This window comes from Heptranchias perlo, chromosome 34 (assembly GCF_035084215.1).
Source record: "Heptranchias perlo isolate sHepPer1 chromosome 34, sHepPer1.hap1, whole genome shotgun sequence".
Classification (NCBI taxonomy): Eukaryota; Metazoa; Chordata; class Chondrichthyes; order Hexanchiformes; family Hexanchidae; genus Heptranchias; species Heptranchias perlo.
This window is the reverse complement of record NC_090358.1, coordinates 13,157,563-13,229,651: the sequence shown is the minus strand read 5'-3', so window position 1 is coordinate 13,229,651 and position 72,089 is coordinate 13,157,563. Positions and strand designations below refer to the sequence as shown.

At 40.8% G+C, this 72,089-nt stretch overlaps 1 protein-coding gene across 6 annotated transcripts; it reads right to left on the bottom strand.

The window, feature by feature from the left end:
- Window positions 1-41,131: 41,131 nt before the first annotated feature.
- On the bottom strand, window positions 41,132-65,452 carry mapk6 (mitogen-activated protein kinase 6). 6 transcript variants are annotated; one of them, XM_067971446.1, is made up of 6 exons: window positions 65,352-65,452; window positions 54,867-56,093; window positions 46,386-46,530; window positions 45,825-45,989; window positions 45,020-45,221; window positions 41,132-43,679 (listed from the first exon to the last, which is right to left on the bottom strand). In XM_067971446.1, the coding sequence occupies exons 2-6, from the start codon at window positions 55,419-55,421 to the stop codon at window positions 42,545-42,547; spliced, it is 2,202 nt and encodes a 733-aa protein (XP_067827547.1). In that variant the 5' UTR covers window positions 55,422-56,093; window positions 65,352-65,452; the 3' UTR covers window positions 41,132-42,544. The 6 variants fall into 6 exon arrangements, with proteins under 6 accessions (XP_067827547.1, XP_067827549.1, XP_067827548.1 ...); XM_067971448.1 differs by lacking the exon at window positions 65,352-65,452 and adding an exon at window positions 64,939-65,003; XM_067971447.1 differs by lacking the exon at window positions 65,352-65,452 and adding an exon at window positions 64,821-64,932.
- Between the last annotated feature and the right edge of the window lie 6,637 nt (window positions 65,453-72,089).

Below are 72,089 nucleotides of genomic sequence, written 5' to 3'. Positions count from 1 at the left end.
CACAATACTCCATCTGAGGCCTAAATAGTGTTTTATAAAGGTTCAGCATAACTTCCTTGCTTTTGTACTTTATTAATAAAGCATATGATTTTTTAACAACCTTCTCAACTTGTCCTGCCATCTTGAAAGATTTGTGTATATGCACCCCCAGGTCTCTTACATCCTGGGATGATCTTCCTGCCATTATGTTATGGCTTAAATAAATGCAGATCATAATGTGTGTGTGTGTGTGTGTGTGTGTGCGTACGAGGAAAAGTTTATAACATCATTAATCTGCACACCATACAGAAACAAACCATGAAGAAACAAGTAAAGGAGTGACGCTGGGTATGTAAATGTATCTGTGTGAATGATCTGACGCTATTAATAAACCTCTGCTCAGCGAAGTCATTTCATTTGACCATTTTGGTATTATGGTTATTTTTAGCTGCTGAAGCCTGATGCCTTGCATCATGAGTTTCAGTGCATTGAATAATTGACCCAATTCCAGTGAAGCCACAAGGATCAGCTTAACTGTGTCTATCGCGTATTCCAAATACAACTTGCTCAGTCAGTTGGGTTTTATTTTTAATGTGGTTTTTATTTAGAGTCTTCTCCCCCTCCTCTCCTGAAGTGGTGACTTAGACTGAGTTATAATTCCATGGGCAGTAGCAGCTCTCAAGAGCCCATTCTTGTATCTTGCATGTCAAACATCTTACATTAAATATAACACAAGTGTTAATGTTTGTCAAGCTCAAAGTGCTTGCTACTCAAAGACAAGCAGGCAAGCAAAGCCACTCAGCAACATTAGTCAAACGGCAGGTCCTCGTCTTTTTCTTCTTCAAGTGCCCGAAGCAGCGAATATCGGCAGCAGAGCCGAGCTCCGTCCTTTTCTCACCAGCTTTCCAGGTATCCATGTACCAGCAGGCAACTGGAGAGCAGTCAGGACCAGGAAGTCCCCCACCCCCATCTCCCAAAACTAGCCCAGCGAAGCTGAGCTGCAATTTCAGAGTTTCAGCTGCCTTCCTGACTTGGATCAGTTAATTCAACACAGTTCAGGGATCGAGCCTATGATCTTTCTTGGCCTGTTTCCAGCCTAGAAATTGCTGTTTGTGTGCTACTTGGGGTTAACTGTGGGTTGCTTAAGGTTTTCAGGAGAATTAAAGCCTGCTCATTAACCTTGAAAATGCTGGATTTTGTAACAGGAGTAAATTGTGTGCTATAAAGCCACAGAATGGGTCGCACAGCAACACCAGTAATAACGAGGGACAACGGCTGTTAACGGGGGGGGAGCAGGGCAGCTATTAACGCACCACAATTGCCACAGAACGCAGGTACCCAAACCTCGCAAGAGGCGATCTGATGACCAGGCGCTGGAAGCATCTCTGCAGGAATTCAGGGTGAGGAGGGAAACTCTGCATGGAACTGATGAGCATAATCTGCATCATGGGAACAAATAAACCGAGTGAACTCGAGAACCCAGCAGAGACCAGGAGGGATGTGAGAAAAAAGATGGCTGATCTTAAGGAATCAGCTAAGGTCAGCCTCAAGTATAGTTTGGAATGTAAAGTAGGCATGCCACATAATGTACCCTCATAACCTGTAATCCATTAATAGGAGGTTAATCTGTGCAGTAATGTCACGGGACAAACAAGACACTGAATGCTTATGATGAGTGGTCATGCTGCTGCCTGGGAGAAATACAATGAGCAACTGTATAGTTCAAACTGTGGGAACCAAAAAGTCTTAAAGGAAGTTAGTGTAAGAAATCTATGTAAGGCAATCTAAAAGCATGATGCATATTCATTCAGTGTCATCCTGGATTGCCTGAAGGAAGGGCAGGGCAGAAGTATCACATTCTCTGTGATACCTAAACTTGCAAACTATCAACTACTTATCTGCTGTCAGGACAAGACAATACATAATAGAAGGGAGCAGACAAGAATTGGACAAGGTCTAAGATACTACAAGCCTTTTGAGCAGGCCACCTTCTACATTATTGTGCTAGAGCATCAAGCGAAGTGGAAGGACTCCCCCAAATTCAGTATTAGCACCGTGATGCTTTTGTTATCTCCTGCCCCTCCTTCACTCAGTCACTGACACACAAGCACATAAGCAACTTCTGCAACATCACACACACTATATTGATTTTAACGGACTGCTGAAGGCTTTTATTTGACTCCACATTTTGATGGTACTCCTTCTGTTTCTGTGGGCCTGGAGTGACACTACGGAAAGTGTCCCCAAGGGAGCCAGTATCTCATTGTACCCTGTGCCATTCTCACCGATCTTGCAAAGCTCCAATACAGTCGGGGTTCACAGGCCTTATTGCTACTCACAGTTCTGCGGACATGTAGAGAGAATGCCCTGTAGTAGAAGCATGTCTGGATAAGACCCAGATGAAGTTTGCCTCTCAAGTTGATGCTACATCCGGCCCATCTTTTATCCCTGATCAAGTGATAGTACATGGGCCAAAAAGTGGGCAGGATCAACCAGCCACAACAGCAGAGCGGATGAAGCCAAACAATCCTGGACCTACCAGCACAAGGAAGTACAAGGCCAGCAGAATCCCAACCAGTCATTGAAACTGCAGCCGACCAGCATGCTTACTCCTTCCGTAGTAGGTTAGGGGTTAGGTGCTGTGCACAATCCGTCAGTCCTAAGGGGAAGCACTGTGGTGGAGTCACTCCCATATGACACAAAGTAGGGAATAAGTTGGATGCACTTGACTTGCACTTTGTGAAGTTACTATACAGGGTTACCTGCATGCTAAACAGCAGAAGCCCATAGACAGAGTTAAACCATCCCACAACCAAAGCTCTGGAACCCTACTACATCCACTCAAGAATGGTGGTGGAAAACCAGCCATCTAATGGGAAGAGGAGGTTCCATGAACATCATCATTCTCAACCATGGCGGAGCCCAGCATGTGAGTGCAAGCAACAAGGCTGAAGTGTTTACAAGTGTCATCAGCCAAAAGTACCAAGTGGATGATGCTACACGGCCTCCTCCCAGGATTCCCACTATCATACATGCCAGTGACCAGCCAAATAGGTTCACTCCACGTGACACTAAGAAATGACTAAATGCATTGGATGCAGCACAGGCTATGGGCTCTGACAACATCCTGGCTGTAGTGCTGATCTGTGCAGCAGAGTTAGCTGCTCCCCTAGCCAAACTGTTCCAGTACAGCTATGACACTGGCATCTGCTAGACAATGTGGAAGATTACCCAGGTATATCTTATTCACAAATAACAGGATAAGTCTAACCCAGCCAATTACTGCCCTATCAGCCTCCTCCTTCTCAGCAATAAAGTGATGGAAAGAGTTGGCAATAGTGCCATCAAGCAATACCCACTGACCAATATCCTGCTCACTGACACTTACTTTGGGTTCTGCCAGAACCACTTGACTCCAGACCTCATCACGGCCTTGATCCAGACATGAGCGCAAGAGCCGAATGCCAGAGGAGAGTTGTGATAAATGCAGGTCAGGTCCTGATGACGTCATCGGGACCCAACTGCAATTTTCACTAGAAAGCCTGAGCGGGAAAGGACAGTGGGTTTCCCGCCAGGCCTACCCAGTGCAGAAGTGGACTTCTATACAGCAACAGAATATATCCTAAAGCCCACATCCACTCTATAAAAGAGTCAGATATCATTGTCGCTTCATTTACACTGCAACTTTTATTGAAGATTGACTCCATTATGGACTGAATTAAATATATAATAAGTTGCTCCCTGGTATGAATTCTAGATTCAAACCAGCAAAACTCCTTTCACACTGAGGTGGCTTATGTGCCATGTGACTCTGGAGTCAGAGCAGAGCCATTACCCAGCAATGCTGATGTCTTGTCAAAGACCTAGACAGCCTGCCAACAATAATAAGAGCTACCCTCCTGGGTAAATATAATGAAAGTGATCACCTGCAATCTTAATCACAGCCCCAACATAATCATCTGGCTAGAAAGGTAAGCAGGACAGAGCTGCATCACACAATGATTGTCAAAATAGACAATAACAGGTTCTAATTGGATAATCACAGCCTTAACACTTAATAGCATATAACTGAATGAAGTAACCTTAGCTCAGAAATACAAGGGTTGTATTCCAGGTTAGAGTAGGCAAGACACTTCTGATAGACTTCCAATCAATTTTGAGGGAAATGTCTGAAAATGATTGCTGTAACCTTTGGAAGTAAGACACTTGACCTCAGCAAAGAATGTTTCCACTTTGCACAAGGTAGCGGTGGATGGGGAAGGCTATTCAGCCCATTCTGGTGCACCCATCCAGCTAAGGCCTACAGTACTCCCATCACTGCATCCAACTGTTTATTAAATTAATCAAAGTTTTTGCCTCCACTACTCTACCCAGAACTCCATTGGCTTCCGCATTTATCTACCTAACAGTGATTATACTTCAAAAATAATTAATTGGCTTTGGGACATGAAAGGAGTTCTATAAATGCAAGTTCTTTATTATGTCCCCTTGTTCTGGATTCCCCTATTGGAAGGGATCCATGTTAACTGCCCATATGATAGCATACGCCTATGATTAAATCCTGGGCTAAACCTCCCTCTCCCTGATGATCCACATCTCTAACCAACCCCATTTCCCTGTCCATCCCACTGATATGCTCCATGCAATACAATCCCACCATAAGCCTCTGTTTAGTACTCACCTTATGTTTGCTAGAAGGTAGTGTTTCTACTGGCCAATTTCAAGTAATTCACAGAACATCATCAATCATCTATTGTGTAACTCCCCCATAATAGCAAAGGGCTCCATCAGTTTTCAGGTTACATTACCTACTGACAATGACCCTTCACTACCCCAGTTACATCAGAGGTCTTCTGTTGAAATGGTGTGATGTTTTCCTGTCACAGCCACATGATCTGTGGTATGGTGTCACAATGTTGCTGGGCACTCATAGAACACCATAGGGAAACAATGATCACATGTATCTAGTAATGTGCACCAGCTGCAGATTAACTGCAAGTGATGCAGCTGGCTTTTTAAGTTCTAATTTTTAACGTTTCAAAAACCTCAGGCATCCTGCTGTGTGACAAAATTGAAGCATTTTTATCTTAGATGTAATGATATTGGTTTCTTTCTGCCATGGTCCATATGTTGTTAAAAAAACAAGTTCATTCCAAAAATGAGTCATCTTATTTTGACACATAACCAGGCATTATTCTCTGGATCAGGTACCCAAGGGATTCAGGTGCCCATTCAATTCAAATACAAACATCTTGTGGACTTAGTTTGTATATATATTTGATTGCGAGTTCCATGTTGAATTTAAGAGACACGTATTTAAATTTTCTTTGTCCCAGTCATATTTTGAAAAATATTTCCCTTCCATGTTGTAAAATTCAGTAGTCAGCCTGAAGCCATCAGAGAGAGGGAGATAGGTCAGAAAGACCTAACTCTGAAGGTAGTTAACAAAAGAACCACCATGTAAGGTTAATATTTATATTATAGTTTAGCACAGCAGGCTGGCTATTTGTTATTTTCTACCAACTCAAGGAGATTTGGCTAAAATCTATGGTGTGTCATTGCTGCTGTTCACTTATCTGTTTACTGCTAAACAAATCTGTTTGGTGCTTAAAGCCTAAACTACTGTCTGGTGAAGTGTTAATCTACTGCCTTCTAATGACAAGGAAGATCATGTCAGGGCACATGATATAACTAACATGGTAAAATACAATAATAAAGGTTTTATGATCGATCCCTGGACATGTTATAAATTACCTAGATTTTGGAAAGGCAAAGGCAGAGCCTGGGTCATAGGGAGCAGGAGTGGTCTGCAGTGCTTAACCCAAAAACAACATCTAAAGTTAAGACCCAGTGATTATCCCTAATCACTAATAATCTCACCAGCAATCAGATGTTACAAGCAGTGAGAGATCTGTGCACGTGTTGCAGTGCACAAGCACATGGCAGTACTCAACAACAATGTAAATGGGCAGTATAATAATAACTGTCCACTTGCATTCCTGTTAAACATGCAGCCAACTACTGCTTAGTACAATATAACTGGGCCATAATGTAGAAGTGTCTGTGAAAGATTCGTGAAACAACTCTTATTGCAGTTACAACAATACTGGCTAGAACCTAAGGCTGTTAGACATCATAGCTCCGCTGCTAAAGACCATTAATCTTTCTCCACTCTGTCATACAGCGACACCTATTGTATCACAGGGGATAAAACAACTGAACCCAGTGTCGACTAGAATATCACCCATAGCACACTCACATAAACACAACACGCTTAACATAATCTATGCATGAGTATTTATTTAGAGCCACTTTATTACTTATTTATTTGATATATTATGAATGTATGTACAGTATCTGTATTATGTATCAGCTAATTGAATTATTACTAAACATATCCAGATGGTGGCGCCATTCTCTTCCACCATTTCCATCTCTATTTTCTAAGTTTATGCATTAAAACTGAATTCAGTCTTTGTGGAATCTACCAACAGCGCTCAGAGAGTCTCCCAGGATCCCTAACTCGCCTGCAGCCAGTAGCAATGGCTGCTGCACATGTCCACAGATACAGCAAATGTCAATGCAATAGGACATGGCTTCAGTTCTCCCTGCATTCTCTTTCCCTCCTTTCTTGAATAGCTGGGTTACATTTGCCACTTTCCAATCCACAGGGAATCCAGGGAATTCTGGAAGATCAAAACCAATGCATCCACTATCTCTGCTGCCACCTCTTTTAAAACCGTAGGATGGATAAACCCAGCAATTACAGACCAGTCAGCCTAACATCGGTGGTGGGGAAACTTTTAGAGACAATAATCCAGCACAAAATTAACTGGCACTTGAAAAAGTATGGGCTAATAAAAGGTATTTGATTAATAACCAAAATGGCAAATGAAAACATTTTACACCTTTATCAATTTTGTTTTGTAGTCATCTGAACACAATGGATTTCCCCATCCTAAAGAATAAAATCTTTTTCAACAAATACTTTTTCTAATCTGGAGTTTCTCTTTTTCTTGTTGCTAACTTGTACTTGATACAAATTGCTGTTAAGCACCATTTAATGAGAGTGATTTGAATGCCACTCTATTGACTGTTCCCTCTCCCAGTTTATCACCATGTTGTTTTCATCTTGTAGATTGAGACCCCTTTAAGGGGACCAGCATAGTTGTATCATATTTTTCAACTAACAGCAAGTCCAATGATATTAAAAACATTTACAGATGGTCCGAGCTCACTCCCACTCCCAAGGTATGAAGGACCTTGGTGGTACAAGCTATCCCTTGTTCTAAAAACTAGTTAATAGCCAAACAGAACAAAGCAGATGACAATTGTTGCTCTTTGAGAATATAAATCTAACATTCTGCACATAATGCAGAAATAACTATGTGGTTATGCATCAATAACCTTCAGAGTAACCTGATCACTGTCCCCCAGCTACAGTCACATCTGATACATTGAAAATACATACCTTACTGAGTAAGGGGCATTTATGCTGATCATAAAGTGTAGTCACAAGTGGTCACCCTAATGGGCATTCAAATAAATCTCCACATCAATCTTGCAATTCTATAACTGAATTAGAATGTAGGGCAAGGCTCACCTTAGCATGTTTATCCAGTGAGTAGCTGAGCCATTCAGACCATATGAACATATGAACGAACATACAAAAATGTCAGACAGGAAAAGACCCACTGGTCAATCTGGCCTGTCCCATATAATTGTGATGCCCTATTCATCATGATACAGACACTCCCTTTTCATCCAGAGTAGTCTCCTGGCAGAGGCGGAAAAACAGGTAAAAACCCAGGCCAACGAGGGGGAAAAAAATTGGAAAATTCCTCTCTGACCCCCCCCCTTTAAGCGATAGAAACTAGTCCAGGAGCCCACATTGACCCTGATTTATATTACAGGGTACCTACTTCTTGTAAGAGGTGATTTCCACCCCAGCCAGAAATAGATCCAGCTCTCACTTGTAGGAATGCAGCGAACCAGCATTGAAAGTACCAGGTTCAATACCTGGTCTATGCTGAGTTAGCTGATTTCAGATGGGGTGGCTATGCAGGCTGACACAATTACCCTCAACACCCTTGGGTTAGGGAGGGGAAAAAGCAGTCAGGGTTCCCGCTCCTGATTGCTATCACATGACCTCTTCTGGCAGTGCATGTGAGGGTAGGGTCAGCCTATCCGGCAAACAATCCAGTACTATTGTGACTATTTACAAAAATTATGGCAAAAAGCTTGCTGGTATAATTGAGCTAAACCTGAGACAAAAGGTTTAATGTCAGTAACCTCTGGATATAATGAGAATGTAGCGATTCTCCATAACATCATTAAGAATGTGAAAAATAACAAGAAATAACTGGTGATATTTTTTGTCAATCTTGCAAAAGCCTTTGATTCCATATATCATAAGTCATTGAAGAGATCACATCTGCCCACTAAATGTATCTGTCTCATTCAGAATCTATATTTGGAAACATCTACTACTATATAGGAACATTGGAACAGGAGTAGGCCATTCAGCCCCTCGAGCCCTCTCCGCCATTTGATAAGATCATGGCTGACCTGTGATCTGACTCCATATACCTGCCTTTGGCCCATATCCCTGCCTTTGGCCCATATCCCTTAATCCCTTAAATATCGGGAGCAAAATCTGGTCTGACCCCATTCAGATCAAAATAGGAGTCAAACAAGGTGACCCCTTATTCCCAATATTGTTTAACTTCATTATGGATCCGCTCCTCTGCACATTAGAAAAAGATGGTTCGGGAGTGCTAACGAAGAACAATAATCAATCCATCCGAAGTACAACATTAGCATTCGCTGATGATGTGGCGATTCCAAGCGATTCTCATACAGGGATGTTTAAAATTCTGGGCATTCTTCAATCATGCTGCAAAAAATCATGATTAGAAATTAATACCAAGAAGACTACTGGGTTCCACTTCTCACCAAAGAATAAGACCTTTATTTATAACCACCTATAACTGAATGGTCAATAAATGGTTGCCCCATCCAACAAATACCTCCAGGAGAAATTGAGAAATATCTTGGTGCCTGTATTGATCCATGGTCTGGGGTAGCTGAAGACAATTGTTCGATCAAACTCAATAGTTGGATTAATAAATTGATAGAGATGGACTAAAGACATGTTACAACTTCATAGCGGTCTGTCGGATGATGTACTGTACTTGAGTTATAGAGACGAAGGTTTGGGGATGCCTAGGATGGAGATCCAAATTCCCACTGCTTTAGTTAGGAAACTAGAAGGCTTGGTGATTTTCAAGGACCCTATTATTTCAACTTAATTTATATATCACAGACATGACAACTGGGTGAACACTGAACGTTTGAAAAATCTACAGGTTCTCAGAGATGTTAGAACTTGCCTTGATTCAATTAAGAAGACGCCCTTTAATCCTGGAGATCAGGAAAGTTTAGCATTGAATGTCAGTCCAGTCGTACAGTTTAATCAGCCAGACCACCCATCAGAACTGATGAGCAAGCCTGGATTCACCTTAACAATGGGATGAAGCAATCTCAATTTATTAATTCATTGCTTCGAAGATGCAATTTATACCCTACCAGGTACACGTTAACTTTGGGGAGACCAAACATGAGTAAGTCATGGTTTTCAAAATGATCGCTTGTATCTCAGGAAATTGCATCTATATGAAAAATGTGAGAATAAAAAGACATAAAAACAAACTCATTGCTAGGGTTTGCAAATACAGTTGGACAACATATGCCGAACCGAGGTTGAAATCTGGAAGCCCAATGTCATTTTCTAGAATAAAGTAGATGTTACTGTAAGATAAGATTCGAAGATAACAACAAATCTCTTGCGAAATGGCTGGAAAGAGAAACAATCAAAATATAAACACCTTGAACCTGAAATCATCGCTCTCACGGGTGGTAGAAACATCAGATTCTTTGGCTTCATCATAGGTGCCAGCGGCAAGCGGCTAGAAGAGGACAACAAAGTCACGTCCTTTCTAAAGATCGAGTATTGTAAGATTTTTGCATGGCAAACTTCTAGACTGACTTCTCTATTAACTTTAGAAATATTAGTTATTTTCAGACAATCAAGCTACTATAATGTATTGGAACAATGTTGTAAAATACTATTATGTATCACAGCTTTTATTGCCTTTACTAAATGACTCTCTTGGTTTGCCCAGCTCCACCCGTTAAGTGGTCCTATGTCTGTGGTCCCTGTATCCTCTGTTGCTACCATTTGTATCCAGCCCTTATTCCCTGACCGATTGGGCTTTATGTAAACACGAAGTAAACACTCATTACAAGGAACCGTGTTCCTGCGTGTATTAAAATCAACCAGTGCTCAGCTGGTGAACTCGGAACTTCAGGAGAAAGGGAGAGAAGATTAATAAGGAAAGAAATGTACGGCACAAAGATTCATTCTCCAAATTATGGCAGTGAAGGAAAGTTTAGAAGGATCTTCTGGTTACAAAGGATGTCAGCTTCTGCAATAAGCTGCAGCCAGTGCAGTGAACATCACTCCTATGGATTCTTTCAAAAGGAAATTTAGCTGTTGTTGGAGGCCAGAGAGGAGTTTAATTCCTGAGTAGAGTTAGACATTATTGAGGATTTGCCAGGTTGTCATGTTGATGTGGTCGAGTACAGACAAAAATTCTGTATTGTCTGCCTCCATTGTGCTTTTCAGAAACACACCACCTGCTACTTCTTTGTTTTATAGACTGTTCTAAAGTATTTATTATTCTGGGAAAAGAGTTCAAGAAACATCGTATTGGCCAAGAACATTTGCTATAAAATGAAATCTTTGCAGACACAGGAATAAGGATTCCTTTTATCAGCATTATTCCAGCCACTGTGCACTGGCTCATGTTAATATACTCAAGAGCTCAATATTGATGGGTTTTGATCTTGAATCTGATCGCCTGGTTTTCCATTTGTCTCATTTTCTCACCTTTTCCTTAGGCCTCCCACTGCCTCTCCTGTTCGTACTGCCTTTTGTTTCTTTAATGACTTCAATTTCTTTCATGGGTCTTTCATTATTTGACTATGTTAATCTGTTCCATCACCAAACCATCATTCCAGTGATACTTCCTCTCTGTGTATATTTATATATTTTTTTCACCCCTCCCCCCGCTTTCTGATTCTATTAATATGCTTAATTGTCTCTTATTTCTCAGTTCTGAAAAGGGTAGCGTCCCAAAATTCCGACTGTCTGTTCTTTCCACAAGTGCTGAGTGACCTGCTGTTCGTTGCCAGATTTTCTCTAATCTTGTTGCAGATTTCCAGCATTTGAATGAGGTCTGCTCCAAGAACTCATGACTATGCCTGCACTTAACTCTTAAAGAGAAGTCTTTATTTATTCCGTGTGTCCCTTGTGAGGCTTGTAATTAACCTGCTGCGGAGAGCACCGAGCAAGAGGTCACAAATTGAATATCCAATGTTTAGATAGTCCCCTTGTCCATATATGAATTTTGTCAGTTTTTAAACAGGGTTCCTAGATAGACGACAAGGCATTTCATCTCTGGTGGAGGTGGTGGTTTGAACATTTATCTCAATGTTATTCATGGGACTTTGCTGTGTGTAAATTGGCTGCCATGTTTGCTGACATAACAAGTCATTCACTTCAAAGTAATTAATTTTGTGTGAAGTGGTTTGAGATGTTTCTGAGAGATGTGACAGAGCAGTATATAAATGCAATTCTTTCTATTTGAATTAGTAAAAGATTGGCTGAGATTGGGGGATCACAAACTTCAGCACCCATGGTATATGGATTTGGAACAGAGCTTTTGAAGGCTCATTTCAAAAATTCCTGGTGTTCCAACTTTTGTCCAACTATTAACTTTTTTTTCGTATTTAGAATCAAATATTATCTTTTCTTATTATATATATCACAGGAATTTTTGAATCAGGCATTGGAAAGCTATACTAAAAGCCTAAGGCCTTGAGGTTTTATGGGAGGGGTTCCCCTGGCCTCACACTGTAACCCCAGCAGACTAGTGGAAACCCCTAAAAAACGGTGGAAACCCAGCAAAACTGGGTTACACTGAGTCTCCACTGTTTTTTGGGGATTGCGGAGTTAGGGTAGGGCACCAGGAGAACCCTTGCAGGATTTCAGGGCTCGGTTGTTTTAGCACAGGACTATGCTTTGTGCCCAAAGATCCGTGGCATGGAGAAAGCCTATGATAGATGGAGGTATGCCTCACATTTGATTAGTTCCTAATTATAAGTCAATTTAACATCCTTCTGATTTAAAAGAGGTACTGACAGGCAAACCTGTCCCCAATAATCATTCTGACAGGGAAAGACCGTGAAATCTTTATTAAAGCTAAATTAATTGCATTTGGCACAATTTGCTTCTATTCAGATTTACTCAGGTTTGTTGGGGGAGGGGGTGCAGGGCAGTGGGTGGGAACATAGCTTAAGATCCTATGTTCATTTTATTACTTATGAAAATATATTGAAAACTTTATTGCCCATTTTGCGTACGGCAGGGTCCCACAAACAGCAATGAGGTAAATAACCAGTTAATCAGTTTTGGTGATATTGGTTGACGGGTAAATATTGACCAGGGCTCTGGCAGAATTCCACTGCTCTTCCTTTAGTAACGTCCTCCTGATCAGACCGACGAGGTCTCAATCTAACATCTCATCCAAAAGACCTCACCTCCGACAATGCTGCACTCCCTCAGTACTGCATCAGCCTATATTATGTGCTCAAGCATTTGAGTGGGGTTTGAACCCATGACCTTCCAACTCAATGAGCCAAACTGGCACTTACAGTCATACAAGTGGACGAACTGGACATCTATTTTGAAATTTAAAAAACCAGACAGATCTGGTTTACATTTTAGAAATTTCTGAAGAGCCCACTCAAAAACCAGACCGTCCAGTCCAGAACTGGATGGGTAGTAACCCAATCCCTGAAGCCATGCTGTCAAGCATCAGTCAAGGAATCTGAACCTAGAGTTCAGATCTGGAGATTTGTAAAAGGTAATTTTGAACAGATCCAATCAGCCAGTCTAATTTGTACTTTGTGATCACAGCCCTTATAGAGAATTAAGCTCATTCTACCTGAAGCCTTGCAGCCAAAGCAGAGAAAGAGAAAAGCCAGCCTATAGCTCCTTATTTGGCCTCACCTCCCCCCAAAACAATAATACATGGATCATAGCAACATAGATGCCTAGAAGTGATCTGGGAAAGTGCTTCTACATAATGAATAGCCACAGAAAGAGCTGTGTGACTAACCGTGCCAGGTTCAAATTTCTAATTATGTGCAGCTGTTAGCTGGTCATGCTAAAATGACTGAAGTCACTACCTAAATGTGTCTGACGGGAAACACATTTATAAACGAACCCTATTGTGAGCTGTGTGCTCCCAGCATTCAGTGATGGCAAAGGAAATGTTTTCTTTTTAAAAAATGTTTAATGAAACTTGTGACAGAAGATTAAGTGGTGTTTCTGACGGATGCCCTTGCTGTTGAACATGTTGGAGTTAGGATTATGCAACGAGAGGCTGAGTGAGCTGAGATCATATTTCAGCTCCTTTATAATGCCAAAGTAGTAAGTGCTACTGTGGGGTCACACCATGAATGGATCTCTCAATAGACCGTTCTGAAATGAAAGTGTTCCATAACACAGGGTCAGTTTGCATGCCTCGGTTTTTGTTTTAAACTTTGTGGTGTTCATTCAAGAATTTGCTTACTTTTCAAAAATAACTTCTAAAATCCCTACTAAATGTAAGGTGCAAGAATGTTCAATAAATATTACTGGAGAGTAATAACCTGTAAGTGGTCAGAGCTGTTAAAGGGGATTATCACCTCAGTGGGGAGTATTCAGCTGCGTTCAGGTCCTGAAATAATTGGAAACATTCTGCTGAAAAAGGTTTGTCTTATACAAATTTGGTCACTGTGACAAGTTTGTATTAAAAGAAAGAAAGACTTGCATTTATATAGCACCTTTCATGACCTCAGGATGTCCCAAAGTGCTTTGCAACCAATGAAGTACTTTTGAAGTGTTGTCACTATTGTAATGTGGGAAACATGGCAGCCAATTTTGCAGAGCAAGGTCCCATAAACAGCAATGTGATAATGACCAGATAATCTGTTTATAGGTGTTGGTTGAGGGATAAACATTAGCCAGGACACTAGGGAGAACTCCCCTGCTCGTCTTTGAAATAGTGCCATGGGATCTTTTACGTCCACCTGAGAAGGCAGCTGGTACCTTGGTTTAATGTCTCATCCAAAAGACAGCGCTCTCTCAGCACTGCGCTGGAGTGTCAGCCTGGATTTTGTGCTCAAGTCTCTGGAGTGGGACTTGAACCCACAACCTTCATGACTCAGAGGCAAAAAAAATCTACCACTGAGTCACGGCTGACACTGTGTCTATTGCAGAGCAGCCATTAACAATAAATGAGTACTTTTATCCCAGTATTTATTAAAGCTACAGAATGTCAGCAATTCCATTGATTTCTCTTGCCTTCTCCCTCTGGAGTAAGAGATGCAAAGAAGGAGAGAGACACAGTGAAAGGAGGAAACAAAATAGAAAATAGGCTATTGCCCCTTGACTGCCTTTTCGGTCAATGTACCAGCCGCAGCTCACCATTTTAGCCACGTTGATGTTTTCGGCGGAGCGGATATTACAGGTTCGTAGCATGTGTCTGAAAATCTCAGCTTGCATTTGCAGTTCTAAAAAAGGTCACGGGCCACAATTTTGTAATTCTTTTTCACAATGTTCACTTCGCAATGCTTGGACTACATATCCTCCTGACCTTGTTAATAAGATAAAGTTTAACAAAGCTCACAAGTTTGATAAGACCAATACAAAGCTCACCTTCATTTGGTGGCATAAAGAAAGACAACCTTGCATTTATATAGCACCTTTCACAACCTCAGGACATCCCAAAGCGCTTTACAGCCAATTAAGAACTTTTGAAGTGTAGTCACTGTTGTAATGTAGGAAACGCCAATTTGCGCACAGCAAGGTCCCACAAACAGCAATGTGATAAAGACCAGATAATCTGTTTTTAGTGATGTTGGCTGAGGGATAAATATTGGCCAGGACACCAGGGAGTACTCCGCTGCTCTTCTTCAAAATAGTGCCATGGGATCTTTCACATCCACCCGAGAGGGCAGGTGGGGGCTCAGTTTAACGTCACATCCAACAGTGCAGTACTGAAGGAGTGTCAGCCTGGATTCTGTGCTCAAGTCTCTGGAGTGGGACTTAAACCCACAACCTTCTGACTCAGAGGCGAGAGTGCTACCCACTGAGCCACAGCAGGAGGACTTTCTCCGCCTCCTACCTGCAGGTGTTAATTTCGGTGCACGTTGTAAGTTTCAGAATAGGTTTAAGACCAACAATCAGTCAAATAATAATAATGCTGCTCCCATGCATGATGATATTTGCAAAAGCAATTGCTCAGCAACCTGTAGCCATTTTGGTTGGTCAGCAATGCCTAATAAGAAGAAGATACATCAGCCAAATACATTGTGATGAATCATGACTTAAAATGTAGGTATGTAGGTACACACACAGGTATTTTTATTTTGTTGTCCCTGAAATATAAATAGGGCAGTTTCTACACAATCCAGGACCTGGGTCTTGAGCCACTACTGCCCAACTCCTTCCTAAAGATACCTTTATATTTAATATGGGGGTCCCAGGAGAATGTCACTCATATGGAGACTGTGCCTTCTATGCACCACACTCCCTTTCCTCCAAAGAAAATCTTATTCAGAGGTAAATGGAGACCGATGTGGTTCATGGACTCACCAGGGTCTCTTAACGCTGTCAGGTAGCCAGAGCTTATCAATTTATATTAGTGAGCTGTGTCGACAGAGAAGATCTGCACAACTGCCACTGAGGCAGCATCTCAACGTAAAGGTGTTATATCAGCACCTTCATCCTCCAGTTAAAAGAGGCATAAAAGGCTGAACAATTCATTTCTAGTTAAACGTTTTCCACCCATAAAGTTGCTCTGCAAGATGGTGAATAAAACCTCCTGTTTTTGTGTGAGATCAGTGAGCCATTTACCTCAAAACCATCATTAAACCACATTTCTAACTTTAATATCTCATTGGCTGTTTACTGAATCTTGCTGTGCACAAAATGGCTGTCTACATAACGTGGAGATGCCAGTGATGGACTGGGGTTGACAATTGTAAACAATTTTACAACACCAAGTTATAGTCCAGCAATTTTATTTTAAATTCACAAGCTTTCGGAGGCTTCCTCCTTCGTCAGGTGAAGGAGGAAGCCTCCGAAAGCTTGTGAATTTAAAATAAAATTGCTGGACTATAACTTGGTGTTGTAAAATTGTTTACAATTGTCTACATAATGACAGAGACTACACTTCAAAGTAATCAATTGGTTGTGAAGCACTTTGGGATGTCCTGAGGATGTGAACATCACTATAAAAATACAAGTTCTTTCTATGCTCTTTGTTCTAGTATCTTGGTTTATCTTAAGATGTGCTTCTAATTTACTTTTTCTTTAATATTTAATATCTTGAACACTCTATAGTATCCCATGTCATTCACCTTTCAAGATTAAAATGTCACCTTAGTTCAGTTGGTAGCACTCTTGCCTCTGAGTCCGAAGGTTGTGGGTTTAAGCCCCATTTCAGATAGTGAGTGTATAATCTAAGGTGATATTTCAGTGCAGTACTGAGGGAGTGTTGCATTGTCATATGTGCTGTTCTTTGGACAAGATGTTAAACTGAGGCCTTATCTGCCTGTTTCACTGGTTCACATGGAGATTAAAGGTCCCATGTGACTATTCAAAGAACAGCAAGTAGGTGTCCTGGACAACAAGCTTCCTTCAAACAACACCACCAAAAATAGGTTCATTGCTCAGTTGTCTCAAAGCTGTTTGTGAATATTGCTGGGTGCTGCATTCATCTATACAACAGTCATTGTACCTCAAAGTACTTCATTGTATGTGAAGTGTTTGGGAACTTAGCTGAGAGATGTGATAAGCTGCTTTATAAATATATGTAAACAATTTTACAAGCTTTCGGAGGCTACCTCCTTCCTCAGGTGAACGATGTGGAAGGAGGTTCACCTGAGGAAGGAGGTAGCCTCCGAAAGCTTGTGAATTTAAAATAAAATTGCTGGACTATAACTTGGTGTTGTAAAATTGTTTACAATTATAAATATATAACAGTGACTACACTTTAAAAGTAATTCATTGATTATGAAGCCCTTGGAGTGTCCTGAGGATGTGATAATGTATATCTATCTATCTATATTACACTGCAAAAATAAAAGTCTCAATATTCCTAAATATTTCATAATCGGCCTTCAGAATTAATTCAAATATATAACTAAAATCAATTTCTGTGAACATTGGACAAGCATTGTGAGCTTTCATTTTTAATTTGTTTGCTTTGACAACATCTGAATGAAGAAATTCCTGCTACAAGCAATGTGGCTTCTGCATAATACGACGGGTGGAACTAGCTGCACAGCTCATCATCCCATCCGTCTTTGGAAAGTCTATGCGAAAGCAAACGTGAGGAGTTGAGAATAGGATTTGCAGCACCACAGGGGAAAAACCCTGAGTGTCTCTAATCAAAGGGCATAATTGAAGACCTCTGGTTTATTCCAGTAAATTTACTATCTTGCAATAGCAGAAAAGAGATATAATTGCACCTGGTAGAGGCAGTGAATTTGCTAACTTTATCGAGCTTGAGTTGTCTTTTGTTATTTACAATTGACATTCTAACTTTAGCATCGCAAAAGATGTGATTAAATTGAGATCCCAAATGAAAGGCCCAGCCTTCTGTAGGTCTGCCATTGTATTAGTGTGGATTCATTAAACCTCCAGCTGAGAGCTGGGAAATTTACAGTGATGATTAAAAAGGTTTAATTTTATTTTAGGTGTATCTTCAGTCTCTGTTTCACAATGTTTTCAAAATGTGGTTTTCCCCTTAATTTTTGCGTTGATGATTACAGTATTTGAAGTGGGTGTTGAAAAATGGTTAACCTGAGATATAGGAGAACAACAACAACAACTTGCATTTATATAGCACCTTTAACGTAGTAAAATGACCCAAGGCGTGTCACGGGAGCGATTATCAAACTAAATTTGACACCGAGCCACATAAGGAGATATTAGATATAAAATTTGGTCAAAGAGGTAGATTTTAAGGAGCGTCTTAAAGAAGTAGCGAGAGATGGCGATGCGGAGGGGTTTAGGGAGAAATTCCAGAGCTTAGGACCTAAAACAGCTAAGGAACAGTGTGTTGATTGGGTGTCACTGATTCAGCATTGAGGAAACTCTGAGATTTGGGATGACAGCTGCTGGAAGGCATTACCTGGAGGCTGGGTATGAGAACACATGCTCATATATCCAGGACTCGGTGCCTACCCTCAACATATGAGAGCATGTTTTCAGACCCGATTGGGTTGCAGAGACATAAACAGCTGCTGCTGAATCTCTGCATCTCCGACTGAAGAAACTGCTGATCAGTGGGATTATGGTGTGTCCCCGTCTTGTAGTCAAGAGGATGGTGGCAATGCATATATTTCGGTGAGTTCTGCTGCTCAACGGCCAATCATTGGGAGCTCCTGGTATCTCCTGGCCCCCTACTGAGGGCTCATACTGACAGTGCTTGTCAGTTGCCTAACGATAACTGATGACTATCCTTCGTGTGGAGTTGAGGTAGCTCCAAGTTGATATGCATTTTGATCTAAACTCAGAAATCTCCACGGTAGACTTGGTAGTACCTGAATTGGCAGGTTGGCAATACTCCAGAGCACTGTTAATATTTACCAACCAGCCTCAATCACTGATGGAACCTTTTGGAATTGACCTGTCACTGGGGGCAGGATTCTTCCCAATCAGGTCCAGATAGTCCTGCAAGTCAATGCCACAATGTCCTAGCTGGACAAGCAGCCGGAAGCTTACCACATTCTGCACTGGTAAGCTGCATGGTTTTAGTCGGTTATACACTATCACTACCCCGGCATGCCCTTGGGAATGCCAAGCCTTTCTCTGCCAACCTATGCATAATATCTGTGGGTCAGTAGGATGTGTCCCTATGGGGAGAGGATTTACAATCCATATTGGGCAAACAGAAACCCTACAGGTTGGTGTAGATTGCCAAGTAGTTTGATGTGGAGACTCTTAAATATGGTGATGAATTTCCGTGCATGTCAGACACCTGGATGACCAAGTAAAAATGCAGTGTGCGTGTGCGTGTGTGCTTGTGCGCATGTGATTGTGCTTGCGCTTGTGTGCATGTGCGCGTGTTTGCATTTGTGTGTGTGCTACAACACATTGGAGTTTAACATGCTCTTAACATACCCTGTATGTATTCCATGAGAGTTGATTTGTTTCCACCACCGTCCCTCCAATTCCAATGAATGGTCAAAAATTGACACCAAGACAAAGAAGGAGACATTAGGACATATGAGTAAAAACTCAGTCAAAGAAGTAGGTTTTAAGGAGCATCTTAAAAGGAGGAGTGGTGAAGAGGCGGAGATTTAAGGAGTGAATTTCAGAGCTTAGGGCCTAGATGGCCACCAATGGTTAGGGGAAGGAAGTGGGGGATACACAAGAGGCCAGAGTTGGAGGAACACGGAGTTCTCAGAGGGTTGTAGGACTGGAGGAGGTTACAAAGATAGGGAGGAGTGAGGCCATGGAAGGATTTGAACACGAGGATTAGAATTTTAAAAATCAAGGCATTGGTGGACCGGGAGCCGATGTAGGTCAGCGAGCACAGGGGTGATGGGTGAATGTATGTATGTGTGTGTACGTGTCTATCATTCTCACTGTCACTGTGGAAGGTCCTGGAAGGGGAAATTGTAGTGAAATCTGGTTTGTTTTAATTTCAGACATTTTTTCTGTGAATACTGGTAAAATCTAAAAGCACAGCTGATCCAAGGTTGAGGAGGTAGTTATCAATGAGTCGTTCTTCATTTATGTTATGGTACCTGGACTTAGAAAAGTGACAAGAAAGCAATAAATTCAATAACTATTTGCATTTATAATGCTTTTCATGTTAACAAAATATCTCAAGGAGATTTACAGGAGGAATGGTGAACACTGAGCAAGAAATAGGAGCAAAGTTCAGGAAGGGACATAAAACATGGTTGAAGAGGTAGATTTTTGAGTAGGCTTTTGAAGGAGGGGAGAATGGAAAGGCCCAAAAAGGTAAGTGTTTTTACTTTTTTTTTGACGTTCCTTGTGGGGCCAAGAGGAGCAGGAGTGCTCAGGAGTAAAGTTTAGCCTCCCCTGCCCTGGGCTATCCCCACTCTCTCCAGCTGGCACTGCCCACCAGTTTCGGGCTGGAGATTGACTGATTCTTTGCAGATTTTAACTGTGGTGCCTCACGCTGCCAAGGTCGAGACAGTTTGCCCCAGGCCTCGGCCCCTCTGCCCACACGACTGCTGCCCCGAATTAAAATCAAGGCTAGAGAGGTTTAAGATGTTTTGACAATGTCATAAGCTGCTACATAAATGCAAGTATTCCTTTCTTTCAAAGAGATGCATCATTTTTCTGTAGGTCACCAATGAACTTCTAAATTGCAAACAAAAGAAAAATCACTGATGCGGAGTCCCACCAGAACTTCACCCCCTCGTTCTCTTTCTCTTTCTGGCTCAGCTGCTGTGCATTGCCGGCATCTTGTGTTTATTTTTATTTTGCAACACCCTTTACGGTCGGGCCAAATGATCCAAATCTTTGGAAGGTTCCAAACATCCAACTTGCCAGTGATCACTATCAGTGGGCAGGTCTGTTAAACCCCTATTTCATTTTTAGTTCCTCATGTAATTATTGCCAAACTGATCTTGGGAGCTTCCTTTGGCCGAGGACAGAATGTTCGCTGCAGTTTTGTGGATGTGCCACTTCCTGTCCTCGCAGGGTGAAACGGTCTTGGTTACTGAAACTTAAGAAATTACATCATCAAGGATTTCAATCCACATGGCCGGGATTCAGTACCGTTGGATTCTGTAAGCTTTTTGATGAAGCCCGAGAATCTCTGTCTGTCCATTATGTAGAGCATCGTTTGGATTAGAAATAAATCTACAGCTGCTGTCCTAGCGACAGACACCAATGAGAATAGCTGAAGGACATGGCTGTTCTTGGCTTTGATCTCTCTCAGCTCAACTGTAATACCAAATCTGATCAGGGGATTAAAATGTTGATGTTGATGAGGTTTTTAATTTTTTTAATTTTTTTTAAACTTGGCTTTCTTGACAATCTTTCTGATCGTTATTGATGCTTCTCTTTGGCTGACAGAAGATGCATTTTTGCAGGACAGGACTGACCCTACCAGCATTTTTCCTGTATGTGAAGTATAATGCTCAAAAAAAGGATTGAATTGTGAGGAAAGCCTGTGAAAACTGCAGCCCTTTACGAAACAAAGAACTTGCATTTATAAAGAACCTTATCACATCTCTCAGATAAGTCCCAAAGCACCCAGCAATATTCACAAACAGCATTGAGGCAACTGAGCAATGAATCTATATTTGGTGGTGTTGTTTGAAGGAAGCTTGTTGTCCAGGACACCTGCCTGTTCTTCTTTGAATAGTCACATGGGACCTTTAATCTCCATGTGAACCATTGAAACAGGCAGATAAGGCCTCAGTTTAACATCTTGTCCAAAGAACAGCACATATGACAATGCAACACTCCCTCAGTACTGCACTGAAATATCAATTTAGATTACACACATCCTGGAATGGGGCTTAAACCCACAACATTCTGACTCAGAGGCAAGAGTGCTACCAACTAAAATAAGCTGACATTTTAACCTTGAAAGAGGTGACTGACATGGAATATTATAGTGCGTACAAGATATTAAATAGAATAGAAAAGGTAAATTAGAAGCAGAACATCAAAGTAAGCAAAGACATTAGGACAAAGAGCAGTGGAAGAAAGAAAGAATTTGCCTTGATATAGTGACTTTCACATCCTCAGGATATCCCAAAGCACTTCACGGCCAACTAATTACTTTGATGTGTAGTCCACTGTTGTTATGCAGGCAAACAAAGCAATCTGTTTGCACACAGCAAAGTTTCACAAATAGCAATGAGATAAATGACCAGTCCATCTGTTTTGACGGTGATGGTTGAGGAAACATATTAGCCAGGACAACTCCCCTGCTCTTGTTCAAGTAGTGTCATCAGATCTTCTACAATCACCCGAACAAGCAAATGGAACCTTGGTTTCATATCTCCATGAAAGGTAGTTTCTCCACCAATACAACCCTCTAAGTAATACACCGATGTAGAACCTACATTATGTGCTCAGGTCCTACAGTGGGGCTTCAATTCTGGCTCAAAGGCAAGAGTGCTACTACTGAGCCAGGCTGCCACATAGATTAAAACTAATAAAAGGTCAATTTAGGACAGCTGTCAAGAAGCACATGTTCACACACATAATAGGCCCGATATTAGGAGGGAGGTGGGTTGGCAGCGGGGGGTCGACTGGGAACGTGGGTAACGCGCCCAGTGAAATCGGGGTGCTCCGCACGCAATTGCAGCTTGATTGAAGGTACTTACCTTGGCTTCCGGGTTTCGCGCTGGAAAGCTGCGCAGCGAGCGGACTGCGCAGGCGCATCATAGGCTGTCAGCTGGAGGAACCTTATTTAAAGGGGCAGTCCTCCACTGACTGATGCTGCAGAAAATAGGCAAAATTACAGCATGGAGCAGCCCAGGGGAAGGCTGCTCCCAGGTTTAATGATGCCTCACTCCAGGTCTTACTGGATGGGGTGAGGAGGAGGGGGAGGACAGAGATCTTCTCCCCGGCGGACGGGAGGAAGCGGCCTGCCTCTGCCACCACGGAGGCCTGGCTCGAGGTGGCAGTGGAGGTCACCTGCACCACCAACATATCACGCATCTGCATACAGTGCATGAGGCGCTTCAATGACCTAAGTAGGTCAGCCGAAGTGAGTACACTTACTCATTCCCCTACTCTCTGTCTGCCACATCACCGCCCCCACCTCACATCTCCTTCTGCACTGCCAACACTACTCTATTACATTACTCCTCACACCCACTCAAAGCTCATCCTCATCTTACATGCACTTACTCACCTCGCCAGTACTCATCCTACCACTACCACTCAACCCAATCCTCATACAATTTCATGGCTCTATCTCATACTCACCCACACATGCATCTCTTTCACGGTCAGCCTCACTCAACCTACCACTACCTGTGCTGCAGCCACAGGGCATGCATCACATATGTGCAGTAGGCAGCGTAAGGCAAACTTGTCGTGAGCATGAAGGGGATGCACAAGGGTGTTTGAGGGTTTGTCATGGTTTTTACTTATATTTGATTTCTGAATAACTCACATTACATATTATATTGGCACCACTACTGCCACGTCTTTGCGAATCTTGTCTGGTTTGTGCAATAAAGCCCTTTCCTGAGGATCACTATAAAGACCCACAACTGATGCCACCCATTGTGTCACTGCAGAGTGGGTGTAGGTGTATTTGCAGGGCTCTTTTGTGCAGACGACTGAGAGACGTCGGCGATGTCCCCGGTGGCACCCTGGAAGGATGTGAAGGAGAAGTTGTTGAGGGCAGTGGTGACTTTGACAGCGACAGGTAAGAAGATGGTGCTCGGGCCAGTCGGGAGCAGCTTAGCATGAAGGAGGCTGCAGATGTCCACGACTACATGTCGAGTGACTCTGAGCCTCCGTGTGCACTGCTGCTCAGAGAGGTCCAGGAAGCTGAGCCCCGGTCTGTACACCCTCTGGCGAGGGTAGTGCCTTCTGCGACGCATCTCTCTCTGCGGTTGCCCTCCCTCCTGCTGTGCAGGTGGATGTGTCACAGCACAGTGTTGTGGAGCTCCACGTGTCAGAGGTGGACGGCGTGGCCGGCGAGGCTGTTTGTCCTCAGAGGAGGTCATGACTGCAGCTACGGTGGCCCCCATCCAGATGATGTAAGTTTGAGGGGGTCCGTAAATGTGTCTGGACACCAGGGTAAGTGTGCAAGTTGGTGAATTTTATTGTTAGGAGGAGGGTGGTGGAGGCCAAACTTTGTCCAAAGTGACAGAGTGGCCTCCTGCAATGAGTGAGGGTCTCAACCCCCACCTGTCAAATGGACCTTTGCAGCTGCCACAGGCTGATGGCTGCAACACGTCCATTTCAACTGGGAGTGTTTCCCCCAGTACGGGAAACAGTCCCAGTTGAGATGAAAATCCCATCCCTCCTAAAATATCAGGTCAATCAGGTCTGTTAACGACCTGAAGTATCAAAATAATTACCTTAAGTGGCATCCCGCCGGCTTTAATTGCCGGGGGGGGGGGGGTGGGGGGCGGGTGGGGGGAGCCCCACATGCGGGGGCTGTGCGCGCATGTCAGCGCGTCCCTGGGGAACCCGGAAGTGGGCGGGTTGGAGCCGGGCTCCGGACCCGGCCCGGGAATCCCCGATTTTCGGAGCCCCCCCCCCCGCCACAAACCCGTCGGCTCGGGGGTCCGAAAATCGAGCCCAATAAGTCTGGACAAGGTAGATGATGAAAAGCTCATTCAGGGGCTAGTTCGATGATGTGATGGACAGGATGTAAGATTTTTCTCTGGCTGGATAAGCGAAGGTGGGTCAAATGAACTCTGTCATCTGTATTTACATTGTGATCCAGCGTAAGAGTTCTCAAGCTGTGAGGCACGTCCAGGAGATGTGAGCAGGGACAAGCCATACTTCTAATTGCAGAGATATTTAAAATAATATCAGTATTTTAAATAAAGCAGTATCAGTGCTTCTATGAAGTAAAATAGCGAAGGGACAGTCTCCACAACCAGCAGCATCAATACTCGGGAAACCAATTGATCTGCTGATCCCATGCTGAACGTTTGTGCTGCTTCTGCTGTGGTGCAGCACCTCAGTGTGCCCTGCCTCCCCTTATTTGTTTGGAGGAGGAGTGGGTCAGAGAAATGCTCCACCATGTCCACGTCATTTTGTTGCTCCTCCTAATTCCTACCAGAAGTGACGGGTAAAGGACAACACGGACACACATATTGTAACCATATTCAACTGACCTATTGTTCATTGTTTGCCCCAGAGCAACATTGGATGCAGGAAACCCCTGCTTATCTCTGGCATTCAGCGTTGCTATGGAGTTTGAAACCTGGGATGCCTGTGCAACCAAAAGTAGAGTGATTGATTCCATAAGCAGTAGAGTAAAATTTAAAAATTATAAAAATATACAAACTTTTACCAGCAGCTCGGGAGGCTGCCTGCAGTATTAATCGGGATTCAGATGGCATTTACTAAGCAAAAGGGAAATTGTAGAAAGAGAGAGAGAGACTTTTGCATGTGAGTTGGATGCCAAGATGATACTATTAATATTTTGAGTGAAAAATGGCAAGTGGCACTAAATGGTAACAGAGAATCTAAGGGCTATTTGACAAAACAGAATCAATTCAAAATAATTGGGATTTAAGAAACAAGTGACAATATCGGAGATTCAATCAATAAACCAAAAGAATATTGTTTCTTAAACAATCCAAGCAGCTGGGGTGATTGTTTGCCTCTGTAATAACAATACAGGCTTAGGACTCTTTATCTTTGGGCTGAATGAATTGTTTCTTTTTGTTTTCACCAACATATGGCAGTTCTTTTAAGGCAGTGGCTCACGCTGTAGCTCTATGAACTTTGCAAAATCTGTACCTGTTTCAGCTCTTTGAAGTCAAAGCTCAGACCATTAGAAACCCATAAAAAATGGTCTTGACCATCGGATCTGAATCCCCAAACTCTCATATCTACAGCTTAGCACCAACAACATACACATAGCACTTAGTCAGATGAGGTAGGGTTAGAGGGTAGGAGATAATTGGACCAGGGTACACAGTCCTTGATTTAGTTAATTCACGGGGTGTCTCTTCCTCGCTACTAGTTGTTGCCCGATTTGCGTATTAATAACAGCGTGCGCCTTTCAGATGCCATTATTTTTTCAGCAAAATCTGGCTCACTGTGTCCTTGTTAATACTTTGAAAAACCTTGAGGCAGTTTGGGGAAGCAGAGAAATAGAGTTAGTTGCAGCATAAGGTATTCTCTGCAGTACAGGCTGAGGAGTAGGGAGATACATAACTGAGGTGATACCCTCTCACAAGCTGATGCTGTGTCATTACAGTGTTGCAACTTTACATAGAGAGTTTCCATTATAAATGTGGACATAGGAATCTATAATGGATAAAGCTGGCAGTGGAACTGCACGCAGACGTATGATTTATAATTTATCATAGATTCAAAATTGCCCACAGAGCAGCATTGGTTGAACCTGTCCACCACGTCAATATGCTGTAGTGTTCAAACTGTGTTCCTCTGTCTTGCTCACCCCATCCCTTCACCCCAACATTGGCTACTCTGCCTTTAGCTGCTTAGGCTGTACACCCCCCTCCCTAAAACGCTTCACTTCTCCACCTCTCTCTCCTCCTTTAAGACCATCCTTAAAATCCATCCATTTGACCAAGCTTTTGGCCTTCTGCCCCCTCCCACCTCCTATGACCTCCTATTTTGGCCTGGTGTCCATTTTCTTTTGATTATGCCTGTGAAGCACTTTGGGACGTTTTTCTACATTAAAGGCACTTTGTGAGAGCAAGTTGTTGTTTTTGGATGGGGACAAAGGGATATAACAAGCAGGTTTTTCTAGTGGCTTTATCACTGTGACACAAATTAAAATCGTTATCTTTGCCCATCGCCTCCAGCCTCACATACCAATCACCAGTCTTTAGTGGAGCCGGAGTGCATAAGAAAAGCACCTGCTGAATAAATTTCATTCAATTAAAAAGTCTTAGGCCTCTTAAAGCCTTTATCGCTTTTATTTTCCACTTCAGTTCCTAGCTACTGATATAACGGCACATTTACTTGCAATAAAGATAAATGTGGAATGAAAACTATTAAGTTCATTCAGCCTGATATTTATTCATCACAAGGAACTGGCTGCTATCTTTAGGTTACCAGGACCTGTAGGAGTGTTTGTAAATAAATGAGCACAGCCCACACAGAACAAAACAGATTACACAGTGCCTTTATACCCTGCTGTTCCTTCGCTCCCAGAAAATCCAATCTGAAAATCCCATGACTTCAAGGCAGTTCAAATAACAGGCAATAAATCAGTAAAGGTTCCCTCTTGTCCACTGTTAACAATTAGTAACAAGCAGCACTTTACAGTGATGTCAGCTTTAGTCTTACTATATAACTGGTAATGAAAACCGCCTGACATCTGCGAGCTTGTGTCTGGCTGCTTTGGGGGATTGTGTGGATAACAGCTTTCATACATTCCGTGTGGGAGAAAGTTATTGTTTGGATTCTTAAATAACATGCGGCCCAGTGTTGTGAAAACACGGCGCATTGGGAAGCTGGCGAGGAACTGTAACCCTTAACTTCCCTAATGCCTTGGTAGGACAAGGAACGCACATGAGATGCACAAAATGCAACATTGCTGCTTCTCGGGAGACGACGCAGGCACCTCGGCTAAAAGGAGGGAGGGTTCATTGGCAGAACCTACTCTTGCACACCAAAGTTACAGGGGAACAACGCAGTTTCCTACATTAAAACAGAAAGAAAGACTTGCATTTATAGAGCGCCTTTCATGACCTCAGGACGTCCCAAAGTGCTTTACAATCAATGAAGTACTTTTGAAGTGTAGTCATTGTTGTAATGTAGGAAACGTGGTAGCCAATTTGCGCACAGCAAGCTCCCACAAACAGCAATATGATAATGACCAGATCATCTTTTTTTTTAAGTGGTATTGGTTGAGGGATAAATAGTTGCCAGGACACTGGGGATAACTCCTTGCTCTTCTTCGAAATAGTGCCATGGGATCTTTTACATCCACCTGAGAGGGTAGGCAGGGCCTCAGTTTAACATCTCTTCCGAAAGACAGCACCTCCGACAGTGCAGTACTGCCTTGGAGTAACAGCCTAGATTTTGTGCTCAAGTCTCTGGAGTGGGACTTGAACCCACAACCTTCTGACTCAGTCAGTGAGAGTTTTACCAACTGAGCCACAGCTGATACTACAACAGTGATTACATTTCAAAAAAGTACTTCATTGGCTGTGAAGCAATTTGGAACGTCCTGAGGTTATAAAAAGGCGCTATATAAATGCAAATTCTTTCTTTTCTTCATTCGGCTGAAGAATGATGTAGAAAAGAGGATGTTAAAAATGGTTCTGGAGGTAGATTTAACCTCAGACCTCAGGTAGAAGTAAACCTTCTAACAAAGCTCTGGAACTGCAGAGTAATGCCAGCAACTGCTACCTTGTGTTTTTAAACCTCTCAAGGTAATACAGCAACAAATCAACAAATGTGTTTCTTATCTCAAATATAACATGGGTTATAGAGCAGAGGAGTGGCTTTACTTTTCACCACTGTTATAGTGACTAAATAAACCAATAGGAAAATGCACTAACGGAATCAAAGTTCATCGGCATAGCCTGCTTATCAAAACGAGTTAGGGTCTCGGACACTACATTTAGTTATGCCCTTTTTATCCAGCCAAATGAGAATGGATTTCATTACACAGAGCCAGCTTGATCACCTGGCGATGAGTGAGTGACTGGCATGATCATTAGTACAAAGAAAATAGCGTGCTAATAATATGTTTGTGGCATAGATAAATAATAAACACCCTGTCAGTTCAACCATCCCACAGTGAATTATGAGTCAATGGGATGTTACCACTATCTGAGAGTTTGCTGACTCACTTGTTACAGAACCAACAGGAAGTAGCTGATTTTAGAATGACGTTTCTAATTCAAAAGAATGTCAAGGGTCAGAATCATTTTTAAATGAAATGACTTGACAGTGAAAATGCTGTCCATATACAGAAACATTAAGGGAAGTGATGCTACAAATAGCCAGCGATTAAATACCAGCTAACCCAGTCAGCCAGTCCCTGAGTGTCACAACACTCAATCAGTACATAGCGCACACCATGGTCTTCTCTAATAGTACAGCAAGAGGAAAAGTGTTGTCACATCACAGAGAGTTTGGGAAACAAGGCACTGTGACCTGACTGGCTTGTAAAGCAGCATCAAACACATTTTATAACCACACTTAAATATGCTTCAAAAATCACATGATTTGGTGGAAATCAATAATTTTACTAGAGTTTGCAATCCTGGGTTTCTGTATCCCAAATCCCTGACTGTTTTAAGGGCCTCAAAATCCTGGAATTCACAGCTTAAAATTCCTAGGATTTTGGGAATGGGCAGGGACAGATCAATCAAAACAAAGCTCGCCCTGTATTGTTCCTATTGATTGAGATTTGTTAGTAAGTCAAACCTGGGTTCACAAAGGCATCTATGATTGCAAACCTTAATCCTAGATAACCACAGAACATACGTTTTATTGTCTATTTGTAAAAGCTGTCTTGGTGAAATTAAATAGTAGAAGTATTTTTTACACTGGCGTATTTATGTAACTTCACATATCTCAATACCCGATAGAAAATAAAACTCCCAAAAAGAATTGAATCTTTTTTTCTAATGAGCTATATGTTTATATTTGTATAGGCACAAAGTAAGAGGATAGATTTTCTTTCATTCTATGAATTATCTATTATAGCTTTTAAATTGAGAAGCCTAGGTGAAGGCCCATAAGTTGAAAAGGAGAGAAGGTGAGATAAATCAAGAAGTAAGGATTAGTTGACACCATGTTTGTTATTTATAAACCTATAGGTTGTGGGTGGGGGAGACTGAAGGAGGCAAACAGTTCCAAAGTATTTAGGAACTGGGAGAGAATGAATTGGAATAAGAGACGATAAGAGTTTTGATTTAACAACAGTAACGGAGAGAAAGAGTATGACCAAGAGAAGAAAGTTCAGAGAAGCAATGGTCATAGCAGAATCAATAATGTGAAAAAAAAGCCCCGAAAGGGAGTTATGTGTGATATAGATTTTTTTTTAAACTTTACTATTTACTAATAAAAAAAGACCTTTTTAGTTCCTTCGTCCATGTGATGCTTATGACTTGTGTTTTTCTTATTCCTGGGGTAAAAATTGATGCAAGCTGCTTGTTAATGCTAGTTAGTGACCCAACACTAGCCTCTCAATAACAACAACCTCATTCGGGCCCCAGGCCGGCCAGCATTGTCTCCAGTCGACTGATGTTTGTTCTGTTCTGGTCTGAGCCACTGGGTGAAGCGCTGCATGAAATAAAGGGAAGAAAAACTGAAACTGTCTGTCTTACCCTGTTAAGTAATGCCTCTCCCAGCACTTGGAAAGTCACTGAGGAACTTTGTGAACATGTTCCAGCCTTTCCTATGAGAGGAGAGTGTATACGACTAAGAGGCCCTTGAAAGGAAGATTGTGCTTTAAATGAACGTTTAAAAATTCTGACATCGAACTTATCATATATTCACAAAACATAACTCAAACCTTCATTAAATCTCCAGTAAACAAACTTCACCTAGTGGTAGAATCAGTGGCACAGGGACATGATTATATTCCAGGATGTTTAATATCCCGAGAGTAACCATTGACGTGAAAATTCCATCATTAACAAATAATTATTCATTGTGCATAGGATATAATAGCAGGGTGCTGTGGGTGTGGAGTTAATTTTGAATAAACTTGAGTACATTGTAATATGGAGGCCCCAATGTGTCAGGATTGGTTTTGCCTGGGTTAATATTAATTATCTAATAAATAGAATAAATCCCTTTTGTGCAGTGTCCCAATTAACTTGTTTCATCTGTACGTCGATCCTTCTACAATCAGCCTTATTGTTCGCAACCTCAGCGTTCTATTTGACCCTGAGCTGAGCTTCTGTCCTCATATCCTCTCCATCACCAAGGCCGCCTTCTTCCTCCTCTGTAACATTGCCTGTCTCCGCCCCTACCACAGCTCATCTGCTGCTGAAATCCTTTGTTACCTCCAGACTCGACGATTCCAATGCTCTCCTGGCTGGACTCCCACCTACCACCCTCTGTAAACTTGACCTCATCCAAAACTCTGTTGCCCATATCCTGCTAACCTATCACCCCTGTGCTTGTTGACCTACATTGGCTCCAGTCCGGCAACGCCTCGATTTTAAAATTCTCATCCTTGTGTTTAAATCCCTCCATGGCCTCACCCCTCCCTATCTCTGTAACCTCCTCCAGCCCTACGACCCTCCAAGATCTCTGCGCTTCTCCAATTCTGGCTTCTTGCGCATCCCCGATTTCCTTCACTCCACCATTGGCGACCACGCCTTCAACTGTCTAGGCCCTCAGCTCTGGAATTTCCTCCCTTAAACCTCTCCGCCACTGTACCTCTTTCTCCTCCTTTAAATCGCTCCTTAAAACCTACCTCTTTGACCAAGCTTTTGATCACCTGTCCTAATAACTCTATGTGGCTCGGTGTCAAATTTTGTCTGATAACACTCCTGTGGAATGCCTTGGGATGTTTTACTACGTTAAAGGTGCTATATAAATGCAAGTTGTTATATTGCTTCAGAAGACTTACAACTGAATGCTGAAAGTACAGGGTTACAATCCATCTTTCTATGCAAGGTATTTCAGATGACCTAGCAGCGAGGTTTTACCAAGTATAGAATTTAGAAATGAACAATTTACCGACCTTTGGAAAAACATTGCGTTCTCTTTAACTGTAGATTGCAGAAAGTAGGTAGGAGTTCAAGCTCAGTGTATGCTCTACAATGTTGTCTTTAAATCAAGGGGCTCTAAATGCAATCAGAATTGCAGTCGAGGATTAAACACAGTACAGATTCTAAACTCTTTAACATGCTCCCCTGGACTGGTGACTGAAAGTAGTTTTCAAATTTCCATACTTGGTGCGTCCACAATGACTAACATTGTAGTTATATTATAGACTTGGCCAGAGTGTTCAGCCTGAGGCCTAAGCTCCGTGTGTGCCCCCTGAGTCCTGGTAATCCAGCCTTTGAAGCCGAGGCAACCCAGTCCCACTTGTGCTTGCATTTGTTATTTGCTGATTTGTCATTTAAATTTCGTGGCCTGGATGTTTGGAATAGGACTGTTCCTAGCGCTGTTGCCTCATTGATGGTTAAATCCTAAATCAGGTCACCAAGGGTTCTAGGTACAGTATCAGCAAGCTGATATATATGCAAATTAGAGATTTAATGTGAACCCCAGCAAGGTCTATAGTGCACACCTGTGCAGCTCAATAAAGAAAAACTTGGAGACCACTGGCCTAGCCACCTGTTTTCGGTTTTCATGGAAAACTGGACAAATTTGGGGAATGTGATCCCAAAACACTGGTAAACAATCCAGAATCCCAAGTAATAAAAACAGAATTGAACTCAGTAAACCAGTGGCCCTGATCATAGAGGCCATTTGAGACTGGAATCTGCTTTTACAGTGGCGAGTGGAGAGAAGTGAGTTATAAAGCTCCGATATCCATACTCACCAATCCCTGACTGCGGGGTAAATTTCTAATGTTAGGGAAGAGTTGAGGGGACAGTGCAGAAAGTTGACCTGTTGCTGGGTAGTTTGAAGTGAGAGAATCCAATTTGCCAAATATCCATTTTTAAGGTTCCGATTTTAACTCGGATCGGGAATCAGGCAGGTGGGTGTGAGGTGGGCGTGGACTGAGGCGGGTGAGGTCAGAGGCGGCCAGGGTGTGAGGCGGGCAGGGTCAGAGGTGGGTGGCAAAGACTCCTGACCTCGGCAACGCAAGGCCTGGCAATTTGAAACTTCCAGGCCTCGTCTGCATGCCCCCGTTCAGTTTCCCTCCCAAAACACAATATCGGGGGCAGGAGGCCGCTGTTGTTTACCGAAGGAACTAAGGTAAGTTGGCGGAGGATGGTTTCAAGGGGGCCTCTTGCTCTCCTGCTCCTACCGGATCCACATGGAAAGTAAAAAAAAAAGTTCAAAAGACTTACCCCTTTGGCCTCTTCTTGTTAGGGTGACCTTGTAGGAAAGCCACAACTGCTTAACCACTCACAACCATGGTTAAAATGGCAGTCGTGCCCTGATGATGTCATTGGAACCCAATCTGCATACTTAAAGAAGGACCTCACTGGTTTCCGTCGGGTGCCCTTCCTGCCTGCTCATAAGAGCAGGTTAAAATTGGAATCTGTGGTAAGAAGACAGGACCTCGGCGGGTAAAGCCCCCGGGCAATTTTAACTGCCCACCGTCCCAGTTTCCCGCCAGATGGGCAGAGTTAAAATTGACCCTTTATGTTTGCGTTGGTCTTGTGTTTAGGAACTGGAGATGGCTCACGGCATGAGGCAGGGCTTCCCACTGCCTCTCATCCTCTCTGGGTATGAAAACAAGAGGTTGCACGCAAGTTGAAGGTTGTGCAAGACATCGCCAGTTCATTCACAGTTCCTCAGCTGCAAGTGACCAAACCCCTGCTGACTCGGACTTGGAACTGCCCCACTCACACTGTTAGGTCTGGGATGGTCCAAATATGGGTTTCAGAGGAACTTCCAATGTTGAAATCCAATCAGCAGATCTTGACCAATATTCATAGTATTAGTACAGCACAGGAGGAGGCCATTCGGCCCATTGTGTCTGTGCCGTCTCTTTGAAAGTTTTAAAGGTATTTGGAAGGAGATTAAAAAACGGAAATGAAAAGCGTGGCAAGCCCACATTAAACTAATCCTCTTCCCACTTGTGATAAATGTTTTATTCTATGTGGGTTTGACTGTAATAATGAAATAATTATTTGCTCAGCACACAATGGTATAAAGCACGTCAATTGATTACGCCTCTCATGAATGAACAAGAAATCACGACTAGTAAACAGCGCATATTGTACAGATGGTAAAGGCAAAACTTTACCTTAGTCCTCATCTAAGTTCATTCACGCAGCTGAGATTCTGCATTATAGCACTTACTAATCTCAGTCCGTGCATTAACAGACGGACCAGGCCGTCTGAACAGTGCAGTTCTTTTAATCTGCACGGTTAATCCTCAACACTATTTGCAATTCACTGCTCAAATTCTTTCAGCTCATAAAAAAAATAAAATGTTTGAATTTTGATGTTTAATTTTTGCCTTAAAGTGTCTCGCTCATTACTGTGAGGAAGAATATTTCACACTTTCCGAAACTGTGTCACAATTTTCCAATAAATTGGAGCACCGCAACGTAATCATCAGAAACAGGAACTCAACTAATTATTGTGTATATCTGTCAAGAGAGGAGAGGGCGAGAAGTGGATAAAACTGCACTTGTGTTGCTTGGGCCATGTGATAACCTGCCAGCTTGAGATCACTTCAAATTTCTACTTTATTGCTAATGATTAAAAAGGATAACATTTATCTGACTTACATAATTTATTATTAAATACTAAAAAATTATCCAGTAATTTGAATTAGACAAAATTGGAATCTTAATGCTGAAAAGACTTGAATTGTCAGATAATTTGAATTAAGCGACTTTTGGAATCTGGAACTCTCTCCCCCAAAAGGCTGTGGATGCTGAGTCAATTGAAATCTTCAAGACTGAGATCGACAGATTTTTGATAGGTAAGGGTATCAAGGGATATGGATCAAAGGCAGGTAAATGGAGTTGAGGTACAGATTAGCCATGATCTAATTGAATAGTAGAACAGGCTCGAGGGGCTGAATGGCGTACTCCTGTTCCTAAGCCACTGTAAAGTGGCTGTTATCAGAAGAACCGTTAAATCTGCAAGTCATTGTTGTTGTAACGCTTCCAATTGCTCTTCAGTACAATCATGTGCGTAATGGGCAATTGTGAAATATGACAGTGAAAACAAACTGAGATGACCTGACATTCTTTCCAATAATTTAATAACAACTAACAAAGACCAAAGGTGTTTCACAGGAGCGTAATCAAATGAAAATTGACACCGACCCAAAGAAGGAGATATTAGGATCGGTGACTCAAAGCTTGATCAAAGAGATAGGTTGTATGGAGCGTCTTAAAGGAGGAGAGGTAGAGTCGGAGAGATTTAGGGAGGGGATTCCAGAGCTTAGGGCCTAGATGGCCGAAGGTGCAGCCACCAATGGTGGGGCAAAGGGAGTGGGGGATGCACAAGGTCAGAATTGGAGGAAGGCAGAGTTCTTGGATGGTTGTAGGACTGGAGGAAGTTACCGAGATAGGTAGAGGGAATAAACCCTTCCACATATCACATTTATCTGATTGTAAGGAAGGTGCTCCATAAATTGCATACAGTATACCATAGTTGTTTTAACTGCATGTTTAATTTTCAGCTTCAAATAAACACTAATGTCTCCTAGTGTGTATTAAATTAATATCACAACAGTTCCAAATGATAAAGACTCAGACTGTCTTTGTCTCTTTTCCTATTTAATCCCAACTCCTCTCCTTTTTATCATTCTTATAATCCCTTAAAAGTTATCTCCCTGATCGCTGCTTCCTGATTTACCTAGTCTTCTCTTACTTTTCATCCTTAGTGATATCCTGTTCTCTGGGCCTAAATCCTTTCCCTTGGTTACTCAATAATAATAAACAAAATTCTTGGATCAAAATTGTTTCTAAATATGCAACCCTCCAGACAGTACTTAAACTTTAATGACTCATGTGGAAGGACCAACTGACAAGTCAATGAAAATTAACATCAGTACATTCATCAAATAGCAATAAAATGACAGGCCTGGTTTAATCCTTTTGAAAAATCGATCAACTGTGTTTTTCTTAAAGTAACCTAGAGGAAGTTCACACTAATAGTTAATTTCTCTGGCTTTTTGCCTCTCCCAAGAGATTACATGGCTGGGGGGGGGGGGGGGGGGGGAAGGTAGGAAGTGTTTATTTGTGATGCTCCAGCTGTCATGAGGTGTGGGGCAGGCTTGATAGACCAGCTGGTCTTTTCCTGCCCATCATTGTAAAAACATCACATGCAGATTTGCACTAACTGACTGCAAACAGTTGTCTGGGAGGAGGATCTATCTTTATGATTTGAATAATCATGTAGCAATTTCAACTTGACATCAATTTTAAGATACTCAAACCAGACATAGTGCACTGAGTTCACTTTGCATACTGGGAGACTTGCTAACGGGGTTGCTATAAAGAAAGGAGCTTAACTGTGAATTTACAAGTTATGCTCTGAAGCATATGCAAGCTGCTGGGTGTTTTTTTTTTGTTTACTGCATTTCACATTCACCAGTTGCAAAATCAAGTGCAAACGTGTTGTAGATTAGATGATGTGTCTGTAAACTGAACCATCTGGCTATGAGTCATAAGGTGCTTTGATTCGATTACATTTTCGTCTCCTTGATAAGACATTGCAAACTTTTGTGTGTGTGTGCGTGTATAACCAGCAGCCATTTGTTGATTTAGTGGAACTGTCGGCCAAACAAAATGGCAAATAACAATGATGGAAATTTAGTACAATTAAAAAGTAAACCTAAACTATAAAGATAAGGCCACCTACGTAAGACACCAGGCACAATGCTGCAGAGTGTGCCGTTTGTTTACTGGTTGAATTAATATTAGTAAAACAAAAATCAAAGCAATTTCAGTTTGAAGACATTTCTTTCATCGTCGATTAAATCTAGTCACTGCTGAAAAACGTTGAATAGGTATTTAAATCAACAATCCCATTTAAACAACAGTAAACGTCAAGGCCACCGCACAACGTACCAGTGGCATTATTGAAGGTCTGACAAAAATATATCTTATCTAATGTAGTGCACAACCAGTCAATTTCATATTTTATAGTTAAACAACGCTTTAATTGGGAGAGTGAATGTGTATTTGCAAACCGTCCCTTCACTTTCCAACCCTAGGTTTGAATTCAGAATTGGATGGAAGTTTTCCGTCTCTGCTGACTGCAACTCCTGCATGAAATGGATGGCCTGAACCCAGTTCCAATTGAGAACAGGCCCATAAAACAAAGCAGGCCATAACCTTCCACAACGTGGAGGTCTCAGAACAGCCAAAATTATAACTGATGTGAGAGGTTGATAATTTCAGTGCTACAAAGTCAGACTCTTTGGGGTTGGGGTTAAAGGTGAAAGGTCGAGGGAGCTTTCCCTCCGCACTTAATTGTGCTTGTGGCTGGATGTCCAAAGTGGAAAACGTCCCATTCTCCAGTACTGACATCTTTCACCACGATGAATCTAGATTTTACCAGATACATATTTAAATGTAAGAAAAAAAATCTTGAATTTCAATACTTCTTTCTAGGAGCTAACTCAAAGGAGCAATTTTGACTGCCAGAAGTTGTGATATTTCTGCTAAAAAATACTTGATTTATATAGACTCTTTCAGAAAAATCTCAAAGAACACTTCACGTGTAATAAATTCATAGAATCAAAGAATGTTACAGCACAGAAACATGCCATTTTGCTCAACAAATCTGCGCCAGTGTTTTTCGCTACATAAAGTACCTAATCTCATCCTGCTCTTCTTCTAATTCCCATAATATTTAATATTCAAGTATGTAATTCCCTTTTAAAATAATTTGTGGACTCGGCTACAAAAACAGTCTGTGACAGAAAATTCCACATACTAACCCACCATCTGGGTAAAACATTTTTTCTAACCTCCCCTTTAATTCTTTGTGATTATCTTAAATTTGTGCCCACTTGATGGAAACAATGTATCACTATTAACCTTATAATCTTGAGGACCTCTTGTCACTATGAACCTTCATAATCTTGAGGATCCCTTGTCAGTATACTACTTAACATTCTCAGCTCTAGTGCAAAAGGCCCCAACTTCTCACCAGAATCATTTACCACTCAATAGGCACATTGAAGGCATGTTTTAGGTGCCAGGATTGATCTGGAGGACATGCTGGGTGTTAAGAATCATGGAGGCGTGGTGTATGCTGTACAACTTTTCTCTACAAAGAGGCCTCCTCATGCAGGCCCCAGAGGACAAAAGTCACCATCAGGAACAAAGGAATCAGCAGCAACCTGAAGAAGCAGGGGACAACCTATCGGCAGCTGCAAGAGATACTAATGCCCATCTGATTCGATAGATCTCTTCATTACCACGTCTGGCCACTCTATTAACAATAGTGCCCACATTTTTGCCCCTCCCAGCACAAATATATCATCTACAGACACTTCTCTGTGTGCATCAACACACACAACTTCCATTCACACCTCAAAAAAAACACTTCCAAATTTTATCAAAAACAAAGTTTTAGCACTATCTTAATTTGATTCAAAATCTAGTGTATGGACGCACTTAGTTCATTAAGGGGAAGCCCAGTGATGAGAAGCACTATGAGTTCTCATACTTCTGGGCGTTACCTGAATGGCAGGAGGAACCTCTTGGGTCTGAGGTGGCTGTTATCTCATGGCAACTACGTTCAGAGATGGATATGCTGCAGGCAGCACCCCTTGTGTTACATGGGTAACCTGACCCTGCCTCTTTTCTGCCACATGTGCAGGCATTGGAGGGAACTGGTGGGAGGGCACGCATGTGCTTTCATCCCTAGTGACATAACAGCAAGGCACTATCTCTAACAATGGCTCTGCATGGCCACTGATTATGGGAAAGCAGGTCTAATGGTCTCAATGAGATCATTGAAGGCTTCGGTGACGGTGTTTCAACACACTGGAGTTGTCATACTCTTATGGTGAACAGCAATGTTGTTAAATGGTCTTCTATTGTGTTGAGAATGCCGCTAGCGGATTCCATCTGCAGCATGCTGTGTGGTACATTGTCCAATGCATGTCACTTTGTGAGCAACATTCTTTTAAATGCATGGCCGCTGAACTAGATTCGCAAGCTCTTCAACCAACACCTCCTGATCCTTCTTCCCATCACGTGTTCCTACTCCTGTCTCTCACCCATTACACTCCCATCTTCCTCACTATCTTTCCTCGGTTGTAAATCTCTGGGCTGGTGCATAGATGGGATGGAGTGAATTAAGGTTGCATGCTGCAAGGAGCCAGTATTGCTGAGGGACCTGTTAAACTGGTTACCAGAGCAGAGTTCACATAGCACTTTGTTGAATGAGCGACAGCAGGATTGTGTGATAAGGGGACCGATTATGCGATCCTGGCTACACAGCACTGGGATTGCTGCCCGCATGAGCTGACCTCCCCCTATAATACAAGGTCAGCTCAAACAATTAAATGGCACTCCAAGCGTATTGCGCATAATGCACTGGACGCATCATGGATTAGTATTTCAGGCACCAGTCGAGCATTGCTACTGCCTGAAAGTCAAGCGCTAGCAGCATGGGGAAAAGCCAGACAAATATTTTTTTGGGCCTGCTCTATTGCACCTATCCCAAACAAGCACTCTGGTTCTGAAGCATTATGAATTTTTCTCAAGGCATTAATGAACATTGCATACTAGTGCTTGTGCTAGCTGTATTAGGGTGTTCTATGTGCATCGAATGCGTTGCAGGCCTCTGTGCCCAATATAGGCAGTGGCCACCTTTTGTTCACAATTGGCTGCTACGCTTGCCTACAAGTAACTACACTTCAAAAGTAATTCATTGAGCGCTTTGTAACACCCTAAGGATATAAAAAGCACTATATAACTCGTTCATTCCCAATAAAGGGTAAAATAGGCGAAACACAATATCCTGACATGCTCCACTGGCATATGCCCTCCTACTTCAACAGCATTCATGGCCACTCTATTCCCAGGTGTGCATGGTTTTCTTGTGCATTGGCAAGTGGTCCCCCACCTGCTGCCAATTTCTCCCAGCCCTTTTGGGTTGTCTTAAAAATGAATGCAAGTGAGTTACCTTCATTAAAAATAAGATACAGCAAAACCCAAGTGCCTGCCTGTAACCCACACTAAAGAGGTTGACTGCTACATGCTGCAAAAATTAGAGGGCGAATTTTCCACTTTCATGCATTTTAAATGGTTAGAAAAACCATGAGCACCTGCTCAATTTTCTAATATGTATTCCTACTGGGGAAACACAAGTGGAGAATTTACCCTTGGATTCCAACTGAGGCTTTTAGTAGGGTGATTTTATGACACCATGGCTGAAAGAACACTTCCAGGGGAAGGTTGGGGTATAAAGGGCATGCAAGTCAAGCACTTTAAAGATTGTGAGGGGAGGTTATTGCAAGTGATAGGTATGCTTAACGCAGAATATTTTGGTTTGGCTTACTCTTTCTTACCTTGCCTGACGTAGTAAGGTCCTTAAACTTCTTCCTGCACGGAGATGCAGTACATCAGGTTTTGGAGTTGGCAGTTAAAGAGTCTTTGCTACATCCCTCCACTGACCCAGAGTTGTCTTATTGATCCAAAGAAGGCCACCCTCCTACAGGAGCTCTTCCACATCTGCATCAATAAATCTGAGGGCTGTGTCCTGCTGCATACATCTATGGAGCATATCTCTCCCACTCAGCCGTGCATACTACACACCTGTGCTACAGATCTTTACAATCAGTATGAAATACTCGAGGATGGCCTCCCCTTTAAGCTGCTACAGGCATTTAAGGCCTGCAGCACCGTGCTATATCCTACCAACAGATGGGCAAACTCTCAAATCAGACAGGTTTCCAATGCGTGCAGCTCATCTACATTATACAAATCACATTCAGCATAATTTCTAGCAGCAGTCAGGCAAATATCCCACTTCACAGAATATCTAGGCTATAATGTTCAGTACATCCACTTTCAAAAGGAAACCGGAATGAGTCATTTGTGGAATTTGATGTTGCAATTTGGTATTCAGGGAAGGACTATTTAACTACTGTTAAAACATCCAGAGATTGAAAATCATGCAAAGTGATGCAGTTAAAATGGGGGTAACAGGCACCCCAAAAATAACTTTTCTAAATGGCTGTTAATCCTCAACAGCAATGTCAGACCAGGGAAGGGGAAAAATATCGCAGGAGCAAAATACACACTCTACAACTTTGTGACACAGTCCATTGCACCAACTTCACTGTACATTTAATGAATTTAGTCAAGTTTTGTTTTGCAATGTATCTCCTTGGTCAAATAGAGTAATTTCTACTGAGCAGAACAAACTGCAAATTGGATTCAAATAGCTGCCCACTAAATGTTAAGTCAAATTCTCCATTCCACCCCATTTCACTTTTGCGAATTGCCCAATATGATTTAAACTTTCATTTTTAGAAGCAGACAGGTTCACAAATATTCAGCTTTCCTTTCACAAGGATAACAGCAGGGTCATCTTTGAGCCTATCAGGAACCTTCTGCTTGTTCTTCATTTCTCAGCTGTGAGCATCACGCACTAGTGGAACCATTTCATCCATTTACAATAAATACCCAACTCAACAAAGGTTTTCTTTAGACTTAAAATTTCTGGGCAGGAATCCCATTGAAATTCAGGTAACACAGCAAGCCACAAGTATTCAGGTTCTGGTTATGTTTATTTGTTCCTTTTTTGGATTTTTTTTGGGGGGGGAGGGAAGAGGGCGAGAACCAGTAATACAGAAACTTAGTATCTAAATTGGTAAATGCAAATAAATTTCCAGAAATAATTCTACATGCTATATTCTGAACCTATGGAAATCATGCTGGCTTGAGAAATTACAAATTTAATAAAAATGTACAATAAAAATAAAGATGAAAATTCAACATTCATCTTACTGTAGTCTATACTTTTAACTTTTACAGTAATGTTTGTAACTCAATTATTTCCATGCAGCGAATTCTAGCCTTATAAGTTTTAACAAATTAAATATAGAATTTAAGACTTCTTGGAGCATTTCCAAAATCAGTTTTGAAATGGATTCTAAATTGTTAAAGGTTTTATTTAATGGGAAGTCAAGCACCACTAAAGTGTACCAATTCCTATATAGATAGTGAATGCTCTTTTCAAAACAAGCCAATTCTAAAGAATGGAAAACGGGGAAAGCATCAGGACAAAGGGATTCTCCTTTTACACAATTAACCATAGTGCTAAACACAAAGTTAGCTTCAAAATGCCTCAAATTCATTTTAAAGTCACAATGAAACTATAAAATTAAAATAAATACAGAAAAAATCTTACATCTGCTAAAATAAATAATGTATCTGAACACTTTTACTATGGAAAATGCATACCAGAAAATTACAAGTACTGACAGCTTTTCAAACTGGGAATAACTGCTCGTACAGTGATGCTGGCTAAATTCACGTGCATGCTGTGAAGCACTGTAGGTGGCTCAAGGTCAGCCACTCATTGCCGTTACCTTGAGGTAGATAACACATGCGTACCATGTTCTGCATTCATTTGCTGGTTTTGCTGGCATCACATGTTTAAGAAACATTTAAGCTATCAGAAAATTTCTAATATAATATACTGCTGGGGAAAACAAATGCACTTTACTGCTTGGACTCAAACTACTTTTAATTTGTTTTCAAATGAAATTTAAAAAAAAAATCTCATGCATGTATATTTCAACTGTGTATTTGCCAAAATGGAAACCATTCCATCTGTAAAACAACTAGACTGTGCTTGGTGGCTTTTTTTTTGTTTCACCAATAAAATGTGTCCACTTGGCTTAGTGCATTTTCTCACCACGGTTTCATAGTCACAATTTTCTGCATTAGTCATTGTTTTTTTTTGCAATGTACATTATTTTAAACTGTGTGCAAATGACGTACAAGTGTACAAAAAATTAAAATACAATGTCAAAATAATTTGACTTGTAAAAATGGTAAACCATTCAAACCAAAAGCACATATTGAAATTACAAAAATAAAAAGATTCCAGACTTAAGAAAACAAGACAAATGCACATAGTAAAGTATACAAAACAAATGTCTGCTGAGTGTTCTATTCAGTTCAAATGTTTCAAGATGCTACTATAGGTCTTATGAGGAATCTGAGGAGACAGTTTTGCAGCCGCAGGTGCTAAAGTGGTCTGAATCGCTCTAGATTTCAGCGGTGAACTAACCGGGTTGTCAAACTGGGGTATACCGATGGACTCCAACTGCTTGCTGAATGGGATCTCTCCATTTCTGCTCATCTCTTTCACACTCTCTTCACTAATTCTTTCCCCCAGTTTCCTGTCACTTGCTGGCTCAGATTCTGCTATTTCTACGTCCTCTTTTTTGTTGAATAACTTGTCTAAGTAACTAGTGAATGTACTTTTTTCTAGCTGTTCATCCTTCCTGCTGTCCCAACAAACTTCTTCATCTAGGTGAATTAGAAAGCTATCATCCCCACCACCACTTCCATCAATTCCAAATTGGCATTCCCATGGATTCTGGCTACGACACTCTAGTTGAGCCAAATTGGCCATCCCCTTCTCCTCCTTCTCCTGACTGACAGACTTGCAATTTGACATTGAGCTTTTTAGGTCCAACTGGGACACTGAACTGTTCAAGTCATTCAGCTTGTCTACATCAGGAGACTCTGGCTGTAAACTAAGCTTGATGGTGCTTGCCATGAAAGAATCAAAGTCAAACTCCCGAATCTTCTCTTTGTCCTTCTCAACAATCTGCTGGGATGCCTCCACTAGAGCTAACTGTGCTTTCACCAGTCCGTTCTTTTCACACTTTGATTTGCCTTTTTTATCTGGCTTCTCTCTGCTCTGCTCTTTCCAGTTAGATAGGTCTATAATAAGTTTAGGCTCATAGTAATGGTTCACTTCACTCTCCCTCCACACCAAGTTATCCAAGTAGGATGGTGAACCCACTTTATAGTTACAGGTGTGGCCACATTCCAGATCACAGTATTTGTTTTCATGGTGATCTGGATGTGGCCAAGAATGTTCGGTGGAAAAGTTCAAGTCAAATGCAGGATCCTCCAAATACTTTTCACGGTCTCCATCTAAATACTTGCGAGGGTCCACTTGCACCTCCTCCTCTTCAGTCATGTCAGACATTGCTCGTGGGTCACGTTGAACATCATCTGCCTCAAAGTTACTGTGCAAAGGCCAGTCATGATCTGACAACTCGCTTTCATGGTATCTGAAACAAACAATTTAAGCAATGTAAATTCTGGAAATCTGACATAATTCCCACATCTTGGATAATTTCAAGATTGAAACATCTTACTGAAATACAATAGCCCATTTTAACTTCAGCAAGTCTTTTACCGGTACATATTGGGCATTTTATTTTATAAATCATCTATGAAAAAACACAAGTTGGGCACTCAGTGGGTTAACATCAGCATCTTTGGTTCTAACCCAGTCTGAACCTAAGGGACACAAGGGTCCTTTCTTGGATAGCTGTTAAAATTAGGAAGCCCCAATTCAGTTGAGCACAGAACTAATTATCCAAGATTAGTTGATCAATTTTAAAACATACATCTCATTCTGAATGGAAATCTTTCTACCAAAACAAGATGGCAAGCCTGGGAAATAGTGTTACCACACTGAAGTACAAGGAGGATGTTTATGACATCTTAATGGAACAGTACAAATCTAGAGTGCACTGAACCCACGTTACATGTGGCAAGAATACTCAAGAGCTACTGAGGGAAAAAAGTGGGAAAAAAACACTCCATAAGAAATTGGGGCAGGAGTAGGACATACGGCCCTTCGAACCTGTTCCGCCATTCAATAAGATCGTGGCTGATCATCTACTTCAACTCCACTTTCCCGCCCTATCCCTCGATTCTCTTAGTGTCCAAAAATCCTATAAAAGGCCAATAAAACTCCTATCTACAACGACGAGTCAGTCTATCTTGTACAGTTACCCAGGGCCTGGGTTACACTACAACATTCATAAGGTTTTGTTGTCTAATTTGTGATAGTACCTTCCAGTTTGAGATTAAACAGTCTAGTATTCAATCACATATTTTTACCCTCTCACTAGTTTTCTTTCTTGAAGTTAATGTCTTCTACCGAAAATCCTCCTTGGAAGGTTCCACCATTATGCCTTAATGATGACTGCAGGTGGCTTTCCAGGCCATTAAAAATTACTTACCAGAAAGAAAGAAAACTTTAGTTAATTAGTACCAAACTTCATTTGAAAGGTGTATGATTCCCTGCCATAAAGGCAGTATGCAAGCATATCCTTTAGTCATAAAAAAGGGGCAACTATATAGTTATAAAAGGAAGGGCAAATACTTTGCAAAGTTGCAGAAAGGTCACCAGGCATGCACTGTAAAACTGCCGAACAATTCTCTACAATAAACAAATAATAAAAGCTCCTGCCTCTCCCTGTTTCGGTTACGCCCAAAAGTAACTCCCTTCTGGTCTAATTATTGAATTAGATTTCTTAAAATCAAAATCTCAGACCAACAGTGCTTTACCAAACACAAGATGAACAGTGTATTAGAAACAATGATGTAAATGTATTACCTGTCCCAGTTGTAAATATGGCTGTGACTCTCATCCATCAGCAAAATGTCATCAACTTCATCCTCAATGTGAAAGGGGTGGGTAGAAGTGGGTTCATCCAATGGGAAGGAATAAATACTCATGTATGGATGCGCCAAGGCCTCCGCTGCTGTCAGTCTGTCCATTGGATTGAAGGTCAAAATTTGTTCCAGAAAATCTAATGCTAGTTTTAAAAGAAAAACATTTTTACAGGAGCCTCAACTTTTCCTTTCACCTACTCTCCAATTCCGCAAGTACCCTTGTCTCGTTATTCTCTTGTCTGCCCAATACTTGAAATGGAAAAATTTGCAGAACTACGGGGAAGGAGCAGGGGAGTGGGACAAATTGGATAGCTTTCAAAGAGCCAGCACAGGCATAATGGGCCGAATGGCCTCCTTCCGTGCTTTATGATTCAAACAGATAATTGCAACATCAATAATTTCCAACACCAGAGAAAGCAGGAAGGAAATCTGTCCCTAAACTCCACTAACTGCACTCTAACCAGATATTACAATGCAGGATCCTGGATTTATCCTTCATGTTAACACTCCCTTATGTTTCTGCCCAGTGGCTCAGCCAAAATTAGGAAACCAGCTGGGGAATTATGGGGAATGATTTCTGGATCATTCTTAAAAATGCAATTCTGGAGCGTTAAGAATTGGTTACATCAAGTTATTTTTTCAATCCACACAGATTACAGACTAAATTAAAATACAAATATCTGAAATAAATTTGAATTACTTCAATGAGAATACAAACTCAGGATAAGAAGTTACATGTAAAGTACCTTCAGAACAGATGCCGGGGAGTAACTGTGGTAACGGGTGGTGTGGTTCTGTCATGTCATTTTGTATATAAACTGGGATGACACCCAGTAGCTCCTGATGGTCCTCTTCATGGATTACAGGGATGGAATTAAGAATCAACTGCATTTGCTCCAGCTCATGAGCACCTAAACAAAGTTTTAAAAAAAAAAGCTTTGAACATCTGAAGGGATAAAATATTAACAAGCAAACCAGAACATTAGTCCCATATGTATAGCAATAATCAAGGCTAATAGAATTGTGCATTGATAACAGTCAAGTCAGCTTTGAATCATTGCATTAACTGCTACAACATGAAATGTCTGGGGTCAGCAAATGCAGTGTTGCATTGAATTCAATACAACAAAAGTTTAAAAGGGATAAAATAAGCGCTTTAGGATAATTTCCACTGAAACACTGATTTTTTAGGAACAAAATAATTACTTAGTTCAAAACATAGTAGTTTAGTGCAAGGTAAATTGCTGTACTAAACTGTACAATAATGCTCTCTCACTTACTCCTCATTAAACTCTAATTATACTGACCTGCAAAAAGTGTTTTCCCAGTCAGCATTTCTGCAAAGATGCAGCCGGCAGCCCACATGTCAATGGCTTTGGTGTAGTTGTTGGGAGAGAGGAGGAGGCGTGGAGATCTGTACCATTTAGTAACCAATCCTTCAGACAGATGGCCCTAGAAAAATAAGATACACATTTTTTTTACCCCTCCAAAGAGCCTTTTACATGCTATATTACTTGAACCGAAAAATAGAATACAATAATCCATGCATGTACCATTTGAACACAATCGGCTGATTTACAGATCTTCTGTATTATCCTCACCTATAAAATACATGAGATAAGACATTCCATGCAGCATTCTGGAACTTAAATGTATGAAGTTTTGAAAACTGCTTACACTTGCAACAGAATACTGGATCTGATCAGAAACTATGCGTCAGATTCACTTGCCTGTCAACAAACAGTCATTTGTGGGTAATATGCTTACGTTATTGGTCTATCACACAAACAAAAAAAGGTCAATTGCCAGCGAGCATCCCATTTTTACCCCACATTGTTGAATAAAAAGCTCAGTGGTGCCAGATTCTTGTTCTAGAAACACTATAACATGAACAGGGCATTCCGATCTTAGAAATATTGTATGTAATTTCCTATCATAATTTGTGCTATAAAAGTTCATTTTTCTGCTAGTTTTCTAGGTAAATCCATTTATAGGTGCATGTGAATACTTGCAATATTCATTGTCAGGGAAACAAAACGCAAGTGACCAGAAAGGTTAATTATGTGCACCACTCTGATGCCACTGCTAAATGTTTATAATTCAGTTTAAAAACACAGTAAGTAGGCTAGGCATATAGCAGAACAAAAAATACAATGCAGCATTAAATGGTTCTATCCTAGTGTTCACTAAGATTTTACACGTAGCCTTTTCCTATTACAAGGAAAATTGTGGTTAATTCTTCAACAAATGTTTTTAATCAGCTTTTAGTGAACATTCGAAGAATATATTCGCTCATGCTGGCTGCAATATTAAATAAGGCCATTATGCAATTTTTCAATGCAAGCCATCAAAACTAAATATGCTTTGTCATGCAACATTAGCATTATGACAACTGATATAAGTTATCTACTACTCATTAAATCCGCATTGTGAAATATTACATCTTTCGCACTGTTCTCTTCAAATTCACCTCCGATTGCATACTTCTGCTAATGCACATCTGCTGCCTAGTTAAAGACCTAAAGGATCCAGCAATATTTGGTCATGCACTCATCAAATCTGGGATGATGCAATGGTTGCCATTCATAAGACTGAGATACTGAAAAGAGTAATACTGTTCCTCCCGTTTTGGTAAGTTTTTACAGCAAGTGTAAACACTGACTTTTGGTCCACTCTTCGAACACGGTATATTTTGCTCCAGTCATCAATTTTCCTGCATTTTCCTCTGCTAAAAATAGCAAACTGAAGAAAATATACCCAAGATATTAGGAACAAAAACCACACCTAACATTGCTGCCCTATTAGGGAGGTTATAGGGCAGGGGGAGGGGGAAAAAAGACTGTTGAAGGCGGGTTGGAGAGCAGTCAAATATGGAACTATCAAGACAGAAGATGGTAGACTGGCAGGAGCTCAATACTGTATCTCAATCAATCACTCATATCATGCATCAAAGCCACTCTACAATTGCCTACTAGTAATTGTAAATATGTACCAGAACATATCTCCCTGTACTTTTCTCTCTCCCAAAACTGCCGAGACATCTGCAAGTAGCGCAAGTGGGTGGTGGGCCTGCTTCCTGACCTTCACCAAAGCCTCTCTTAGTCAATCACTAAGTGATGCAAGGTACTGCATAGACAGGGTCAACAAGGAGATTCTAAAAATTTCCATTTGGCACAGCTCAGGTCAGGAACTGACCACAGTGGAGAATCAAATCAAGACACTCAGGCTTTAGTACTGAGATTCCTGCACCAATGCTCCACCCTGGCTGGTAGGCAGCTATAACCTATGCCTCCAGACTACACCTACCACAAATACCGGGTGTTCTGATCTTGGCTCAAACTTAGCAGAGTGTCTTCGTTCAGTGGGTACAAACACTGTTATTGCTCCAAGCCATACAGAAAAAGGTATAAAGAAAGAACATAAAAAAAACTGCATACGCTGCAAATCAAACAAAAACAGAAATTTCTGGAAACACTCAGCACGTCAGATCAGCAATTCCTGCTTCAAATGAACGTCAGGTGAGGAAAGGGCAGAGCTTGGCTGTGAATAGCAGAATAGCACTCACCATCCAGATTCACACATGATGAATGGCCATTTCAGAGCTACTGGAGGGCCACTGCTTGTGGAACTATATCCTGGCACAAGTTGCTGCCTTCAAGAGAGGAAGGGAGATGTCTGGAGAAAACAAAGGGACCCTTGTACGTGGAATGTTTAGGAAACACATTAGCCACATGGAAAATCTGTGCATTACCAACATTTAATGAAAACTTTACATTCAGGTGCACATTTAAATAGTCACAGCATGTAATTAGGAAACCTAATTAGATGGCATCAAGCATGTAGTAATATGCCAGGAAATACCAAAATATTAAGGTTACAGGTTTGAAACTGGGTGCATTTATCTGGCTTATTTTTGGTGCCAAAATGTTACTGGTGCTTTCAGGAGCAGTTATCAATTTGCAATCAATCTATTTTAAATAGAATCTCAGTAAGTCAAGGAAGCAAGTGAAATATTTGGTTATAATCCGAGTACACTCAACCAGTGGCTCAATGAGGTTATCCAGGAAGTTGTAGGTTTGACTTCCAGCCTGTGCTGTGCTAGCTGCTCACAGCAGGGACAGCAGTCTAAGTGCTACGATTGTAGAGTTAGCCTCCATGCCTCTGGATTAGGCAGAAGGTAAACAAAAATGCCAGGGTTCCCATTCCAGATTGCTATCCAGCAACCCCTGCTGTGACTGCTAGGTAAGGACCGAAGTCAGGCTCAGCGGTGATCTCATTGCTTACTGCCAAGGCTCACGCAAGTAATGGTCACTTGGAGGAGGCATCATTAGGCAATCAGTGCCGATGAGACTGTACCCCATTTGCAGCAAATTGGTGAAAGATAAGTTTAGAAACAAGTTAGTGATTATGGATAGGTGGTAGACTGCACTGTAACAGAATGCCCATTTTGTAGCAAATTAGTGGTAAAAATATTGCAATGATACGTTTTTGGTTACGCAAGTACTTAAACAAGTATTAAACAAGCCGCCAAGTAGAGCAGCTGCCAAATTAATACCAGAGCCCAAAACTTCAAAATCATTCAGGGTCCAGAAGTTCAAAATTTAACTCAGAACTTTGCAACCAAAATGACTCGAAGCATAAGCAAAAATCCCTAACCAATTTTAGCAATATAAAACCTTCCACTACAACAAATAAGCTACTTCATTGGCAGTTCTTAAAATTAAATGTTGTTTCTTAGTGACAGAGTTGGAACACTAGGATTAACAAGTCAACTTCTATATGAAAGTTAAACTGAAGATCACAGACCTACAATGTAGAGGTCTGCTTTCTTTACTCCAAGTAGAAGCTGTTAACTCAGCCTCATGCATGCATTCCACAGCACAAATAACTATGGAGAGATTACTACTACATGGAACCCACAGTGAATCAATCTGGCAAAGCTTCTAATCCACAAAACAGAAGAACTAGTTACATCCATTTCTATAAACTACTAGACAAAAATGGAAAAAACCTACATTTTCTCTACCTTCCTTCTCCTTCAAAAAAATTCAGACCAAGATAAACGAACGTAAACACAGCCAGTCTGAATACATGGGCCAGTCTGCGAAGACCTGGATTAGCAGGCTGCTATTAAATAGAAGTTTGAAATAAAAAACCCTCATTATCTGGCAATTTGTGTTACTCAAAATCACCTGATGAAAAGTATTTGGAATGTAGAAAGTTCTACCTCTCTTCATTCCATCTCTAATATTGATGCCATCTCATCAGAACTGCAATCAAACAATTTTAAAGATCTGCTAACGTGTGCTTCGTGCAAGGCTACACTGTCAGAATCATGTAGAAATCTCCCAGCTTTCTCTTCAAAAATGGTGGCGGCCTTGAAATCATACCGTCCAGTTGCTCCCATGAGACCATAAATCCCTAATGAATCTAGCAAGACTTCAACGGCTCCTTATGCAAAGCCAAGTTAGAGATAAACCAACAGACAGTTTCTGGGCTCCAGACTTCCCTCCCCCATGGGAAATGGCTTGTATTTGTATAGATCAAAAATTAATCACAAATTTGACATTTAGTCACCAGCTGAAGATGTGATAACTCTCAAATATCACCATCCCACAAACACCACTTCTAAAAAAAAACTATTTGCAGCTTTTACAAGAATCAAAAATGTTTAAAAAGAAACAGACATATGCAACTGTAAATCAAAGTGGTCTAACTGGTAATGTGAATGCTGGTTTTGGCATGCGATATTAGTGTTACTTCAGTGCTTACATTCCATTTTTAATGTTTTTCCTACTTCTAAGCATTTATCACAAGATTTTGCGGTGTTTAAGAGGTCATGCAGGTACGCATGAATACAGGTTTTTTAAAAAAAGTGTCTGATGGGTCAGTAAATTTAAGGATTTAGTTAGGTCTCAAGACAATGTCATACTTGAGTTTAATAACAAAAAGGAAAAACTGCAAATGCTGGAAATCAGAAATAACAGAAAAAGCTAGAAATACGCAGGTCAGCCAGGTTATGACATCTTGTTTGTATATGCTCTTAGTTCTGATGAAGGGTACGCACTCAAAATACCATAACTTGATTTTTCTCTACAGATGCTGGCTGACCTGCAGTGTATGTCCAGCATTTTCTGTTGTTACTTCATATTTTTAGTTTGATCGATTTGAAAAGAAAATAAGTCTGATGAGAAAAAGTCCTTTATCCAATTTGGTGAAAATCTGAAAAGGTTTTAAAGTTCAAGAGGGCACGGATGCTCAAGTACTAACTTTTCACAGACACTTGACCTGATGCACTCCCTCAGGGACTGGGTTAAGGAATCATTTGCTAAGTGAAAAGTTGAGCGACCGATTATTTTTTCTGTATGGGACCCATGTCTGACAAGGGGAAAACACAGAAGTTTAATTAAAACCTGGTGAAATATTAAAAATTATGAGTAAACAATGGAGACTTTTTTTTACTTCAAATAGTCTTCCCCCCCACCCCACATCGCTCATCAAGATTAATATATAAAAGCAGTTTCAGAAAACATCACAAATGCAACCGCAAGATGAAACTCATCCTCTAACATTCTGCAAAGAAAACGCTCAATTTAAAAAAAAGAGGCAAACTATAAAACTGAAACCAGACTCGAGGTTATTTACTAAACTACAACGAGCAAGACAAAGTTGATTTGCAAATGTAGAAACAGGAAGATAGTTGAATGAAGTTTAAAGGAGGTCAATATGTAAAATGGCTGACCTAGAAGGAGGATGGTGTCAGAAGCTATGCCAGAAAGTCTGAAGTTACATTTCTGGGAAACTGAACTTCAAAGTAACATTTTATGCAAAAATTTTTGAAAAGTTGAAAGACAATTCCTAATTTAGAAACAGACTTTCTCTGCAGTTGAAAAATAACCACTTGAAGTGGGTGTTGTCTGTGTGCAATCATTTTAATTCCATACCGTGTGGTAGGTGAAAGGGACGAAGATTTAAACCCTCATCAGCAGAGGAAGATACTGGATTTTAAAAAAAACTTTGAATCTACATTGCATGCAACTCAAAACCAGTTACAAGCTAAACTGCACAGCACAATCTAAAATTAAACCCCAAATGATTAAGTACTAAGGCCACAATCCACATCACTGAAGCTTTATGCACCTGCAAAGCCATGCATACAACATATATGCAATAAGCCTTTGCAGCATTTCAGTTATCTGCATTTACCAACATAACACCTAGCATTTTCCTTTCCTCAAAATTAAAAATGCAAGTTATATTTACATAATGAGCACTAGGATGTAATATTTTCTGCATCAACTACACTACAGATTCATAGTGGTATATACATTTTACTATGTGGGAAACTTAACATTTTGCAGGATAACCATGTTATTTCTAGGTGCACATTTCCCTCATTCGACCATTTAGAAGACTTCCAGAATATTTGGTGTTCTGCCCTTTAACATTCACTTAAGTTAAAACTTGGCTCCATAGTTTGCCAACAGCCATTTAGTGTATTGGGATCATTACATTCAGTGCAGTCCTTTTACATTCACTCAAAACGAAGTTTGAGTGCTGAACACCAAGCCCTCGCTAGCTCCTTTAATGCTACATCAGGCACTGAACGAACACAAAATATACGGACCTTCCAGCAGACGTTACATAACTTTAAACCAGCATTTGGCTCAGCACTGAGCTCCTGGCATAGGCTCAAAAATGATTTGTGCACACCCTCCCAGACATACTCCTTAATACTTAATGTCTCCATGCACGCATAAACCCAGAAAACTGGTAGAACAGTTTGGGATCAAAATACCCAACAACATTGAAGTTTATTTTTGTTTTCAGTTTAATAATTGACCAACTGAGACACATCTGGGTAGAAAAACAAACACAAAAAGGTGGTCCTTAAGCATAACGGTGCCAAAGCATCGGGTGTTTCACAAGGAAGTCCAGTTTCATAAAGATTAATACACAAATTTCCATCATCTATTTCAATTAAAAAAGCCTATGCCTTGTACATTCTGAAAGTTATATTCCCATAAGCTTCAATCACAACATGCAAATGTGCCTATGCTACTCAGCCCAACCGCTCATTCTAAGAATATTCTATTTGTTTGGGTCAGTAAGCACAACCCTACTCAAAAGTCAATGCAGTCAACACCAAAATCAAAACTGTGCAATCATTTAAGACTCATAACAGATTTCCCCAAACTCTATCCACTATAGCTGAAAGAGACCATGCTGTCAGACTAAAGATTTTATTGCTATCAGGATGGCTTATATTTCTTATGCAGTATTCACTGTAGGGATCCGCTGCTCCCTGATAAAATGTATTGCACGAACACAAGCAGCCAGATCTTTTATTTGCATACATGGAACAGAGGCTAACCTTGTGACAGATGTCAACAGTCTAGTGTCTTAATTTCCAAAGGGACTAACAAAATGGGATACCAGCAAGGTCATTCCACCTCAATATTATTATTGCGCACTACCCCCATCACATGCTGCCATCATAAAACGATGCCAGAATGTAATCCATGAGTTACATCCTGGAAGAGGCTCGTGCGCCCTGTTCAATGAAAAAGAAAACCTGCTAACACCATCCAGGCTCACACATTAGGGACAATTTTTTAAAATTACATGAAGCAAAAAATAAATAAAATCCTGCCTTTTCAGTGATTTTGGTTATTTCTGCTTACAATATAGAAGTTGTACAAGTGACAGCAGAAAAAGGACGCCACTCTTCTGAAATCATAGTTGAGGCAGATCTTTCTGCATCTAGTTGATACATGGCAGAGTTTACTGACAGGGCATTGAAGGAGGAAACATATTCTTTTCCCAGCACTGCCATTTTCTTGTTGTCAAATAATAAAATGCATACTAGTCCATACTAAACTACAGTATAGCACTTCAACATTGTTACATTAAAGCTGTGATACAGACCATGGAGGACAAGCTGCCAACTGAAATTTTCAATACTTCAATAGAACCAATACAACTCTCCATTTCTCTGGGATTCGATTTATTTAGTCCTCCTCACTTATGGGATACATTCTGCATTCAAGTGCACACTACTGAATATTGTCTAGCAAAAAGGTCCAAGAGACACATTTCACTATATTGCTGTTCTGCTAACAGTGTCATACGGCAGGTGTTGCATTCATAAAAACACAGGCTTAAAAAATCCACCACAAATACTATTTAACATACCACTTTATGGACCTGAATATTTCTGAGCAAAGAAACAACTTCACTCCCTCACCACCATACCTACCCCGCCATGTAAATATTTCAATGAAGCCTCAGAAAATATACAGTGTTTTTCAGTTTTAATCTCATGAAATCAATGATGTTTTCCCATAGTATATATAAACTTATTTCTATCTGACAGATAGACAAAATTTTAAAAGCTGAACCTTAAAAGGATGTTCCTTTCCATAATTAGCTGAGCAAAAAAAAACTGCTTTCCTTGTGAAATCCTCCACAAAAACTGATGGTTTCCATAGTAAATAATTTTATTGTACTAATAATGGTTGCAAGAATTGGAATGATTAAATATTGTTAAGACTGCTGTTGTATAGCTAAGAAATTTAGTTTACACAATTGGTCCTTAAACCGCATGAAAATTCTTATTACAAAATGCTAGCATATATGCTCCTCATGGACAAGTGACAATACTCAACCCTCCTTATACTATATTATGCTCTTGCTAAACGTTATTGCAAAACATCTGAACAATAACAGCCAGCACTACTAACAACACAACTACCTTATTTGTTCATGGGTAATAAATTAAAACTTACTTTGTGAGAGTAATGGGGATCCATGATGCGTGCCAGACCAAAATCCCCTATTTTCAGCACCAGATCCTCAGTGTTAATGAAGAGATTAGCCGGTTTGAGATCTCTGTGCAGAACATTAGCTGAATGGATGTATTTTAGCCCACGAAGCAGCTGGTACATGAAGAGCCTAGCATGCTCTTCTGAGAATGGACCCTGTTCCAACAGCTTCGCTAGATCGGTCTCCATGTACTCTTGAACAATGTATACTGAATTCAGTTCTGTGATAGAACCCACATCATCAGACATCGGTATCCCACTCGGGCCCAAAATCTCAAACACTTTCACTATGTTATCATGGTCAAGTCGTCGGATGATTTTGATCTCTCGCAAGGCATGTTTGACACTCTGAGAGTCACTCAGGACAATTTTCTTGACAGCCACTCGCTTGTCACAGTCATTGTCCACAGCAGAGAAAACCAGGCCATTGCCGCCATACCCTAGTGGCTTCAAGTCCATATACCGAGCACCCAAATCAAAACCATGAATGTTCATTAAACTTCCAAACTTTTCTGCCATGTTGATAACCCTCAAGCTTTCCTCTTCTATCAGATGGCCAATCCTATGTCAAAACTAAGCTATTGAAAATCAGCTTCCACAACAAAGAGCTTCCTTAAAGAGCAAGACAACCGTAACCTTTTCTTAACTTCAAGATATTTTCTCTTTGAAATGTGTGCGCCATCTAGCCTAGCTGAACGTGGTCAGCTCTGTTCCCATTTGAATCCCTCCTTTTCAAGAATGAACAGCTCACAGAATAGAAATTCTGGTCTGACCTATGTCAGTAAATGTTATGCTTCTAATTCAAAAAAGGGCATCCCTGCAGACATTAAAAATTAAACTAAAGTTTGATTGCAACGGAATGAACTTCGACAGACAGATGCATCCAAACTACTGTTGTAAACAGGCTAACATTTAACAGGGTGTGTGAGAATACATATATGTGTTATAAACCTCTATTGACATCCTCCTCATAGTGCAGATACATTCAGTGTAAGACTGGTCCTGAGCAGCGTCATTCTACAGTGCTGATGAGCACTTTTTCTTTCCTTTTTCCTTTTAATTATAGTCTGGTCAAGCAATGAACTTGTGGCAGCTTTTCTATCTCTAAAAGATGGCTCCCGTTAATGATCAGGTGGCTCGAGCTCACCGCAGTCACAATCAAAGCTATCATCCATTTTATACTTGGACAACCTATAAAGAAAAAGAAAAAAGAAGTGGTAAGTAACAGATCCAAAGTCTTTGTATCAAACAATTGTAAATATTATACTGAATAGCAGAGTCTGTTTTTTCTCAATATTCCACAGTGATCACTTTTTGGAGGGGAGAAGAAAACAAACCAGCTAATAGTCATGTAGGCTTGTGATTCTCTCGACTTAACGATACGGGATACTGGAGATGTGATGTGGAGACTGCAAGGTATATGATGTGCCAATCAGCTAAATATTTTCTTCTGTGTGAGGTTTGCCTCCCCCCCTCCACCACCAAGCTGCTTTTCTGGCTTTACAACCAACGTAGTCTAAACAGTGACAGGAACCTTCTTAGAATGTTGGCACTGTACTACAAACCAGAGTACAGCAGCCACTTCTATTTAAAGATCTGAGTATTGGATTACAAGCTTTTGGAAATTAGGGAGGGGGTTGAAGAAACGAGGATAAAGGAAAAAGTAACTGAAAAAATTAATCACAGTTACAGTACATATGAAAGTGATCATATGACATTTATTTGATGATCTGATTGAGTGAGCGGGTCGATTTTGAAACTTAAGCTATTCAATTCCAATTTGTAACAGACTAGGGCATATTATGCATCAGTATATTCAGCATAATCTTTCACTACAACTAACATGCATGTTTAATTTAATTTCACGTCAAGATATTTATTATACAGAAGTTGGGAGCAGAAATAGAGTTGAACAGAACAATGCATCCTGTCACACTTGAGCTTGTTCTGCAACATGTTACATTGAAAACAGCTCCAGTTTTATAATTTATCTAATGAAAGTTACATTAAAAATATTTGTAAAATACTTGTGGGAACCCATCTGTGGACAAAGCAAAATCAGTAGATTCACAAAAGATAAGGTTTTAAACTATTTGTGGACAGAACACTAAGAAAATATATCACAAAGGAAACTTTGAAATTTAAGAAATCCATTGATACCACATAATTAGCAAGCAGATTTACACCATTCCTCCAGAATGCCTATCCAGTAACCAAAGATAATACCATTATTATTCTATATGCATTTAGATCTTTACAGCACTAGCTTTAGACATTCGCTATTGGCAGTTTGGTGACAACAGCAAGTTTGAAGAAAAAGGTTTGTTGTGTGATGAAGCAAAAAACAACTACTGGTGCTAGTCCAGTGCTGAAACCAGAATTTCAGCCTAGGCAGCAAGGGAAAGTTTGATATTTAATTACTGCTTATATGATTTTCAAGATGGTTGCCTTGAAGCTTGACTGAATCCCATTCAAATCACAGACCCTCTCTTGTTGTGCAATAACAAGGAATGCTTCTTTTCTTAACCTATTTTAGTTTGAATCAACAAGTAAGGATGTCCAGATTGAACATCATATAGTTGTGTGTAATGTTTGGATAAACAAAATGTCTGAGATCCAGGAGTGTTCTTGCACACCATGTGCACTAATAATCTAAAATAATTCAAGTCATTTTGCAGTTATGACACTTTATTATTCAGGTCAATTTTTTCCCCATTATCAGAGGCATGTAATCCTAATGGAAAAAAAAAACTTAATTGAGTACAAAATAAATCTTTCAGCTCCTGTGGGTTAAATATTAAGCATGGTAAGCACTCCAAATTTACTCAAATCTCCCCTTCTGGATTTAATACATTACAGAACAGATGGTTCTGAAGGGATAAGCAAGTACACATGTCTAAAATTTGCATTTCATTTTTGAACCAAAAATTAGATTTGGAATGAGAGATCCCTTATCCCTACCCTGTGAATGTGCCCATTAAATGAGTTGGGTGCCCATCATATCTGTTTAATGAACTTCCACACACCAAAAAGTATCTTGTATGAATTTCAATCTGATTTCAGGGGTTAAAAAAAAATCAAACTTTGTGAATATCATTGGCTTATTTAATGGTACAAAATAGAATACAATGAAAATTGCATAAATAACACTAGGAAAATATCAGTTACTCTGGAACTCAAAAGACAATTTATGATTCATTTTGTTATCTAAACATTACAGAGATATACGGGCCTGGAGTTTACTCCGTGGGCGCAACCCCAAAGTTAGACCCGAAAATGTGCCCAACATCGCTCCCATTTTGCCGGAGTCAAAAACATCCAGGTTTCCTTCAAATCAAACAGTCGGGACCCAAAGTACCATCGAACCCACATCAGTACATGTCTTCGAGTCTTAACATTTAAATTTCAACTTAATTAACCATCATTCAAGGACATCAGGCAGAGCATATTTAAGAAGAACCTGCAATTGGGAAAGATTGTCAATTGCCATAAAAATGCATTAAAAGAAACAAAAATTGCAGAGCAAGATAATTTTTTTTTAAAAACTGCTCAAAAATTTGCAATGAAAAGACCGGAAAATTATTTCCTTTTCTGCTGCGCCTTAAAATCTGGTCGCAATGTTGAGGCGCCCCTGAACAAGCATTTCTGAGTTGGGGATGTGGCTAGTTTTGTGGGTGGAGATTTGTTGGACAGACGTAAAAGATCAGGGAGACTTGGGCGTATTGGAATTTTGCGCAAAATTCCACGATCTTTTAAGCCACGTAATTTATTTACGCCAATGCTGTGGAAACTCCAGACCCGGATGTTCAATCTGGACATCCTCATTGTTGATTCTAACTAAAACCTTTTAATGCAACTGTAAACTTTTCAGCTATGAATACAAAGAATAAAATGGACCAAACATACAACCCAAGTTCTTTAATTTCCTGCATTTTCATGGCTCCTTGATTGAGTATAATAACTACAGCTGTTCAGGTTAGGTGAAGCTGATTCACTGTGACAACCTGACAAAAATGTAATGGCGTGCTGATGCAACACAGTAAGTGGGAGTATGTGGCTATATGTAAAGCCATCACATTAGCCCATAATGGCAGCGTTCCACCAAATATTTTCCATCTCACAATAAACATTACTTTGAGGGCCCTTCTCCACGTGTTAAATCTTCTATTAGTTATTTCTCATATTTTGCACAGATCAGAACAATTAGAAAAGACATAGTTGCTTCTACGTACCACTTGTGTGCAACACTAGTTTTAAGTTTACAAATAATTGCCCCCTTCCATTCAAAACAATGTAATTTGGCAGGCAGATGTGTATTGGGGTATCAATGTAATGTGCCACACAGAGTGGGAGGATTTATGCTTGCAACTCTGATTCCCATGTTCGGAGTTCCCAATCTCTGCCATGTCGTCAGAGAAGCAGCAACCATATGTTTCTCACAGAAGGGAGAACAGCACGGCCAAAAACCCTTATTGACTAGAGGTTGCTTATTGAGCAACAGCAGCTGTAACATCGGAGGTTACCTGCCCACCTTCTGAGCTGAGACATGAAGTCTAAGAAGACACATACGGGGAGATTTAGGTAAATTCAGAGCACTTACAATGCTTAATATTTAACTCAAAAGTATAATTGAGAAAATAGATACTTTACAAACAAGAGTCCCGCTACCTAGTCTACTGTGCTTAAATGCCCAAATTGGGGCTGGGGAGAAGGGGTCAAAGGGGAGAAAAATCAAGTAAGCATCAGAAGTATGGGATAAATATACAATTTATTCAGATAGTGGAGTTATAGTGGCAGTCCCACACATGTTCCTCCAACCCAGTTACTACAATTAACCCTAAATATTAATATAAAATTAGTTCCAAAGCTAATTAAAACTTTAAACTCTGAAAAATTATTAGGACTTTAATACAAATCTTAGCTTCCTGCTTCAGTTTCCTATTCAGCAGGTATGCATGTGCTGAATGTGGGAGGAAAAGTGGGCAGTGAGTCACCACCTGCACTTAGTGGTAAGGTCTCAACATTAACAGACAAGTCATATTTTTGTAATACTTCACAGTTACATTTAGTCAGAATTATTATTTCAACATAGCACTACAGCAAGTATTTATAATCATGGTTTGGAGTTAAAAACTTGGCACATTTTTTGGAGGGGAGAAAGGGAAGCAGGTAAAATTTCCAATAAGATAGCATAAGCCTTTCAGATATTGGTGAAAATGCACCTCACACAATACAACCAGAACAGTGAAAGCATCCTCAGGGACTTGGTAACAAAAAAATTGAGTTCACCACCATCTTTTCAAGGGCAATTAGGGATGGGCAATAAATGCTGGCCTTGCCAGTGATACCCACATCCCATGAACGAATAAAAAAAAAGTTTACACAATATCCTTTCACCTTTAATGCATGGATTTGAATATCATTCTGTTAGAGGATCTTCACGACGCTCAGGTCTCGTTTTTCATGGAATAAATATATACTCATTGTGAATCGGCCATATTAAAATTACACAAAGAATGAAGAAAATCCAGATGATCAATCATAAGTGACTTATGATGGCCCCTGTGTGCTTCAAATTAACCTACATATTATGTATTCTGTTCATACAACTTTCCTCATACTTGCATCATTTAGAACTTCAATTTCAAAAACTCTTACTGACAAAGTCATGCCAGTACTGCCACAAACAAATATTCAATATAACACATAACATTATATAATACACACCCTACACTTTCACTTTGAACTGTGAATTTTATGAAAAATGTGGTAGCCCATATAATCCCCTGCCCCCCAAAAAAGACATACTTTTGGCTTTGGAACAGTACAAAGTATTCAGTCATGTGCCCTGGCAAGAGTTACAATACAGCATAGATTTATTTTTTGAATTTCCTGTTGTAGCTATACCAGTTTGATTCATGTGACAAAGAAAATTGAAACTAAATTTACTGGAATGAAAAGCTCTTAGTTGCTTCAAATATCTCCATAATTTTTATACTATCCTCTGAAGTGCTCACTTCTGTCACATTTATGGCCGAAAGACAAAACCCACTCATAATATAATTACAATGTGAAATTTCCTATCACAGCACAGTATCTGGCGTCATGAAACTGTGAAGAAAATGTACCATTTGATATAAAAACGTCACAGTCAGAACTTTCATCTCTGGAGACAGAGAAACAGGACTGCTACAGCGATATACTGTGCTTACTCTGTTCTGCCTCCAACTACAATCTTTACAATAAAAAAACCTTCAAAATATTTCATTCAACGTCTGACCAAAAACACCAGGCTGCAAACTTCACACACACTGCCTCCTAGCACATTTAACATGCACTCCTCCAACCCTAAGGAATCTCTACCAGAACTGTACAGGATCACGTACGCACACAACTGGTTACAGACACACAAGAACAAGAGCGATATTCTAATCACACCAGCAACACAATCCCCACGACCATTACCTGTAAATTATGGATGAAGCCTCGCTTGTGTAATAAAATCACGGACTTCTAATAACTCTCCGTGGTTCAGATTTTATCAGAAACTTCAAAAACCCCACTGTTTCGTTCCATATTTAATATTTGAATATCACGTACTGACCACGTTTTCCCCTAGTTGTTAAACACTGACATTTAACATTCAGATAACGCTCATAGGAATTAATCGAAAATAGTTAACTCAAAACGGAAAAACCATTTGGTAATGCAGTTACCTCACCCGGTGTTCTCGGTTCGAAAGTAATTTTCAGTTTGTAAAGAATTACCCTCTCCCGCAAAAAAAATCCCCAGCGGGGATTTGATCACATGACTGACTAACCCAACACACAGTTTCTCTCCATTGAAATGAGATAAAAGGTAATGGCACGGGTAATCTAAACTTAATTATAATCCCGAGAATTGTATCAAAAGGAAATTGAAAGCAGCCAACATTTCCGCGAACATTAGGGAGGACTGCCACTTTTGATCACAACCAAAATAATTAGGTGGATTTAACAAATTAAACGTGCTTCAGAGCAAGCTACTGGAATATACCCGTGTAACAAGACACATCAGAGTCAATGCCTGAAGCGGTCATTTAAACCCGGCACTAGCGTCACAGGGAAATAAGCCGCAACTTTAAAAAAAAACCCACATGAGTCACATGAAAACGAGCCACGTCGCCCTTTGTGGGCAAGACGAATCGTTGACGTCTCATCCCCCCTGGAAATATTACTCACTGACTGGAGGGCTTCAATTCTACCTTATCACACAATAATTGTGCGTATGTAGCGGGGGCATGGTATGCGAATCTAAATCTGGCATCCTCCAACGATGAAAGAAAGCGATTGAATTGAGAAACTTTGATGCATTCAGTACTGTTGCTGGGATGAATTACCAGAGTTACTGCGCAAAGTGCGCTGCAATATCGAAAAGGACGTGGTAACACTGAGATTTTAAAAATCCCGGAAAGTATTCACTTTGATTGCAGTAAAATTCAAGGGGTGCATTAAAGTTTTTAAAAAATGATTGCTTAAAGCCAAGAATCCCATTAAAAGTAACCGGGCTCAAGACCAAATCAAGCCCCTTGTCGGAGCCCACACACCGCGTGTCGCCGTGTTCTTGAACAATAAGAGACAGTAGCCGGGAGCCACGATGCGGCAGACACCTAACGAGGCTCGACAGGTTAGCGCTGTCCGGCTGCGATCACCGCGGCACGGACAATAACCGCTCCCGGTGTTGGCAGCGGGTTTGGGTTATTTAACGCCGGCCGCGTGTCTTATTCCCCCCCTACACTAAATATTAAGGGCATCCGATAAGAACCTGAGCAGGTCGAACACACTCAGATATAAAAAGTCCCGCCCTCGCCGCTTGCCAATAGGCCAGCTCGCGTGGGGAAGCCCCGCCCATCGCCGCGGGCTCTATCTCTGTATGGCCCGCGCGGCTGTCAATCAACGTGACGCGTTCACACCAGCTCAGCGACTCGGGGTTTTTTTTTGGTCCGTCCCCCCCCCCCCCCGCGGTTAAAAAAAAAAGCCGGGCCCCGGGAGCCGCTTCAATGGGAAACTGCCCGCGTCCGGCTGAACAACCGGAGTAAAACATCACCCCCACCCCCCTCCCCTTACCGGGAACGACTGACCGGCGGAAACGTGCCGTCCTTCTCCTCACGATGAGCGAGACAAAAGCCTCCCACCCCGTCAAACAAAGGACACCGCGGCCTAGAGAGAGACTCACCCCGACCCCCCTCACTCAAAATAAAAACACCCCCCCCCGAACCACCGCCCGCTCTCACCGCCCGTACGGTAACTTACTCGGCGTCCCAAAAGCATGAGGGAAGGTACGAGTGCGGCGACGCTGCCCCAGTCCCACCACCGCTTCTCGCTCGCCCTCGCCCGCCCGCCCGCTGCCGCATCCACCGCCGGAGAAGGCGCAGTAACCGAGACCCACCATACAGCGCGCGGCGTCACCGCTACCCGACAGGCGCCGCGCGCCGGCCGGCCGGCGGGAACTTCAAACCCCCCCCCCCCCGGCCACTACTTCATATATATATATATATACACATATATATAGAAAAAGCAGCAGTCAGGGTTCCTCACCCTTAAATCATTCTCGACCCTCAGTCAGGCGTGACATGACATTCTCCCACCCGGAACGGCGCTCTAAGTGCAAATGACAGAACAAGTGCAAATGTGTTAAAGGAACAGCAGCTATTCGGATACAGCCCGCGTCTCTCAGTATCGGAAAGAAAACCCGCAGGTTAATGGACAGCAAAGGTCTTCAGTTTCCATCGGGACCGTAAGCCCTTTTTAAAAAATATATATATACTGACGGATCTAAACATTCGCTGTTTTTCTTTTTGTCCAAGTACATTATGTATCTGCCTCTCGCCTTCTGTGGATGCTGCCAAAACTATTTGGCCTGACCTGCGCAAATGCTCACCAAGGTCTGCTTTATTCTTCACTTAATCTACAAAGTTAACGTTAAAGTCCACTTGGAAGCAACTTTATTATGTACCCACTGCCTATTTCATATAACACGACAAAAATGAGGAAATAACATAGATTACCATAGTAACTACAGATACAATGAAGTGACCAAACAATGAATTAAATGGGGATTGTTTTTGAAGTTGCAGAGTAATTTGACACGGTATACGTAATGCTGCCTGCGGCAGATTGTGCCATTTGCTTTAACCATTGACATCATACAAAGCAGTTGATCTAAAAAAAATGAACTTTAAATCGCACCTTTTAAATGCCAGTATATATGAATAGGTAACCTGTTAGCTCCAAGAGATGTTCCCTTATTTGTTTTATTCCCTTCAGAAATTATTTCTCCTGCTTGTAAGGTGATGTTCCGTTCTGCGGTAGCGAATGAAGTTCTATTTCAATCACTACACGAGATTAAATGTGAAAAAACTTACTATATGAAAGAACTTACTATATGAAAGAGATGTTCCTTGCAATCCAAATTTGTTTTACAGTATAAGCATTTACAACGTTGTGTATATGGCTGCAACAAAGGCAAGCAAAAAAAGTCAGGATATTTTTTGGTCAAACTATTAATTGTAATATGCATTCCGTTAAGTAGCATAACTTCTAATGTTTTGGACTACAAAATGAAAAGGCGTGTTAAACATATGAACAGTATTACCTCTTCAAATTGGCGACACACTGGTTGTACATCACGCCAGTTAACAGCGAACAAATAGTAACAACTCGCTTAAGTCAATTGACTTACGAACGACAAGAGCGGAACTACGTGTAGTCATTATAGTGAGTGCAAATTGAAACACGCAAAATGCAAGTACAATTGCACAAAACTGATAATAGCAATCAGTGTTATTCGAGATAAAGCCGTTGGAAGCCAGAAATCGACGTGTTTCTCAATCACATACTCATAACTTAAAATTGGCACGTTTGTTTTGAAACAGCTTACCATTTTTGGCGTGTTCTATTTAACAAAGTTATCACACAATTGGGCGAAAAGAATCCTCGTTTTCAAGAATCGAACGATCACGAATTCTTTAATTTGGGTACTTTTTCTGCACTCTTACCATAAGTCGAAGCCACTTTATCTGTGAGTAGCGAGTGCCGGCCGAATTTAAATTGCGTTTGCATGCAGTTGTTGCTGGTTTTACAGTATCAGAGGCGGCGCTTGTATCAGTTTCAGTGTCAATGTCATTGTCAGTGTCAACCCTGCAGTGACGCATCGAGCTCGTAAACAGAGACCCAGCCCACATTTCTCCCTATCTTACACAATTACCATTACTTGTAAAACAGACTAGAGAAAATACTTTTTTTTTTCTCTCCTAGGGTTCGTTCTGTAAATTGGAGGAGAAGTGGGGAAAAAAAAATCGAGTTTCATTCCTCCCTCAGAAACACGCTAAAATTGGGCGGAACTGTCCATATAAATATTTATTTCGGTTTTATGGGTCATGTGCAGCAAGTCTGATTATCCACAACTCACCTTACGGAATTGCTTACTGGTCTCCGATCAGCTTTCACGGTGGGAGGTGGGGAAACTTCTCGTTTCTTCTCTAAGTTGTGTGGAGTTGTAAAGCAAGATATTCCTATCCGGCACATATAAATAATCTGATGCAAATTTCGTCGATGCAGTCGTACATCATACTCAGCCTATACGCTTAGTTTAGTAATTTAATACCTCCGAGCACACCAATGGAATGAGGGCTGCCTTCCATTGTCCTGGTTATTACTGGATTTTCGCCACATTTATGGCGCAATACAGTATTTTTTCGGTATACTGTAGTTTGGATCCCAGCGTCTATATCGCTAAAACTGCCCTAATCCAGATGGCAGAATCATAGACCCTTATTTTTGTAAGGAGTAAAAAGTAAGGTTGTCCACTGCTACCCATCCTATCCAATGCCCTCATCAATGATGTGTTGGATGTTGTTGTAAGGGATGGTCCTTTTTGGACATTTCTGGAAGAATTCCAGTGCTCCTTTCATGGATGATGTTATACTTACAGTTAGCTGACTCAGCTGAGGATTAATATACTCTACGCTTAAACACTCCAACCTAGATTTTCTGATTGCCATTTGTTTAACATCTATGGAAACGCATTTTTGGTAAATGCTGTTGTTAATATAACACTGACTGGAACATTTAAGTTTTGGTAAACAGTGGGACATGGTGGTGGATATTCACAAGTAGAGTATTATGTCGTTCTCCAGCTCAAGAGCGAATCACAAAGGATATTGAATGGAAGGCACAGGGGGCATCCATCCCAATTGGTGATTCATATCAGTACTTCGAGGTCCTGGTAGATGCCAGCTTTAGCCTGGACTGCTCAGGGAATCTCCTGAGAAGGGACCATGGACAATTCGGTCTTTTAATCTTTCATCAATATCAAAGTCCAGATCCAGATTAAGCTTGTGGCCTATGAGACATATATCCAAACATAACTCAGAACTAATAGATGGGCTCTGTGGCAGAATCTGACAGAACTGAGATCCGTCCTGCTTCAAATGTTAACATTTATATCTTTTTATATGAAGTTTTGCTGGTGTACAATTGACAAACTGAAATTAATCTCTGTTAGCTGCTTATTCTGTCTTTGTGTGGGTGTGTGTGCTTTGAGCAAATACGTACCATTCTGTCTGGGAGCATCACTTATTAATGAAAACATTAAACCGATTTTTGTTAACTGCTGTTTCTGTTCATGTTTCCTTTGATCCTTTCATCTTGATTAGCCTGTAAATAGAAGCAAAAACACTGCACCTGTCTGGAGTATAGATGCTAACTTCAAAGGACGGCCAGCCAATCAGTGCTAAACTGATTAATTCCTGAGACAATTATTGTAAATTTGTCAGATATAGAGATACAGCCATTATCTATAAAAGCCAACCCATCCTAGGGTATCATGGTAGGGAAGCTGGTATTGTATCAAAATTCAAACCTATGACATGAAAGGCTTCTTTTAGCAGAAAAAGGCCTTGCGGTTGCTGCTGATCATAAACCCAAGTCACTGTGGTGAGAGAGAACTCCATGGTACTTCGAGTCCACATTTTGCTTCATAGAATGATACAGCTCAGAAGGAGGACATTCGGCCCATCGTGCCTATGTCGGCTCTTTGAAAGAGCTATCCAATTAGTCCCACTCCCCTGTTCGTTCCCCATAGCCCTGCAAATTTTTCCCATTCAATTATTTATCCAATTTCCTTTTGAAAGTTATTATTGAATTTGCTTCCACCGACCTTCATCTGAAATTCTGGAGAAAAGGAGTCTAAGTATTCCAATCATTTATTATGTTGGATTCAGATAACACTTGACTGAACCAGGGAAAGCAAAGTACAGTATTGGTATTTTTATCTGTTGAATTAACTTTCTTCTATGTTTGCTTCTTACTAGGCGAGGAAGCATAAGAAGGGCACATATAGTTCTCAATGCAATCTGAATTTGAACTCTGTCATATTGAAAGTATTAAAGGGCTTTCAAGTGGATCCCATACTGATTGCAAGAACTCGGCGGAGTAAACAACATTGAATCACTCAGATGTGAACTTGCCAATGAAAAGGATACTGCTCTGAATCAATATTAGCAAAAATACCCTGTTTGTGATAGTATGCCTCCAGAGCACACAATTTAACCAATGTGTATATAAAGCTGGATTTGAATAATATTCAAGAGAAACCATTCCTTTTACAAGACCACAGACTCTGTCTTTATTCCAATTCAGATCTCTGCTCCAGCAGCCAACCAGCTGATCCCCTGCTTCACAGCCAGGTTCTTCCCAAATAAATTACAGCATTACCCCCCATTATTAGACTCCTCCCGGATACATATGAAATTACATGATATTATCTTAAACACTACATGTGTGCTTATACTAGTAAAAAGAAAGTTTTCATAGCCTCATGTAGCTATGGAAACTGATACCAGTTAGTCTGCAAAAAGAAAACTGTTTGCAAAGCTTACATTATCCTCATTTTCAGTTTTCTTGTTTACTTCGGTTCCTCCATTTTTGTACAAACAACAGACACTCTTGGGAGGGGGGGGAAACCAAGTTAATAAAAGAAAAGAGACAGCTCCTGATTGATCTGGACACAGACCAGTTACATTCATATCAATGCTTGACAGCGGATGTGCTCCACAGGAAACCCCGCAAATTACACCACTGGATTGCAGTCACTTCACTTCCTCATCATTGAAATGGATGTCATCTTGATATTATGAATATAAAAAAGGTCCTTCAAATATCCATTTCTCATAGGATAAAGATGCCAATTAAAATCAACTAACTGGAAAGAGTAACATTTTCTTTTAAGAATTGATGGGAAGGAGCGGGGGTGGCGGGGGGGAATGTTCTCTCTGTTCCTTTCCTTCAGTGTCACTGTTTCATGGAACCAATCATGACTATAAGGCCTTTAGTACAAATTTCTAAAGGGATCTTGTTCACACCCATCCAAAAGCAGTTCTGCCTAAATTGTATCAAGCAGTATTTTTGCCCATTCTTTTGTATGTGGCAGACAACTGCATAACTTTCCAGTGCAGTAATATATATATTTAAACTAGAACTAAACCTAGCTAAAGCAGTTGTTATGATTTATAGGCTTATTGTGCAGTGGCGTTATTCCAGTAATTGCTACTCTAGCAATTTGTGGTTATGTGCACTTCAGTATATTCTCCAGGATATCAAAGACATCCTCCTAGAACTTGGCTGTGGCTGGGCACCTCCTTAACATATGTGTATGATTTCTATCATCCTGGGCACAGTGCCCATAAGTGCTAGATAGTCAAATACTTTGCCTTAGAAGGGGTCAAATACGTTGGTTGTAACACCTTCAACTAGAATAATCTTAGCCAAACATTAGTCCTGGCTTTCTAAACATTAAGCATTCATGAAAGCCTTCATGTGTCCTTATCAGCTTTGTACCTTATTCCTCAGTCTATTTATCATGAATATTATAAAGTGGTTATACTATTAAGTTAAACATAAATCCTAGATACTAGTCTGATCAGAATTATCTTTGATATTTTCCAGAGAAGAAGTAGTTGGAAGTTCCATGAAGATAATCAAGTATATGTCCCTTGCTGATTGTTTGATTTTCCAGAATCCATATTTAAAATGTAAAATATCCATCAAAATGATCCATTCGGCAGTGTATCCTGTGCCTTTTCACTACACACCCTTTATTCCTGACTGCTGTCACGCACTCTCTGCCCCATATCATGCTATTATCCTAATATGGGTCTTCAGGCGACTTCCTACATAACATCAGAATTATGTACCATCTGTTGTAGTACAACCCATGAGTCTTTAATAATGCAGTGTTTCTTAATTATTGCAATGTTTGTAGACTGATATGGATTGGAATGATTCAGCTCTTTCACCTCTTCTATTGGGGTGAGTTTAGCCTAAGCAAACCAGAACTCTGAACCCAAATCTGAATATTGCACACAGCTATATATATTGATTGAGAAAATTAGGGACTTTAGACAGATTGAGGGCCCTGGATCGCCACCTATCCTTTTTCTTAATTTTCTATTGACATCAGTGATTGAGGAGAATAATCTTTAAAGCCCATCCAGTTAAAAATTTGATGAAACTGAAAAGCCAGATAATGAAAAAGTAGGTCAGGCTGGGGAAAGTCTGTCGAATTTCATTGCCTGAACAGTTTAGCCACATTAAGTCTTGCGGTTTTCTTGCTCCAACTAATCCCAAACTGATTGATTAAATTATTTGAATAAAAACAGAACATTTTGGACATAAACAGCAAGGTGGTCAACATTAATGAGAACAACACAGTTAGCATTTCAGATAGAACTCTTCATTGTAGAAAGCCATTTTGATGTAGCAGAGAATAATGTTGAAAGGTTAATTCACGTTAAGAATTTTGTTCTTTTTGATTATATCCATCTTCCCTAAACAGTGAGAGAACGAAATGTACCTTCTTGCTTATTTTTTGTGCTCAGTTTTTGGGATGTCAGCACTAGGGAACAAAACACTACATTTTCAGGTCCCCAGCACTACTAGGTCAGGTATTGAATAGCCGGATGCAACATAAAGCTCCCTTTACTCTGTTTCATGAGGGTGCATTATGTTCAGCCTCAGTAAAGCACTTCATACTTCCCCAGTGTGAATTTATCTACTTTCCATACATTTGTATGGCCTTTGAGTGAAATTACCAATTTGAGTGCCAATTTCTACTAAACTGGACAGTTTTGTGCTATGGATCCATGGCCATTAGGAACAGGCTTGAGATTCTCCAAATTCATTTCATGTAGGACCTTGGGACATTTACTACATTAAAGGCGCTATATAAATGCAAGTTGTTGTAATTCGCACAGAAATCAAACTTTCACTTTGAGAGTCCGGGCTAGACTCAAACTCATGTTTAAGAGATGAAAGAACAGTACATTATGCCCACTGGTGGAAGAAGGTATACAGCCTTGGAGAAACTGAAGCAATGCAAGCATAACTGAGCGAACATTGAACGGGGAATGGAGTCAGTGAGTAATCATGGCGGTGGCTGTTAGCTGAGGAAATCGTAACTGAGCTCTGTTTAAGCAGAACCTATGAGTATCCTGATGGCCACCCCTCCTCTATCTGCTGGTTCCAGAGGAGGAAGAACAGAATCCAAAGAGGCACACAGTACGGGACTGCTTAGGTATCCAAGATGATTTCAACCTGATGCACCTTACACAGCTTTGTCCTGCAAAGAGCTAATGTTGTGGTGAACATAGGAACAGGAGTAGGCCATTCAGCCCCTCAAGCCTGTTCCGCCATTCAATGAGATCATGGCTGAATCTGTATCCTATATCCATTTACCCATCTTGGCTCCATATCCCTTAATACCATTGGCTAGCAAAAATCTATCGATCCTCAGATTTAAAATTATTAATTGAGCTAGCATCTACGGCTTTTTGTGGGAGTGAGTTCCACACTTCTACCACCCTTTGTGTGAAGAGGTGTTTCCTAATTTCTCTCCTGAATGGCCTAGTTCTGATTTTAAGGTTATGTGCCCTTGTCCTAGACTCTCCCACCAGCAGAAAAAGTTTCTCTATCAATTCCTTTCAAAATCCTAAAAACCTCAATCAAATCACACTTTAACCTTCTAAATTCCAGGGAATACAAGCCTAGTTTATGTAATCTCTCCTCATAATTTAACCCTTGGAGACCTGGTAACCTTTTGGTGAATCTGTGCTGCATTCTTTCCAAGGCCAATATATCCTTTCTAAGGTGCGCTGCCCAGAACTGTACTCAGTACTCCAGATGTGGTCAAACCAGGGCTTTGTATAGCTGTAGCAAAACTTCCTACCCTTTATATTCCAGCTCTCTAGATATAAAGGCTAACATCCCATTTGCCTTTTTGATTATCTTTTGTACCTGACCACTAAAAATGGACACCTAAATCTCTCTGGACCTACACTGATCCTAGCTTTTCACCATTTAAACAACACACCGATCTATCCTGTTTTGGTTCAAAATGGATGACCTCACACCTACCTGCTTTGAAATCCATCTGCCACAGTTTTGCCCACTCACTTAATCTAACAATATCTCTTTGTAATTTTATGCTCCCATCTAGCACTACTTACTATGACAGAAAAGGGCCTTGCCCATCAGTCACTTAATGTGAGGCTGTGGACATGCAGCAAGCAAATACCTTGTGTTGGCTGTCTGCTTGGTGTTTGTTCCTTGGCCATGGAGCAAGCACACTAACATGGCCTTAACACAGAGTGCATTGATGAAACATACACATGCCCATGCGTTTGGAAAGTATGTGAACAGTTGACAGAGTGCTGTGCATTCTTCCTTGGTGATGTTCTACTAAGCTTGCAGTGAAGTGCTGTTGCGATCCATTGTAAAGTGTAATGATTCCAAGGGACTGAGCTGTAAGAAGTTGCAGCTGTGACTCCTTTCACCCATGGGGAAGGGGAGGTGGTAGTTGGGCACATAAGGCAAAACCCAAAAGGTTCCAATGGAGGAAGAGAGATAAAGAAAATAAAATACTGTTGCAGTTGCTGACTTGTATCTTTATTACTCGTTACTAAATACGCCTTGTTGTATGCAAAACCTTGTTTACAGTTTTGTCTGGAAGAATTTAGAAGACCATGTTATCAGATGATTATGTGGGTATTCAAAAAGACAACGTTGTAAAAAGAAGCAAAGATGATTTATAAGGCAACATTGTAAAATGAAGCAAAATATGAGCACACTGACCTTGGCAATCTTTTGGAGA

What these genes read in the sequence shown, in the direction of transcription:
- mapk6 (XM_067971446.1), bottom strand. Translation starts at nt 55,421, where the DNA reads ATGGCAGAAAAGTTTGGAAGTTTAATGAACATTCATGGTTTTGATTTG. An exon ending in ATCCCCATTACTCTCACAAA is followed by an intron (nt 46,531 to 54,866) that starts GTAAGTTTTAAT and finishes TTATTTTTCTAG; the next exon opens with GGCCATCTGTCTGAAGGATT. An exon ending in CCCCGGCATCTGTTCTGAAG is followed by an intron (nt 45,222 to 45,824) that starts GTACTTTACATG and finishes TTTTAAAACTAG; the next exon opens with CATTAGATTTTCTGGAACAA.